General features: G+C 35.6%; 2 pseudogenes; both read right to left on the bottom strand.

Annotated features, from left to right (window-relative positions):
• Nucleotides 1-20,269: 20,269 nt before the first annotated feature.
• On the bottom strand, nt 20,270-21,140 carry LOC129502659 (pre-mRNA-splicing regulator WTAP-like; annotated as a pseudogene).
• A 26,868-nt stretch (nt 21,141-48,008) lies between these two features.
• LOC129502673 (U2 spliceosomal RNA) lies at nt 48,009-48,125 on the bottom strand (annotated as a pseudogene).
• Between the last annotated feature and the right edge of the window lie 23,964 nt (nt 48,126-72,089).

Genomic DNA, 72,089 nt, shown 5'->3' with positions numbered 1-72,089 from the left:
GTTAATATTTTAGCTCAACTTCCTCAGAAACTTCTATCTGTTCTGTAATTCCCCCAAATCTCCAAGTTTCCTCAAACATCTCCAATAAACAGATACACTTCTTAGAGCTAATAAAAAATCTGTTTATCCCTCAAATGACAGATTTTCTCTTTTGCCTACTCACCCAAAAGAAGAATCCACAGTGAGAAGGGATCCTTCTTCTGAAAAGGAAACTCATTTCCGTGTTCAGCAAACACACAGCCCTGTCACAGATTTTCTTGTGAAAAAAGGGAGAATGTGTGTGTGTGTGCGTGTGTGTGTGTGTGTGTGTGTGTGTGTGTGTGTATAATATACATTCTTGCTGATAATGGTCTTGTGAGTTTACCAATTTCCCGGTAAGAAGTATTTGTGACTCATGGCATGTGATATTATGGGATTTATCCATAACTCTTGCATATCCAGTGGCAGTCCAAGAGGTAGTTATTTGGCACAAACCTGTAAGAAAATTAAAAGTTAGTATACAATGTTATTTTAAATTACCATTGTATTTCATCTGAAATATAAAAATGCATACCTGTGTGTTGAATTTTTTATGTTTTATGTATTACCGCAGGTCTAACACAACTTTCAGGATTTCCACTTTTTTTTTAAAGAAAAAGAAAGAACTTAAAGACACGTGTGAGGTGATGTAATTGCTGAATTTTATTTTACTACTATGATAGTCTTACAAGGCATCAAGTAATAGTATTTTTAGTGACTAAATTCCATTGTTTTCTCTTATATTTAATTTGGCTTTAATTGATATAGCAACTTCTTTTCTTTCACATTCTCATTTTACTAGTTTCTCTAATGTTTAATAAAGTGTAAAATAATCATAGCAAGGTCTAGTAGCATATGCAATTTTGTGAGCAAACAACTGACTTTTAATGAGCAGCTGTGAATGAAAGAAAAGCAGTTTATCTTTTCATTCTTTCCTCCACCTGTCTTCACTTCTACATAAAACTAAAAGGAAAACTTCATGCCAGTTGTTGTAGACCAGATTCATTTGGAGTAAATAACCCCTTTATCAAGAACAGCTATGATCTCTGGAAAACATAACACACACACACACACACACACACCATATTGAAACTTTAAGAAAATAAAATGCCAGTGAGGAATTTAAGGATAAAACTATAAGAAATGGGAATATAGGTGAGAAGCATGAATGTGTCATGAGTAGTCAATATGCTTTACAAAGGAAAATAAAGTTTCAGGTATTTTAGTAAGTAGGTAAAGCAGAGACAGTTAAGAGAGTTCTTGTATTCTGAATTAAAATAAGAATTAAAAAATTTGTTTAATCTATATAATATTCATATAAGCTTATAAATGTTAAAATACAGATCAATAGATACAGACATAATTGTACAACAGCTTTCTCAAAAGTAGTCAATAATCTATTAATTTTAAAACCCTGTGGTATTTTTCAAATTATATTCTTTACAAAATGCAAAGTTCTGAACAGCATTTCATAAGCTTAATTTTATCTTTCCTTTTGAAATATTTATCATTTATTATATTCCATGATATTGCATTCTTGCCTTCTTCTAAGGATCTTCCTATTTCGCATGCCTTAACTTATAGGTATCTGACTATAATTTGTTATTTAACATCCTCCCAACTTCTCTTTTGTGGCATTCCCAAAAGTCTTTTCTCTTTTAATATATTGGATTTTTAAAATATTTATGCTAATTATAATCACCCAATGTGATCATTGGGCCTTAGCCACAATTCCCAAATCCATTAGTGCATTTCTAAATCTTCATTAGATCTGTAAACTCAAAGCTTTGTTAGTACATTAAATAATGGATGTCATCGTCATCTCTTTCCTGGTTCACCAGTTTCCATTATGGTGTATTTCCTTCTAAATAACACTGAGTATACAATATAATTTTCAGTATAACTCTGAAGTATCTTTCAAGCCTCACCTATTACTGTATGACTTAAGTTAATCCATCTTTGCTGAACTTGTTAATTCTAGTATATCTTTATTTTCATGTTTCTGCACTATTTGCCACTCTCCTTGAAAAATCTGAACATTGTCAATGCTTCAATGTTCAGAGAAAATTTCACACCAGTAATGAAATGTTTCTGATGCCCAAAGAACAGTTATCTCTCCATTTCTCAGATTCCTTATATTCTAAATTGTATCTAACTTTTGTCATTTTATGATGTTGTCCTATTTAGCCTCCGCCTGGAGATTAGTCAGTCAGTAAGTCACTCCTATGGAGTTTAGACTTTAGTTAGATTTTGCATTTGTGTACATTTGTATTTTGAGGACATAATATATGTTAGGTCTGTAATAAAATTTTTATTGATATTTGTTTTCCTGTATGACTGTCTCACTTAGTAGAATCTAAATTTCTAGAATAAAAAAAAAAGCTGTCACTCACCTTAGATCCTCCATAGCACCTTATAAATTGTCTTCCTAAATTATAAGTTTAATTACTATCTTTTAGAATAGATGAATAACAGCCACATATATCAAGTTTATTATCTAACTACTATTTAGTTTATAAATTGTGTATTTATGAGTAGTAACCTGGATTTTCATAATCTTAAATATCCTATATATTAAAAAAATTCTATGTATTCACCTTTAATAGGTTATTTTTTATTCTAGAAATAGTTTGTCCGAAAGATATTGCTCATTTGCTCCACATAAGTCATCATGGTATGTAAATTTGTATTAGATATTTTTTCTCAGTCATTTTTATATTTTCCAACTATTATAATGAGAAACTGAGAGTAATCACCATTAAAGTAACTCATAGCACTGTTGTCCTTATTTAAAAAAAAAAAATCTGTGTAATTGTGTGGAAAGTACTGATAATGAGATCCTTTTCTAATTAGGATGATATAGAATTTATGCTGTCAGCCATATTCACAACAGGAACACTTCAAGTATGTTTAAGTATTAATTACTTCATAGAAATATTTTATAATTTTAAAAGCAACAAAAAGCCTGGATGATTTTTGAGTCTTGATTATAGTCTTCAAAACAAAACAAAACAAAAATTGACATCTGGAATCAAAAGTAAATGTTCTTCCTCACGAAAAATGTCATTGGGATTGTCATTGTCATTCTATGAAGCCTAGGGAGGCTCTAACCTGGCATGCAGGCAGTCAGAGAAGAGTCAAGCATTATTAGTTACCTAACAGTGAAAGGACCTGAGATCTGACACTCAAGAATGTACTCGGAAAAGACTTTTGTAACCATATCAATCCAAAAGGAAAAAGAAAGTAGATATATATCCTTGTCCAGACTCTAAATGAAGTCTAAGACAAAAAGAAGTAATCGATGGGAAATTGACTGATTTCCAAATGTGACAAGCAAGGAGGACAAGGTCATGGAGAAAAAGTCAGATATTCATTGCATAATCACCTGGGAGAACTAGCAGAACACACAGACCCTGAGAAATGGATTGCTGAGTTAAGATGAAAAAGAAAATATTGATGATAGATTGGTATGTCTCAGTAATAGTGCTGTCCAAATTCACAAATGAAAAAGAGTCAGAACTGATTCAAAAATAAGGGTCACTGCTGAGGCTGTAGGTGGAAATTAGCACATACAACATCAGTATTAGAGGGATACAACACAGAAGGTTCTTCTCTAGCAAAATTTCAAAAGATAATAACTGGTGGGTCATTCACCAGTTTATCTTTTCATTCTTTCCTCTACCTGTCTTCACTTCTACATAAAACTAAAAGGAAAACTTCATGCCAGTTGTTGTAGACCAGGTTCTTTCGGAGCAATAACCCCTTTATTGAGAACAGCTATGATCTCCGGAAAACATAATACACACATACACATACACCCCTCTTTAAAACTGTAAGAAAATAAAATGCCAGTGAAGAATTGAAGGATCAAACTAACTATAAGACAGGAGGAAACTTCATACAGGCAAGCCTGAAATTTGCTGCTGCTTTTTTTAAGGATTTTATTTTTTATTTATTCATGAGAGACACACAGGGAAGGCATAGGTAGAGGGAGAAGCAGGCTCCCTGAGGGGAGCCCAGTGCAGGACTCGATGCCAGGACCCTGGGATCACAACTTGAGCCTAAGGCAGATGCTCAACCACTGAGCCACCCAGGCGTCCCTGCTGCTGCTCTTTCCACTCTTTTCCTCTGTGTGGCCCTAGTTAAGCAACATCAGCATCACACGCTATTTGTTAGCAATGGAAAGTCTCAGACTACCCCTCCCCCCAGACCTAATGAATCAGAGATTCTGGTGGTATATTCCCATTTTCTGTGTTTTAACAAGCACTCTGGGTGATTCTGAAATATAGTAATGTTTGTGAATCACTAATCAGGAAGGAATTAGTGATTACAAAAGTAGTATCTTAGAACTCTTTTGATAGGGTCATGGTGCTGGGGAAATAATTAGAGTTCTAAGCCAAACAAAGAAGAATTGTATATCTACAGATAACATACAAGAACTTTTTTATGACATTAAAGTAGAAAATATTTGTTAAATTGGAAAAATAGCACTTATTATAAAAAAATGACAAGTTAGACCACTTTAAACTGTGTATCTTAGGTTCATCGAAGACACTACTAAATTTTTAAAAAGGGAATCACAGTGGAAGAATCTATTTGTATGATATGTAATGTTTCAACATTTAGAATTTATGTATATATATATATATATATATATATATTTTTTTTTTTAAAGATTTTGTGTATTTACTCATGAGAGCCACAGAGAGAGAGAGGCAGAGACATAAGCAGAGGGAGGAGCAGGCTCCTTGCAGGGCGATCCTGGAATTCCGGGATCATGCCCTGAGCCAAAGGCAGATGCTCAACCACTGAGCCACCCAGGTGTCCTTAGGATTTATATTTTTAAAAACACTCCTATTCATCACTATAAAATAGACAATCTAAAAGAAAAATGGAAATAATAATTGCTAGAAAAAATTAGACAAGATAGAGACTCCAGTGTATTGAGAATTTGAGAAAAGTTCAGAATTATTGGAGTTGAGTATAAGGAATGGAGTTGCTTGAGATGAAAATGGAGAGGAAAGTAATAGGCTGGAACGATAATGTAAATAGGATATTGTAGAAGGCAAACTAAAAGGGAGTATGATAATAAATAGGCTGACCAGTTGAAGAGGTGTAGTCTTAATCCATGTTATAGATGGTAAAGCTTACTAATAGGGAAGTAGCAAGTGGAAAGGGAGGATAACGTGTAAATTTGTGTGTGTCTGCATGTACACATTCATACATGTACAGGTCTTAGTGAATGTTTGAATGTAAGGGGTGATGAGGAAGGAGGAGACAAATTTAAACCCGATTTTCTGATGTGGACATCAGGCATATTATAATGCCATTCTCCAAGATAATAAATCAAGAAAAAAACAGTTGTTTCTTTCTATATTTTTTATTTATTTTGTTTCATAGAGGATGAAATTGGTGAATTTCTTTTCGTTTTTTTTTTTGTGAATTTCCTTTTGAATTGGAATCCATATTAGCTTTCTTTTACTGCTATAACAAATTATCACAAATTATTACTGCTTCTAAACTTAGAAGCTTATAATAAGGAAAAATGTATTGTTTTACAGTTTTGCAGGTCAGAAGTCCAATATAGATTTCACTGGGCTAAAATTGAGGTATCGGTAGGGCTGTATTCCTTTCTAAAGGCTCCAGAGGAGATATTGCTTCTTCCCTTTACAGATGCTAGAAGGCACCTGTATTTCTTGATCTCTGGTCTCTTCCCCCAATTTCAAAGCAATAATAGCATTTATCTGATCTTATTTCCATCATCATATCACTTTCTGATTACAGACGGGAAATGTTATTTGTTGTGGACTCATTTATTAGATTGGGCCTACCTGGAAAATTTAGGCTATTGTCCCCATCTCAAGGTTTATAACCTTGATAATATTTGCAAAGTCTCTTTGCCTTATAAGATAATATATTTACAGTTTCTAGGAATCCGAGCTTAAACATTTGGTGCGGGGCATTATTCTGCCTGCCACTATATCTTTTATGTGTGCTGGAAGTAAACTAGAGATAACTTGGATGTATAAATCTTATGTACAGGATTATGATCTGAGCTTAGGATATTTATTTCAGAATCAACAGTGTATAGATTCTTATTATAGCCAAAGAGTGGTGATATTACTCAGAAAGAAGACATAAAGTTAAAAGTAACCAAAGCAAAACTCTGAAGAACAGCAACATTTATGTGAAAAATCACAGAAGTATAAGTCAGAGGCATACTGGAAGAGTATGATGCTCCAGAAGCCAAGAAAAATGTGGTAGTCAATGATCCCAAGTTTTTCTTGCAAATAAAGATAAGAAATGAGAAATAACCATGGGAATACTTGGTTACTTAGGTAAGTAGATACTTGATAAAGTCAAAAGGCAAATTCAGCTTGTCACAAACTAGAGAGAAAAGAATTGATAAGAAAGTGTGTCCAGTTGTCTAAAACTCTGTGATAATAAAAGGGAAGAGAGAGGTAGATGGATAACTGGGAGGGGAGACTGAGATTGATAGTTTGCATGTTTAAAACCTAACAATAGGGGATCCCTGGGTGGCACAGCAGTTTAGCGCCTGCCAAGGCCCAGGGCGCCATCCTGGAGACCCGGGATTGAGTCCTGCATCAGGCTCCTGGCATGGAGCCTGCTTCTCCCTCTGCCTATGTCTCTGCCTCTCTCTCTCTCTCTCTCTCTCTCTCTCTCTCTGTGTGTGTGTGACTATCATAAATAAATAAAAAATTTAAAAAAAACTAATTTCAAAAAAAAAAAAAAAAACTAACAATAGGGGATCCCTAGGTGGCTCAGTGGTTTAGCACCTGCCAAGGCCCAGGGCGTGATCCTGGAGTCCCAGGATCGAGTCCCGCACCTGCTTCTCCCTCCTCCTGTGTCTCTGCGCCTCTCTCTCTCTCTCTCTCTCCCCTCTGTCTATCATGAATATATAAATAAATCTTAAAAAAATAAAATCCTAATAATAAATGTAATAAGCCACTAAATATGGAGACACTAAAAGTATTGGAGAGAGAAAGATTCAGTATTTAAGGCAATTGACTGTGGGGCAGGACCCTGGGATCAAGCCCCATGTCAGGCTCCCTGCTCAGCAGGGAATCTGCTTCTCCCTCTCTCTCTGCCTGCTGCTCTGCCTACTTGTGCTCTCTCTTTCTGTCAAATAAATAAATAAATTCTTTAAATATATATAAATAATAAAATAATATAGTTATATAATAATTATAAAATTATATATAATATAATGTATTTTATATATAGTATATTTTCATAAAGTTTACACTGAGAAACACATATTCAAGTTCTTTCAAATGTGCTCTTTTTTTCCCAAATAATTGAATCATTCAGAAAATATTTTAAATAAAAGTAAAAATTCAGTAGCTACATTGCACTAGATGTCTGAAAATATCAAGAGTAGCTAGTGGCTACCATTTCAGAAAGCATAGCTATGGACTTGAACGTGTGATAGCATCATCCTACTTGGTTCAGTTTTTCTCTGGGGAGATTTGATGCCTGTAAAATATCTATCACTGTGCTTGGTATATATGAAATAAAAAGTTCTAGGTTTATCCTTTTTTCCCAACTTTTTTTCATGAGACTCATTTTAAACAACTTAAAATTTTGTTTTTTATGATCTGTAAGTATTTATTAATAATAACAATAGCAAGAGGAACATCAGCAGTAATGACAGTAATGGCTAGAAGTTACAAAGCATCCACCATGTGCCAAGTCATGTAAGCATGCTGTCTATATGAACTTTTATTTTTTTAATTTTTAAAAAGATTTTATTTATTTATTCATGAGAGATACAGAGACATAGGCAGAAGGAGAAGCAGGCACCCTGCAGGGTAGCCTGATGTGGGACTCGATCCCACTGGGATCATGATCTGGGCCAAAGGCAGACGCTCAGCCACTGAGCCACCCAGGAATCCTCCTGCTTTTTAAAAGTATTTTATTTAAATTTTTAAATCTGTACAGCAGCTCTATGCAGTACATACTATCTTTATCCCATTTACAGATCAATGAATTAGAGAAAGTAAATAAATACCCCAAATTGGCAAAGCTAGTATGTAACAGACTGGGATTCACACCCAGGTAATGTGACTCTGGAGTCTGTTCTCTTAACCATCCTGTTGTATCACCAAAGCAGTCTTTTTTTTTTTTTTTAAGATTTTTAAAATTTATTCACGAGAGACACAGAGAAAGAAGCAGAGACACAGGCAGAGGGAGAAGCAGGTTCCCTACAGGGAACTTGCTGTAGGATGCAATCCCAGGACCCCAGGATCATGACTTGAGCCAAAGGTAGATGTTCAACTACTGAGCCACCTGGGTGCCCCAGCACCAAATCAGTTCATTTTTCTTCTGTCAATCTAAAAGTGTTGACTATGGCTTTTAGCTTGGTTGTACTGTTTGGCAAACTTCCCTTAGCAGTAGCCTATACAAATAGGTTGAAAAAAAAATTCTGGGATCATTGCATTCTCTTTAATAACTGAGATCTCTTAGTTTGTGGCCACTGACAGTCATAATTTGCAGTAAATGAAAATCCCTTTCATTGTCTCTATTCACTTGTTTGAGCAACTAGCACTGAACCCTCACTATGCTCTAAGGGTTTGTCTACCCTTAGGATAAAGGGTATCTATATAGGGAAAATGTTGCTAAGGAAAAAGTATGAAAGAGTGGGTAAACTTCTGGCTGTTTTCAAATAGGGCCTGTTTTTGCAGAATCCATTTCTAGACAACTCTCGTCAAAGAATACAAGTTTGGGCTCACCAAATGACTGTGCAACTGTTTCTTGTACTATATATTCAGAGATCTGAAGTTTTGCTTTGAGAGGAGTAGGATTTTTATTCCCATGGCTTGGTACCTGTAATAATCAATTAATCTCCAGGTAAAGAGAGATGGTAACTGGCATTAAGTAGCATTTGGCTCCAGAAGTATTTGTTGAAAAATATTGAAAGTTCAAGGACCCAGACCAAGTTTTCTAAAGAGTAGCGAGATCTCTTAGAATGAAAGTCTACTTCTGGAATGAGAGTGCCATAATCAAGGAATTTTTTTTTAATTTTTATTTATTTATGATAGTCATACAGAGAGAGAGAGAGAGAGAGAGAGAGAGAGAAAGAGGCAGAGACATAGGCAGAGGGAGAAGCAGGCTCCATGCACCGGGAGCCCGACGTGGGACTCGATCCCGGGTCTCCAGGACCGCGCCCTGGGCCAAAGGCAGGCGCCAAACCACTGCGCCACCCAGGGATCCCCAATCAAGGAATTTTTAACCCTGCTCAGAATTTCCTAGCAACTCTTAGATTTTATAGGATGAAAACTAACATAATGATTGCATCAATTATTAAGCGAGTATTAGTGTTCAGTGGGTTCCAGTTACTTAAATGAAAACTGGATATTTTGAGGGAGTGAAACAGAATACATGTGAAGGAATCTCCATGTATATCAATGCGATGCTATCATGTAACAACTACCCAAATATGCAGGAACTTAAAACAACATTCATTTTTTATTATTCATTTATCTGCATGGCAGTTCACAGGTAGCTGATCTAGGCTACACTAAACTTCTTTGTCTTCAATGATGGCTCAGCCTTATCCTCTTAGGAGCAATAAGGTTCCCAAGAATATAATTTTTCCCCAAGTATATTTTATCTAGAAGAATCACTGGGAGCCCCTTAAGGCCAAAGCTATGTCCAAAGCTATGAAGGACTCTTGTTTCCTCAAAGCAATTCATATGGCCCAAAATGGAAAAATACAAGGTGAGGGGAAATATATGTTTTGAGATAAATATCCATGGCATGAGTATAGATGATGACAGAGATGAAGCATTGGGGCCTACAGTTCAATCTACTATTCTTATAAACTACAATTTAAAATATGTATATATATATATACCAGATTCTAGGAAGGACAAGAAGGGTCTCAATTCGAAATTCATGTAGACAACCCCATTTAGACAACACACTGGCTACAAACTGGCTGTCCTCTTACTGACTTCTGTAAATGTCTTATTTAGATATGATACAAATATACAAGAGAAATTCTGGTTAGCATCTTTAGATCACATGTTCCCACCCATATTTCCAAGAGTGAAAGGTGGAGGTGCTATTAGCCAAGAAATTAGTGGGAAAAATTAATTCCCATAAAGAAATGATAGCTCTTGTTTGGCTCTTGTTTTATCAGCTGATAAAAATAGCTGATGCCCACTACAATTGCTTTGGACACTTCAACTGCCACCTGTACATTTTCCTTTGCAAAATTATCACATCTGGAGTATAATATCAAGGTCATCAATGATATTGAAACAAACAGGCACAGTCTTGGCTTACGAATGAACTAATGAATTTAATCCTGGAGATCCAAGGGAACAAAACAATTATGAACTAAGGGATCATTTTACAAGAATGTAGGCATTGCAATAAATGCAGGACATTTTTTAAATGTTTTGACTCTAACACTTATTAAAAGTTCTAGTGCTTTAGAATTTAGAAACAATTGCATCAACCTGGTTTCTGCCTAGAGATGGAAATGCCAAATCATCTTAAGGATATTCTCTATTCTAGGGGAGAAAAAGGATATCTTACTAGTTATGTAAATGTGTAAGTAGAAGCAATCCTTGCCCTGAGGAATTGATATGAAAAGATCTTTTTGGATTTCCTAAGATTTAGCAATTTTTTTCTTCCTTTAGTGTGCAGAATTCTGAAGACAGTAGAGGTGCTGAGTCTGTCTGGTTTAAGAATAAGAACTTTTCTATTTTTAATTTTTTGAGGAACTTTTATACTGTTTTCCATAGTGGCTCCACCAATTTACCTTTTCACCAACAATACACAAGTGTTTCCTTTCTCCACATCCTTGCCAACACTTGCTGTCTCTTATATTTTCGACAATAGCTATTCTAATGGGTATGAAGTGATTTGATTTGCATTTCCCTGATGATTAGTGATGTTAAACACGTTTTCATGTGCCTGTTGGCCATCTGTATATCTTCTTTAGGAAAATGTTGATTCAGATCATCTGCTCATTTTTAACTGGAATGTTTGGGATTTGTTGCCATCGAGTTGCATGAGTTCTTTCTATATTTTTTATATTAACCCCTTATCAGATATGTAACTTGCAAATATTTTCTCCCAGCCTCTCTGTTTTGCTGATGATTTCCTTTCCCGTGCAGAAGCTTTTTAGTTTGATGCATTCCCACTTTTTAGTTGTCATTTTCATTGTTTTTGCCTTTGGTGAAAAAATTATCACCAAGATCAATGTTAAGGAGCTTGCCACCTATGTTTTCTTTGAGGAGTTTTATAATGTCAGGTCTTAGATTGAAGTCTTTAATCCATTTTCAGTTAGTATTTGTGTACGGTAGAAGACAGTGGTCTTGTTTCTTTTTCTTTTTTCTTTCTTTCTTTCTTTCTTTTTTTTTTGCTTGCTGTCTGGTTTTCCCATTCCATTTATCGAAGACACTGACTTTCCCATTGTATGATTCAGTAATTGCACTTCTGGATATAATCTGAAGAAAATGAAAATACTAACTTGGAAAGATATCTGCACTCTCATGTCATTGAAGCATCACTTACAATATCCAAGATATGGAAACAACCTAAGTGTTCATTGACAGATAAATGGGTAAAGAAAGTGGTGTGTGTGTGTGTGTGTGTGTGTGTGTGTGTAATGAATATTATTTAGCTATAAAAAAGAATAAAATTATACTTTTGTGACTTAGATGGACCTCGAGGGCATTATGCTAAGTGAAATCTGTCCTAAGAAAAGGACAGATACCACATGATTTCACTTATATGCAGTATCTGAACACAAACAAACAAAAAACCAAGCTCATGAATACAGAGAGCATATTGGTGGTTCCCAGAGGTAGGGGGTAAGGTGAGTGGAGGATTGGTTAAATGGATGAAGGGAGTCAAAAGGCACAAATATTTTAAGAGAGTAAATCTTTAACCAAAAAATCTCTATGGTGGTGAATGTTAACTGTACTTATTGTGGTTATCATTCCACAATATATACAAATATTGAATCATTATGTTATACATGTATAAAAAATATAATATATATAACTATACCTCAATTTTAAAAAAGAAATAAAAGGAAATTTCTTTTCTTTATGAAAAAAGTAACTTTCTATATATGCTGAGACAGAATAGTTATCTTTCTTAGGCCACCAATTTATAGTTTTACAACTTTTACTTGCTTATAACTGACTCAAATCTGAAGGGATGCTCATTTCAACCTTTAATAAACCATGTCATTTTTTAAAAATATTTCTGTGTATATTAGGTACTTAGCAGACCTCCCTCTCTCCTCTTTCTAGGTTTCAAAATGAAATCTATAAAAAATATAGCAGATGTACCGGCAGTATAGTCAGAAACTATTCCCTCAATCTCAATGAATACCTAAAGATGTTTTTTGGCCATATTAGGCAAAAGTACTAGAGTTCCAGGTGAAGTAATTGGGCTTTGTAAGACTCGAGGTCTGGAACTTTGCAAAACTTGGCAGAACCTTACCCTACACAGGCAAAATTCCAGTACCACCAACCCAACCATGACTCCTTGAGAAACTGACTTAAGAAACTATGTCATGGGATATTTGTCTGCTTAATTTTTAAATGACATTTTTGCTGACATTGCATCCTGTTGGAGAAATGTAATTTAAAAGTATCTTCTCCCAACACACAAAATTTTTCCAGAAGGATAGTAAAGAAAAAAAATATATGTTATCACTGAATAAGCATTAAACAGGATGGAATGCAAATCACAGGAAATCCAATAAGAGATTGAAGACAGAAAGGAATCTCATCCTCTTATAAAGCTGCCCTAGCCCATTTGGGCTGCTATAAGAAGAACACTACATAAGCAATAGAAATTTATTTCTCACAGTTCTGGAGACTGGAGGTCTGAAATCAGAATGCTAGCATGGTCACAGGTCAGGTTCTGTTGAGAGTCCTCTTCTGGGTTGCAGACTACTAACTTCTCATTATATCTTCACATGACAGAGAGCAAAGAGGGGAAACAAGCTCTCATGACTTTTCTAATGCCATGAACCCCATTCATATGGGCTCCACCTTTAAAGCCTCATCTAAACCTAATTATCAGTCTAAGACCCATCTTCTGATACCATCATATTGATGGGTAGGATTTCAACATATAAATTTTGTGGGCATGCAAACATTTGGTTAATAACAATAGTCAAGCAGATGCAACCCTTTACACACATGTTCTTAAGATAAGCAGTCACTAGTCCTCAAGCAAGAATTTTACAGTACCAAAAAAAAAAAAAAGAATTTTACAGTACCACTTATCACATTGTTCACCCCAACTTCACCTGATAATTGGGTTGACCACCTGATAATTGGGTTGTTTCCTAGTAAGATTCATCCTGGAGGAAAAGCAAACTTCCTATATTATTATTACAGAAGGTAGTTTTGCAACTTGGAGCAAGGTGCCCACAGAAAGTTAGCTGCCTAATCTGTGGTGTGCTTGTTATAGTAGCCTAACCAGACTAAGACAGTTTAATAAGAGCATGAGATGTTTCTAGATTGCCCATGATGTACATCCCATTCTGGTTTAATGCTTATTCAATAATAAAACTATTTTCTTTCTCTACTACCTTTGTGAAGAAGTTTTTCTGGGTTGGGAGAATATTTTTTAAATTATATTTTCCCAACAGGATTCCTGTTTGACAGGAATTTTGCCACTGGCTATTATCCTTATTTCTTTTACAATGAAAAAACCCAAAAGAATAATCCATTTCTGTTTTGCAGTGTATAACAAGGGTGAAATATTGAAGAGCTTTGCTCAGTATGCAATTAATCTTAGCTCAATTTACAGAAATCTTGAGGGAACACAGAAGAGTCACTCTGCTAGAGTGAAATTTCAAAAATTGTAAAATGGGAAACAGTTTCTGCCAAGGAATTAAAGACTATAGAACCCAGTTTATTTTCTATCTTACGAAGGAGAGGTACAGGTAGTACCTCTATTAAGGTGGTAAGGTGGGAAAACAATGGAGCAGAGCAAACAAAGAAATTCCTGGAAATAAACTGTCATTAGGAGAACATAGGTGGGGGAACTAATGCCATCACTAGTAGTCAATTCAAATAATCTATTAGAATAAAAAGTAGAAGTTGTTTGCACAAAGTATGAAGTAGTTAGCCACTCAAGTGCTGAGAGAACCTACCTTTCACACATTAAGAAGTGAGAAAGAAGACAGTAAGCAGTGAATCACAGCTCATAAATGAAGAGGATGATACCCTTGGCTCATGATCTCAATCCCTGTCTAAATCCTGGAAATAGAAATTATGCAGAATTAAATTTAAGATGAGATATGTTATATCCCCAAGCATAGGAAAAAAAGACCACTGTCATAGGAAAGGGCCTGAGAAATATATTCTCAATACCCAAACCAGGATTACAGAGTATTTGGAAAAATGTTTTTAGTTTACTCATTGAACATTTGTTGAACCTAGAGAAAGTGTTATGTATGCAAGCCCTGGGCTGCTTTCTATATGGGATTTCTATTCTAGGGGGAAAAAAGTGTGAATCAAAGCAAACTGTGTACCCTTTAGAGGAAGGAAGATTTCCTTTTTCAGGACACAACATTTTACTAGGAACATGAATATTGGGGAATGATAATTTGTTCATTAACCTTTTCTCTTTTTTGCTAATTTCACACCCACAATTGCTTTAGAATCACTGCAATACTCTCCACTAGGTCAGACTATTCCTTTTCTTCAGAGTTAAGGTTTCCAACATAAGTGTAAATAGGGAAAAAATCCACTTTTCATCTTTCATCTTTGTTGTGACATCTTTACCTCATTTGCTTAATAGATTTTTAATTTTAAATTGCTTGAAATTACAGTTTTACAACAGTAATAAAATTTTAAAACCATACTTTTAATTTATACAAGCTGAGTGATTTTGGTTTCAAAAATACGAAAGCCGAAGGAGTTGAAACATAAAGTTTATTCATTCATTCAGTCAGTCATGAATATCAGTAGATGTATTCAAGAGATGTCTTTATGAGACTCTCTTCTGTGCCAGGCTCTGAAATAAATATTAGAGATATAGCAGTGAATAAACTAGAAAGATTTTGGCCTTTAGGAGCTGATACCCCTGTTCAGGCAAAAGGAGAAGCTGGTACTCTTCCCTGAGAAGACAGACTTAAAGTATATACATAAAGGAGGAGAGAATAAGCCAATAGGACTCTCTGAGGGAAGAGAATTACAGATAAAGGAAAGAGTAAGTGCTGAGACGGGAGCACATGGGACATGTGGTGGGCAGCAACCAAGCCCAGAGTGGGTAGACTGAAGGAAACAATGGGGAAGAGTTGTAGGAAGGAGATCAGAGAGGTAGCAGAAAAAATGGATTATTTTTAGGGTCTATGAACCATTTAAAGATTTGACTTTTATGTTTAATGAATGGAAATAGATGGAAAGACAAGTGAAGGACTTGAGATGAAATTGATTTATTATATGATTTTAAATGATCACAAGTGCTACTCTGTCAAGATAGATTTTCCAGGGTTGAGTACAAAAGAAGTAAGGAGCTGTCAGAGAATGAAATAGTAATACAGTGATGTTGTTTTCTAATATGCTTAAAAGTAGCAGTTGTATATGCAAAACAGTAATTAATTTAAAGACTATTTAAAATAAGTTATCTTCTGAAACATTTTCTAAAATTCCAATAATATTATGTACCAAATGTATGTTTTTTCTTAGATATACTTCTGACTGCTCTTTTTAAATCAATCTATTTCTAAACTACTACTGTAGGAATTTAGTAATGTTTTATTTACTACTTAGTTGACTGTTATATCCAGTACCTGACAGGGTTATTCATAATTCACTGCTTTTTTAATGTCAGAATTTTTCATTTTTTAAATAAAAATTGCAGTTGAATTTAGTTAGAAATTTATATTCTATTTTCCAAGTTTTTAGGATGTCACAGTGAATCCTAAAGTGAATTCAGAATTTTTTTTTCTTTTTCTTTTTAAATCTGGATTGAGCAGTGTGAGTCTATCTAATTTTTCATTGATTTAGAAATTTATTTTTTTTACCTGGATACCCTAGGATTCCACTGTATCCTTAAATTTGAGTAACTTACTCTGGAGATTATATATTATATATTTATATATACATATATATGATACAGGTATTGTCAAAGGCTTAAAAATAGCCAAAGTAAAACCAATGAAACACTGAAGTGGTAATTAGCAAACATTTATTGTGCATACACCAAAGAGACAGTTTGCAAATCAGAAATAATCAAACCAAAACACGGAATGAGGCTCTGGGTTATATTGTTATACAGCAGCAATGTAGTGAGAAAGCAGTGACTGTTGATTTTTCACAGTGATGGGTACAATATTATAATTTCAGGGGTTATCTCATATCAGTCTTAGGAAACAGTTCAAGTTTTGCTTATCATTCCCAGAGGCACAAGCCAAAAATGATCCAGGTCAAGTAAGCCTTGCAAAATAAGCTAAATTAAGTTTTGCCTGCATGAGTAAACTGGCTCTTTCTGCTCAAGGAAATTTTATGGCATATCAGTCCGTCCTTCATTTTAGCAGTATATATAATACATAGGTACTACATGATATATATTACATTTTATATTCAGCATATATATAAACATATATTTATATCTAATTAGATTTAATATACAGTAGCTATTCTAATAATATATAATATAAATGTATAAATATGTGTATTCTAATGCAATTGTATATATAATCTAATGCAGTTTTGTGTAATTATATGTGTACTTTATATAACATGCAGTAGTAGTCTCTTGCATTAATTTCTTTAGATTATAACTTTTTTTTTTTTAAGATTCCATTTATTTATCCATTAGAGACACACAGAGAGAGAGAGAGAGGCAGAGACACAGGCAAAGGGAGAAGCCGGCTCTGTGCAGGGATCCCGATGTGGGGACTCCATCCCGGGTCTCCAGGATCAGGCCCTGGGCTGAAGGTGGCGCTAAACCGCTGAGCCACCCGGGCTGCCCTAGATTATGACATTTCAATGTGATAATAAATACTATATTTTCTCTTCATTTACCATTTATTCTCTAAATAGATTTTTTTGGGGGGAAGGGTGCAAGTATATGTAAGGGTGCAAGTATATGTAAGTATATATACATGTAACGGCAAAGGGAGAGAGAGAATCTTAAACTGGCTCCACAGCAGCCATAGAGTTCAATATAGAGCTGGATCTCACAACCCTGAGATCATGACCTGAGCTGAAATCAAGAGTCAGTGGCTTATCTGATCAAGCCCCGAAGGCATCACCCAAAATAGCTTTTAATTTTCAGTTCGTTTGGTTTCATCTCTACTTCAGGACCACCAGTTATCTATGTTTGATTTTAATTCTTGGTTAGCCATCTTTATGTCCTTAAAAATTAATTTCCAATTATAAAAATTTTCTTTCCACTCTTAGTGATTTTCACCATGTCAATACTTTAGTTTTTAGGTATGTCTATGCTGAACCCTCACGTATCCATCTTTTCAGTTGTTCATTTATTATTATTATTATCTCTCTAATGGTGCTATTTGGTAGTTAATTCCTTTGCTTATGCATATGATTGTATATGTTCTCCTATTTCTTATTTATTGTTCCTTTTCATTTTCTTATCTTGCCTTATTATCTTGCGTTTGTTCTGTCCATGCATTTCATTATATCTATCAGTTACTGAAGTGTAAAGAATTTGTTAGAGATAAATTATTCTATCTCCTTAGATAATTTCTTCCTGAGGGTTTTTTTTGTTATTTTATTTAGTTGTTTTTTTTTTTTTTTGCTATAATTTTTTACATTTCATTATTCCATTTCATTTATCTTTATCTTTGTTATGCTATCTCTACTTTGTTTGCCCAAATACATTGCACTTAATTTATTATTAATTTGATGCCTAATGTCTGAACCAAGTTTTTTCTCCCTTTCAGAAATAAGCTTTAGTGTTGCTGTATTTATGGTTTGGGTTTTGTTTACTCTTCTTTCTTTTCAATTGCTCATATTCTATGCCAGCAACTGTACCCAATCTCTCCAATTCTAAATTAACAATAGCATTTATAGGGAACAATCTAAGAATAATTAAGGCTAGGGGCAGTTCTTATTTTCATCATCTTATTGCTCTTGGTTTACATTCTAGATGAAAGAGTAACTGCAAAGTCCACATCCCATGCTTCTTTGTGGGGGAGGCTATGCCTGTGTCTTTTCTTCTAGAAGCAAGTTTACATGTCGAGTTCTTGTCGATCAACACATCCCAGGGAGAGTTACCTTTCAAAAGAATTAAAATTTCTCTTTGAGAGAAAGAAGAAAGAAAGAAAGAAAGAAAGAAAGAAAGAAAGAAAGAAAGAAAGAAAGAAAGAAAGAAAAGAAGAAGAAAGAAAGAAAGAAAGAAGAAAGAAGAAAGAAAGGAAGATGAAAGAAAGAGAAAGGAAAGAAGAAAAAGAAAGAAGAAGAAAGAAAGAAGAAAGGAAAGGAAAGAAAGAAAGAAAGAAAGAAAGAAAGAAAGAAAGAAAGAAAGAAAGAAGAGAAAGAAAGAAAGAAAGAAAGAATGAAAGAAAGAAAGAAAGAAAGACAGGCAATGATTTTTGCTTGCTAATTATATATTTTGAATTTTGTGACTTTTGATACTCTGGATCTAGTACTCTAATATCTTGCTTATTTTATATACCAATAGTTTTCAGTGAAGAAGAAGAAGAAGAAGAAGAAGAAGAAGAAGAAGAAGAAGAAGAAGAAGAAGGAGACAAAGTTTAGTCTCCAAAACATTTGACCATATCAACAGACATTTTAGTAGCTCTAAGTAGAATGGAGGTGCTGCTGGCATCTACTGGGTAAAAATCAAAGATGCTGCTAGACATCTTATAATGCAAAGGATAGCATCTCCAAATTTAAGTGGAACTGAGGCTAAGAAACTCTGTCCTCGGCCAATGTGTTTTCCTTTTCTGTAAGATTCCACTTAACCTTGCTTGTCCTCTCCTCTATACTCCTTGGTTGCTGTCTGCCAGAATTTGAATCTCTCAAAAATAATTTTGTCTAACACTGTTTTCATAGTACTGACCATCAACTCATGACCCTAAGAACTTTCATTAATGTCAGAAGTCACTTTCCTAATATCAAGAAGTAAATAAAAAGATTAAATTAGATTTATAGGACTATTTTCAAGGAGTTTTTATAATCTATAACTAATATATTTTTCATAGAAAGCTATAAGCATCCCATGATACAATTATCTATTTAACTAATTAGGAGCAATATTTGTAGTTAAATCTGAAAAGATTTAAGACTAGTTATAATGTATATTTTCCCACTTTTATCATTACTTTCATGTATGTTCCATATGCAAGAGCTAAAATTAAATGGCAAAACATTTAATTTACTTAACATTTACTTAAGTATCACAATTTATGAAGTAGTATTTAGAGTATAAAGATAAATGAACTTTTCCTCCCAATCTCTAAGATTACACAATAAATTGGGTGAAAAATCCATATAATCTACTCAGAATTAAAATGTTTTTGTCCCCAACCTGCTCTCCATGGCACAGTATGGCAAAAGAATCATAGACATTAGAATTTTCTAGGATCCATGAACTTTAGAGCAGCGTTGTGTTATATATATAAAAGTAGTTTTTTTTTCTTTCAAGGCACATTTAATTTAATATCAAGAGTGCAATACAAAAGACCCAAATACAATGAAGGAAACACATTCCCCCATTAACACCAACGACAATGCTCTTTCAACATGTGCCTGTTGAATGGAATGGGGATTTAATTTCACTACTGAAAAAAATAACACAGTGAGTCTCATCACAGCCAATATCCTTATACAATCTAGTAGTGAAATGAATGTTTATAATGCTTCAAACAGTTTCAACCTGAAGTTTGATACCACACTTTTATGTTTGTTTGTACAGTCCTCAGTAAGATTATCTACAGCATTAGCAACCATTCAAAGAACAAACCATTGATTAAAACCACATTGATTTAAGGCTCAATCAAGTAATATAGAGCCCCAAACTAAATGGTTAAATATATGAACTACTTGTACTGACATCTATTATTTGATTCTCTCGTGACTATTAAATTGGTTCTTAGCAAATAAACTCTTTAAAGGCAAAATTCACCTCATTTGAGTTTTGACCCAGTTCAACAACAGTCACGAAGTCCACATTCTTATTGGCAAACCTGAGATACAGTGTCTCTAAGTTACTATGCTCAAGGTTAAGAGCAATGCATATTCCATTTTTACATTTTACTGGAAATTTACATGTTCAATTCATGATTTTAAATCTCTAGGTTTTCATTCCTCCAAACTGTCTGAAGACACAGTGTGCCACAGACTTAAGACTTCTGTTTCTCCCTCTATTTTCTTCAAACAGAAACATTTCTCAAGTGTCTACATGTTTTAGAAGGGGAATTTTTCAGAGGTGGCCACTTCTTCGGAATAGTCCGACGCCATCTGGCCTCTGAAGCAAGGGGAGGGGGAAGAAAAAAAAAAGCTGAAATACAAGGTTCATCTGGTAAGTTTTACATTAACCATTACAAGCTGGATAGTATAAGAATGTGGCCTTTTTTGGCTCAAAAAGTCTGAGTCTTGGTGTAGAAACGAGTACTTGGCTGTCCCACCACAGCTTTCTTGTAGTGGGACTGTCAAGGGAAGTCTTGACTGGTGAGTATGATTTGTTTATCTATCAAGTGTAAACTTCCAGGCACTCAGTTCATTTTGGGCTTGTTCCAGTTTGTCCTTAGTCTGTTCCAGTTCACCTTTCATTTTTAGGAAAAACAAGTTGATCGCTCCGTCTACCATTGTTGATCTCAATTGGGCAACGCTAGGCTGCTGGACTTGCTTGAGGTACTGGATTTAAGTAGTACACTCTTGCATCTCTTGCTCCTTGGTTGCCAGTCGCATTACAAGGATGTTTTCTCTGCGAACAGACTCTTGTTGTTGTTGCTTTAGTTTTTCTTCAGACTCCCTTAACCCAGTTGCATCATTAGAATTAAGATCTGTGAACTTGCCCTCCAAAGCTTGGACATATGCCTCATATTGTTTCCACCTTAGAATGAACTCATATCGTGCCATAACTTTGAAGTCTGTTTCACTCAGTCGAACCTTTTTGGGAGGAGGTTCCTCGTTGGTCATCTTGAATCCTCCCCAGATGGAGGCCATGCAGGTGCCTCCCAGCTCATAGGCCAAGCGAGACTCTGCTGCCCGCTCAGCCCAGGCCACCAGATCGCACCACCCCGGCCCCCGCTCCTCCTCTCGCTGCAGTGCCGGTGCTCCGCTTTATTTGCGGGTCTCACTGCCACAAATTGGCCACAAAAGTAGTTTTTATTGCGTGAAGCTCTTTGAGCATATACTATGGACCACGTGTGCTTGTAGGTATTAAAAATCTTCTGTCAATGAACAAAATCAACAAAAGTCTCCACTCTTACAGAACTTCAATTGTAGAGGAGAGAATGTACAAAATAATCAAATATAAATAGGTCAATTGATTGAAGTATTAAGATAAAACTAAGAGTGGAGAAGTATAAAATGGTGAGAGAGTTGTACTTTTAGAGATTCATGAGACCAGTTAGAAAGCTCACAGTTTGCATGGATTAGAAATCCAAACATGGTTTAACTAAATCTTCTTTCTCTTCAGAGTCTCACAAGGCTTCAATCAAAGTTTTAGCCCAGCTATGCACTTATCTGAAACTGGATTCTACTCTCACCTCATAGAAGATTCCCAAAGTCCCTTAGGACATGGTTATCTCACAACACAGGAGCTTACTTCAAGGTCAGTGAGGGAATCTGATTTCTGTTTCTGACTCTGGGACCTCTTTTTATAGCTTTACCTGACTAAGTCAGGCCCATCAGGATGATCTCCTTTTGAATAACTCAATTGATTAGGATACCTTACCTACATCTCCCAAATCCCTTCACCTTTGCCTTAGGAGGTAACATAATCACAGGAGAGATTTTAGGGTATGTCAACAAGCTGAGCTATTTCATCATTGAGCTATGTTCTATTATTAGCAACAAATCACAGGTTGTTTCCCCAAACAAGGAGAAGATATTTTACAAAGTCACGGGTCATTGGGCAATCATTTTAAAATTCTGCCTATGACAGAAACTATTGAAAAAATCCCTGATTAGAGAGGATGATCTGGACTAGGATAGTGACAGTGAGAGTGGTAAAGAGTGGTCAGGCAGAAAAGATTTGCTGTCAGCCTCAACGGTAAGAGAAGGAGAAGAGTCAAAGGATGATGCTATTTATTTTTTCCCAAGCAACCAAAAAAATGGAATTATCTTTGACTTTCAATAAAAGTACTTCAAAAAGACCACATTAGGTTGGATAGCATTAGAAAATACGAACATTCGTTTACAACATATTGAACATAAAATGCCTATTAGACATTAAAGAAGAAATGACAAGAAATCACTTGCATACTTGAGTATCCAAAGAGGTCTAGACAGGAGTTAAACATTTGGCAATCATCGCCATGGGCATGGTATGTAACGCCATGAGACTAGAGAAGCTCTAGAGAAAGAATGAAAGTTCAAAACCTATGTAAGGTAAAGGATGGAGCCCTGGGGCTCTTCAACATTTCCAGGTTGGTAAATGAGGAAGAAAGTCTAAAAAAGTGGGCAGAAAGATGAGAGGAAATCTGTGAGGGAATGGTATCTTGAAAACTAAGTGAAGATCTTGTTTTGAGGAGAAAAAACAAATGCTTCAAATGCTGCTGCCAATCAGATAAGGACTCAAATGACCATTTTGTGTAACAAAGTGTGGGTCTTTTGTGATCTTTTAAAGAGCACTTTAGGTAGACAAGAGTAATTGAAACCTGGTTGCAGTCGATTCAAGACAGAAGTGAGGAAGAGCACTTGGTTGGCTCAGTTGGTCAAGTGGCTGATTTCAGCTCAGCCCATGATCTTAGGGTCCTGGGAAGGAGCCCCAGTTCAGATTCCCTAATCAATGGGGAGTCTGCCTCTCCCTTTTCTTCTGCACCTCTTTCTCCCTCTGCCCTTTTGCCCCTCCATTCTACTCATACTCTCTCCCTCTCTCTCTCTCCCCACTACAAATATATATATATATATATATATATATATATATATATATATATATATATATATTTTTTTTTTTTTTTTTTTTTTTTTTTTAAAGATAGAAGTGGGGGACAGAATTTGGAGACAGTAAGCACAGAAAACTGTTTCAGAAAGATTGGCTCTAAAGATAAAAAGTTGGTTAGTGTTGGAGGAACACTGAGAACAACAAACAAAGCTTTTTGTTTGTAAGCTTCTTTAATAAAATGAAAATAAATAGCAGTATGTTCATGTATTTTGTGGAATGATCAGTAAAGGGAATGTTTGACCATGTAAGTGAGAGATCAGGCAATGGCTAGAGTCTTGCTCTTCAGTTAGGTAAGAATGAAACCAGGTCTAGTACACAGGCAGAAGGGTTGGCTTACCTAGGATCTGGAAAGGCCCCTGAATATTAAAAGGAAACAAGGTGGATCAAATGATGCTGATTTAGTGTCAGGCAAGTCAGCATGGTTATGAGTTTTTTTTCAGCCATGTTAGTTGTGCTGGTAAAGCTATCCAGAAGGCAGATAATAATTTTATTTTGCTAAATAAAAAAAAAAAAGCAAAACCAAGAGAGAAACAAACTGAAACTGAGAGTTGTGCAAATAATAGAGATCATAATAATGATAATATGTTGTAGAGCAAGCTAGATAAAATGAACTTAGTTTTAAGTTCCAGGAGAAAAATCCTTAGGTGATAAGGGACAGACCCTCACTTCATGTTTCAGTAAGCACACATAAAACATAAGAACCAAGGAGGCATTTAAGAGATCAAGATAAAGCATGTAGATTGAGAAAAGAGGACAGGAGAGATTCCCAAAATATTAAGGACTGGAATTTTCATTTTTTAGAAAACCCATCAGCAAATTTGGAGGTATCAATATATTAAAGAAAATTCAAACATCTTTATCAGCTGAAAAATTAAAGATGTCATGATGTGCTATGGGAGTGAAAGGTAAAATAAAATTACTTGTGGAGTGAAAGAATAGTGGGGGAGGTGTAATGTGAGTTCGGTCTTAAAGAGGATAGAGCAATGCTGATAAGCAAATAAAACCAAAGATAGATATATAATATATAATAATCTAGATAGATAGATAGATAGATGATAGATAGATAGATAGATAGATAGATAGATAGATAGATAGATAGATAGATATGGAACTCTGCTAAGCCAGACAGAGTGCCAATTCAGGCCTGATTTCATTAAGGATTTTATTGTCAAAGAAAATTAACATAGAAATACCACTATAAATTAAAACATTCAATTTTGACATCCTACATTTACTGGTCATAATTACCAAGTCAAAAACAAACTATAAGATATAGATGATAGATAGATAGATAGATAGATAGATAGATAGATGATAGATAATGTTGGTATGTCCATTTTATAATCTATAATTATTATATGTACTCATATTCATCAGAATGGCTCATTTATGATATAAAAACAAACTTCAAAATCTCAGTGCCTTAAAACAACCAAAGTTAGTTTTTCCAACAAAGTCACTGCAGGTCTAAACAACTTCTCAACGGCAGCTAAGTTGTGTTTCCATGTCACCAGGTGCTTCCACAATTACAGGAGGAGGGGAGCAGGCTGGAAGTCTGAGTACCAACAATTAAATGCTTCCATCTGGAAATGAAACACATGTCTTCTGATTATATATCACTATCCAGTGGAGGTCAAATGACCGTGTCTAAATTTAAGAGGGTGAGGGAATGGAAGTTTCTTATGTTCTTAGAAACAGAGAACAGATAGTGGTGACCTGTAGCTATGACCAACTAAGCATCACTGAGGCATTTCTTTTATTCTTGCTCTTATGACTAAGAGATTTTTAACAATTCTCTAAATACTCAGCCCAATTGATTATTTTTTCAAAGTGATGGCAATATAGTTCACGTCTATGACCTTGAAAATATTTTTTTGTGTTTCCTGAAATCTGTTGTTAAACTGCTTGGTAGGGCAAAAGGGACACATTAGAAGTAACACTAACCAAGAAGGTACACTTCGAAAAAACTTAATAATGATTTATTTGCTCACTTACCTAAGTTCGACATATTCATATATATTTTTAGAAGACTAAGCATAATTCATTCTTAATTTTCTGAAAATTAAAATATTTTTGTGGTTTGGTATTGCCATTTTTCAATCTAGCAATAAAAACAGAAGACTGTGGATTCAGGGTGGAATGTAAATATTTGAAAACATTAATGTTTTTTTCTCCATCGAGAATTTTCTCTTCCTAGTCCTTCTCAGCTATTAATTTTGTTCTGCCAAATTCATTTAGAAAGTGACAGAAGCATGAAGGAGAAACTATGGAATGCAATTGTGTATCTAGCTCTCTTCAATATTACGAATGATTTGGGGGGAAAAAGACATTTTCTTTGTTGAAATAAGCACTGACAGATGGTACGCTGCATTTTTTTCAAAGAAGTGTTTTGGTATACCTGTCATTGGAATAAATATGCAGATTAACTGAAGCTCAGGAAGCATTTTAAATGCCCCATTTTTTGTCTAGCACAGTGCTAGTGGATCTCAATAACTGATAGTTGATGATGGCAAAGACATTGTGGGTGTGGCTATTTAGCAGCTCTTCATCCTGAGTGTACATGTGACTTTTTAATAATAATAGGTATTTATCTACATTGAAAATGTAGTTATCCTCTTTATATCATCAATAGAGGAGTTAGAAATCACACCATGTCTGCATAAGACTAATTGTCCAGATATAAAGTGAAAGATCCCATCATTCACCTAAGCATTTAAAGACGCTGGGTATTTTAAATACATCTAGTGGAATTGAGCAATGCTGAGAAAATTATACAGATGTAAATCAGACAAACATGGAGATGAATCCCAATTCTGATTCTAATTTTGGTATCTGGTGTACATTCCTTCATATGTTTGCAATTCCAGTCTCTCTTAAGGCCCAGTTTTTAGTTGTTTGCTTTAGGAGTCTATGAAATGAGGTAGCTAAACTACTATCAGGCCATGAATGTTGAGTTTGTTCTTTTAGAAAAAGTTAGCATTTTATAAAAAAGGAACATTAAAGAAAATTAAAATGAGCATAATGATCATGAATAATGTTTAAATATGTTAAATTTTTGCATAATAATTTTTACAGTTCTAAATATTGTAGAACTGTCCATGAGTACTGGCAACATGTTTATAAGAAGGGAAAGATGGATTGTGTTTAAATGGGCAAATACTGTAAAATTACCTCTATAGGGAAATTTGTATGTGGGAGACAGTAGAAAACTCACATACATCTTGCAAAGAATTATATATAAAGCCCATTTTTCCTGACATAAATTTAATTATAAAGCATATAGTAATTAACTGACAAAAAGGAAGACAAATATCATGGCGATATAATTTTAATAACAAAATCACTAAATTTTTTTGCCATTTAATAAAGAAAAAACAATAAAATATGCTAAATATGTTTACAATTCTAATATTAAATTAACACCGCTAAACAATCACATCCAACAGAAAAATTGACAACGTCTAGTGTTAATTCTCCTAACCTCAACATTGGACATTTGAAATGAGTATTATGAGGCTTTTTATAGCTCTGGTGATCATGAATTATAAATATATAAACTTCTCCATTCTCAACAGAGGAATCATCCAAGTTGTTCAGCAGGGTTGAGATGCTTTATATAGAAATTCTGGCATCTTTTGGATCCATCACTGAAAAGATGGTTTGACTCTCTGTCTTTACTCATAGCTTAGTGTCTTCACTAATGTTATACCTTGAGCTTCACAAACTTCTTTGACTAAGAACATGTATTGAAATGCGGTCATATTGTAAAATTTCTCATGTAGCTGTGTGCCCCATTAGGATGAGGATTTGCTAGAGATGCTACTCTTTAAAATTGTCAACATGGAGTCAGCAAGTTTTATTTTCAGAAGATTCATTTAAAGGCAGCTCTCAGAACCCTCCCCATTGGCCTGGAAAAAAAGAAATTGGATCTTACTGTCTACACAAACATTATTATAATAAAATATATCTTGGAATGCAGAGCTCAGGACAGTTGGAGAAAACTTCATAAGGAAGAGAATCTTCCTGAGAGGAAAAGAATTTAGTTGCTGAACTTTTAAAATAGATTGAGAAACACACTCAAGTTTCCCTAGAGAGAACTCATTGGTTAAACTCTAATGTTTACATGGCATTTCTTATATACAAGGCACTATTCTAATTTTTTTAATTTTATAAACTTGTTTAATCTTTATAATGACAGTATGAGGATTGTCATTATCCCCTTTTTAGAGCTAAGGAAAATGAGACAGAGAGATTAAGTAATTTGCCCAAGATCACACAGTTAGCAAGGAAAAACCCCCAGTAGTTTAAGCAACCTGCCCCCAGGGTCTGAGATCTTATCTATTATATCAGATTTGAAATTTGATAACCTGAATTCGACTCTAGGACTTGTATGAGTGTGGATGATATTTGGTTCCAACCTAACATACAGGTGTACCCAGAAGCAGTCTACTCCCACCTGCTTCCCCATACTCACCTACTCATCCTGAACATTTTTAAATGACATAAGTATAAGCTAGAGTTGAAACATTCAAGACAAGTGGAGGATATTTCAAGCAGACAATGTAAGTATCTTTGGGAGATAATATTTTAACAATAGGATCAGTGGCTATAATAACAGAATACTAATGGCTGGAAAAGATACTATATTTATCTCCTTATCAGATATTAAGGAACAGAATTCAATTTGATGTGAATAAATGCCAGTGTTTATGGAGTATTTGGGAAAAGGTGAAACTTGAGAAAATAGTTATTTTCTTTCCATAAGGACAATTTTCTATGGTATAGACACATTTTGATAAAGGTTGGAATAGTTCTTTAGCAATCATGATATGTATCCATCCCCTTGAAAGATGGATAAAACATTTGTCTCCTAAATTTTTAAGTTTTCTATAGGAAATTGATTTTTTTAAGATTTTATTTATTCATGACAGACCCATAGAGAGTGGCAGAGACAGATAGAGGGAGGAGAAGACTCCTCGCTGGGAGGCTGATGCGGGATTCCATCTCTGGACCCTGGGATCAGCCCTGGAGGAAGGCAGATGCTCAACTGCAGAGCCACCCAGGCATCCCTGGGAAATTGATCTTAAATGGGACTCATATTCTGCCTTATTTTTCCTTTTTAAATTTTTCTCCAAACTGTACAACTTTCTTATTGAATTCAGGTTACTATTTTTCCATTAGGATTACATGTGTTTTGTAGTTTCTTGGAATTCAGGTATTCAGCAAGATGGCTAATCTGAGTTCTATATTTCTTTAGTAGCAGATGTTCCCTGGATTTCTATAGTTGGATTCAAACAGGTTGGTAGTGTTACGGAAATCTCAATATTTGACTACTTCTTAATGTAATTAAAGATTGGAGGGCAGTCCTGGTGGCTCAACAATTTAGCGTGGCCTTCAGCCGAGGTGTGATCCCAGAGTCTGGGATGGAGTCCCGCATAGGGCTTCCTGCATGGAACCTGCTTCTCCCTCTACCTGTGTCTCTGCCGCTCTATCTTTGTGTCTCTCATGAATAAATAAATAAAATCTTTAAAAAAAAAGAAAAAGATTGGTGCTTGGCTAGGCCAGGGTTACCTCTTTCTCCTTTTTTGTTGGGCAGTTCCAATAGTAGTTATTGATCCAAATCTGGTTTCATTTACTAAAATAAGAGTACTTGAAATATATAGTTTTTATTTTATTTTATTTTATTTTGTTTATTTCAGTTTGTTGTTTGAGAGCCAGTTTGGGAGGATGACGAGTTCAGTAGAGTTTCATTTTTGAATAGTGAACTTTAGACCATCATGTGAAGATGCCTAGTAGGGTATTGGGTACTTATATCTGTAAGTCAAGAGAGATGTCTGAACTGGTGGTACATATTTGGGTTTGAAGTTACATGAACTTGTTTTTGTGGGGGGAATGGCTGCATGTACTGAAATTGTATGACTTGGGAATCTTGCAACCTATGATTGACTGAGAAATATATTCTGGACACACCAAGTTAAGGAATATTGACTTCAATAAATCAGAGCTTCCTATTGTGACAAAAATAAACACTTCTATAAAGAAATAGATTGTGTTTACAACTACAAAATTCAATTGTCTAAATGAGTAACTTACTCAATAAACTCAGGTCCCTCCTCCCAACTTTGTATTATGGATTCTTAAATACATCTACTTTGCATTTCAAATATTTTTTAAAGTATTTTCTATGTTACTAGCATCATGTGTGGCACCTGCTCTCAAATTATATTAAATGCTGATTATCTACGTATTTCTAAACTAATTTTTGCAACAAGACAATAAATAACTTGAATGAAAATCATCTATGTAATATTTTTTTCTTTCTTACAGAAGCTAATACGTATTTTTATCCTTGTAAAATACAAGAACTGTTTATATTGGTTTTAAATAGATACTTGTATGTTGGGGGGAAGTTTTGTCATTTATTTCATAGAAATTTAAACCTATATTGCTATTCCAATGCTCTATTCTATATTCTAACACTCTTTACAAAGAGATTTAAAAAAAACAACTAGGTCATGAAACTGTTAATGATGTTTATTTTAATAATATAGAATTTCCTAGTGGAAAAGGTATAAAAAATTGATCTTTGAACTCCTCATTACATTTTCTTTCCATAAAGCCCATTAATTCTCATTCCCTTTAAGGTGTACATGATTTTCTGTGTAACTTGAATGGTATATAATTTCTTATATATTGTTAAAGCATCTATTTTCCATTTTTAGCAGATGTTCAAAATTACAATTAATCTTCAAGCAAATATCTACCATACACATCACTATCCCTGTGGGACTCCAAATAAGTAATATCTTCAAATATAAATAATATTGGAGCTGTAAATATTTTATTTTATTTTATTTTATTTTATTTTATTTTATTTTATTTTAATATTTTAAATAAAATATTTTTTTCATAGAAATTTAAAATAAAAGCCAAGGCAACGGCATTCTTTGAAATTCTTTGAAATGTATTTGGAATGTAACCAACATCAATAAAATTATAATTAACTACAAAAAATATAAATTAGTTTATTTTGGAGACAGGTGAAACCTGATTATTAATTTATCAACTTGTTTAACATACACATCAGAGTGAGTCCCTCCTATGTGCACCAGGGGCAAATCAGATAGTCAGTATCCTCAAGGAATTTGAAGACTATGAAAGAAAGATAAACAAGAAATTTTCATGAATTATGACAGATACCATCAAAATATAGATGCTACTGGAGTACAAAGAAAAGTGCATATTTCTGACTTTAATTGTATGTCTATATGTGTATTCATCACTTGGAGCAGAACATGGTAGGAGTGTTCATTGAAGGCTAATAGGAGAAAAATAAGCTGAGCTGTAAAGATGGCACATGAGATAACCAAGGAAAGAACGATGGACAGTTATTCCAGATAAAAGAATGAAAACTGGAAAGATCAGAGCCAGAAAGTGTATAAAATCATCAGAAAACTGCCGGCAGTTGAATTTCTTATTTCTAAATAAACTTACTGCAGTCATGGCCAGTATACCAATGCTTACAGGATAGCTCTGTATAATGAATGTGAAATAGAACTAATATAAAAAAAGTATTCAAAAACACAAAACAAGGTATTCAGTGTGCCTTTACTTAAGGTCAACACTCCTGGATCAAATGTATCAAAAATGCTGGCCATATTTGCTATTACAACTGGTTTATATCACATTTAAAGTTTCAATTACGATGAATAATAAATTGCTTAAAAGCTTGAAATAAGACATGACAAATATTTTAGAGAGAAATTATCTATTAATTTGGTTCAAATACAGATGTCAGAGTTTTGAATATCAGCATTTTTATGCAGCTTTTTATTAAGACTATATTGACACAGAGAAAAGTTTAGATGGTGATTGATAGTAGATAGATAGATGATACATAGACGATAGATAATAGAAAGAAAGAATTTTCACATAATTTTTATGAAGTCCTAAAACTGAAACCTGTAAGAAAATTTATAAAATAAATATAGGAATACAATATTTATTCATGGTAATAAGATTACTGCATTGAAATGACAGTAGCTTATCAGGATTGAGGAATGAGTTAAGTATCTTAATTTAGGAGTAGTTCTTTTGGGTAGGAGGTATTTTAGTACCTCTTGGTTTTGAATGGAAAGTTTATATTTTTTGATCACCAGGCATATGCCAGGCACACTGTTCTGTATTGTGTACTTAAATATCTTTCAGAACCTAAGAAGGCATAGAGGAGGAGAAAAGAACCTGAGGAAATCTAAATAAGCTTAATCTGTTAAATCTTTAAAAGCAGTTGGGGAACCCCTAGGTGGCTCAGTCAGTTGAGTGTCCGACTAGAGTTTCGGCAGGAGTCATGATCTCAAGGTCATGAGATCAGGCCCTGTGTCCTTGGGCTCCACACTCAAAACAGATTCTGCTGTTTATTATCTCTCTCCCTCTCCCTCTACCCCTCCCCCTGCCTCTAAAATAACTATAAACAAATCTTTTAAAAAAGAAAAATATAAAAATGGGAAAAATTGGGAAAAATGAAGCACGTAGTCCAAAGCATGCATGGTGTGTTTTAACAAATATCCCTATCAGGTACATTCTCATAAAATGGTAGAAATTTATAATGTAAATGTTCTTGTTGGTCTGGTTTACATTTGAAAACTCAGAGCTAAGAACAGTACATATAATGTATATTAATGCAATAAAAATAGAGTCAGTGTAAAGGACAACATTTAAAGTCCTGCGGCTATACATGATTTTTTTCAGGCCATTTTTTCCCTTCTCACACCTGAAATCTAAAGAATAGCCTGAGAAAATAGGGAGCAATGCCCTTTTCTTCACCACACAGCTGAAAGATAAGGCAAGGTGTTAAAACTCGTGCAATTAGGTAGGGTAAAAATCAGTTTTCCAGTCCCAACAGAGAATGACACTTCAGGCAATGAATACCAAATCATAGCCCCCAAAAAGCTGTAAACCAATATGACAGTAATAGATAAAATGTACAGGGAAAGCACTTTAAACTAAGTCCAGAACTTATGTATGTTAGATATTAGTATTATTAATATTAACATTAGTATCATTAGCATTGTCTTTATTATCAGTACTGTAAAGTATCAGTGATACTCATTCCTGGCCACCAATACTTCTGCTTATTGTAGCAGCTAGTTCAAAACTTCTACTTGGTGTTGGGACTGACAAAACTGTTTTGTACTTGATTGATGAAGGATTTGAGAAGAACTGGACCTAAAGAGCTGGATGGGGATGATCCCAGATTGGAAATGGTATTGGCTACAGTGGTTTGGACCCAAAGTGGTGATTTATGACTGTTAGACTAGAATGCTATTTTAGAAGCAGGTACTCTGCATTATCTTTGTATTTTTTGACCAGAGAGAATAATCATGATTTTTCTTCATTTTTTCCTTTCTTTATCTCTCTTAGTTTATACTATATCTATATCTATCTATATCTATACCATCTTTATCTATCTAGAACTCCTACTTTGTCAGATTTGTAAAGCTGTATAGTGTTCTGCAATTGAATAAATTGATCTTTTTGCTCACTATGAAATTAAATATTCAAAAAGTAATTAATTCATACTGTATTAAAATCAATGTGTTTTTTCTTTAAAAAGCTTAAATTTAAATGTATTTCTAATTAAGAATTAAACTGCTTATGCTAGATTAGTAAAACAGAAGCAATAAATGATCCCTTATTTATTTATTTTTAAGACAACAAAGTTGCACAAAATTAATATATGATTAGTCATTGATGAATGATTACTCTTATTAGGGACGGGATTTAAATTTTCTTGACTTCATGTTACATTTGGGTAGGCCTCAGCTTGACTACAACTAAATTAGAAGATATTCAGAAATGCTGGTTTGTGTGTGTGTGCACGTGCATGGTGGTGGTGGTGGTGGTGGTGGTGGTGTCACAATAACAGATTGGACACCATTGTCATTTATATGGCAGAGGCAAACTCTCCAGCAATGTTTAAACCAGTCTTGAGCAATATTTAAATTGTTCTTCCCGTAATGCTAAATAGCACTCCTGTTTTTTGAAATGCTGAGCTAGGGATGCCTGGGTGGCTCAGGGGTTGAGCACCTGTCTTCGGCCCAGGGCATGATCCTGGAGTCCCAGGATCCAGTCCCATATCGGACCTCCTGCATGGAGCCTGATTCTCTCTCTGCCTGTGTCTCTGCCTTTCTCTGTGTATGTCTCTCATGAATAAATAAATAGAATCTTTTAAAAAAATGCTGAGCTACTGATATTCCTGACCTCTCCCCCAAGTGCTAATTAGCAAATGCTGAAGGGAATAGCTTTCTTCAGCTTACATGTTGGACTGATTTTGGAGCTACCTCATATGCAGCATACAATTATTCTTTTATTCTTCAAGTAGTGAACCTTTTAGATGGCAAAGGCCCATGGTTATCCAGTTATAATATGGACTGGGTGTATAAATCTAATTCAGGATGTGGTTTTAGCAAGGCAAGTTGGCAGCATATCTAAGTCAAATCCTCAATCCAGCTTTTATCAAATAAAGCATGTATTTCAGTCTTTACATGGTTGACCCCACTACTTTTCAACTGGATACAGTTGTGAGGGAAAGGATGATAAATTTTAGCTGTTTAACTGCCAAAGGTCAATAAAGGTTCTGGTTTTTAGCAAGGCCTATGCAAAACCAAAAGGCTTGTGAGTTAATACAAAAAAACATGTAACTATAGACTGCTTTATTTAAAAGTCATAAAGCATTACTGATGTATTTATCCAAAAGCATTGCTTCTAGGATTAAAGAGAGTCTTTGATCTTTGGATCTTTTCTAAAAAGGAAGATTAACAAATCAAAATTAAATATTGCAGACATAAAAATAAACTAATTTATATATTCAGGTAAAATAATCTAGTTTGGGACCATCTTTTACTTCTTTCATATTTTTTTCACATCTGAATATGTTTTGAAGCTTCTCAAGTGCTTCCACCAGTTTGTCTATACTTGTGAAATTGAAATCATTCATGTGGCAAGATTGCAGAATTTTATCGGTACTTAATGTCACATTAAGATCTTAATTTTCTTTAGCCCAAAATTGTTTAGGGTATGCTTCTTTCTCCCTCCCTTTTATGTTTTTAATTTGATGGGATAGTCTCTAGTGATGGAGGAAATACAATCTTAGGAATAATTCATACATGTCAAAGAGAAAAAGGGAGAACAGAATTGACTTCATAAGTGATTAGAAAGAATGCCTCCCTTTTCATGTGATATACTCTAACAAAACTCTCAAAATTATTTTTTAAGATTGATTTTATTTATTTATTTATTTATTTATTTATTTATTTATTTATTTATTTATTTGAAACACAGAGAGGCAGAGACATAGGCAAAGGGAGAAGCACGCTCCTTGAGGGAAGCCCATGCAGGACTTAATTCTATGACCCCTGGATCAGGGTCTGAGCTGAAGGCAGCTGCTCAACTGCTGAGCTACCCAGGTGCCCCAAAACTCCCTATATTTTTAACTACTTTTTACATACAGGTTTTTTTTTTTTTTCTCATAGCCATTATATACATACAACAGAAGTAATTTCTGAAAGGGTACATTTATTATTTACAACATTCAGACTATATATGGACCTGATTAGTTGAAAGTTAGAAAGTTAAGCAACTGTTTTTTAAAGGGGAAACTAGCATACTTTTATTTTTCGTAAGTCCCTTTCCTTTGGTATTATTTTCCCTGTGACCTAAAGTTATTCTTATTTATAAATGAAAGCTTCAGTAAAATGCCTCCTGGGTTGTAGATTCCTTCTTGGCTAGTGATTTTCTGCCACAAAAAGCACAGAGTGGTCACTACCAATTTAAGTCATTGAACTAACGTGTCTATTGAACCTGTAGCCAGATAATTCAGTCTGCCTGAAGACCCACTCATCTGTTCAATGCAGCATTGAAAAGTGTGCTCTCCATAGTTTTAGCACAGCTTAAGACTAGATCTACAAATTTACCATACATTTTTTCACCCTAATTTTAGAGAACTAAAGTCAAATGTGCCTTATATTACAGTTCTTTTTTTAATTTTTTTTATTTTTGTTATTTATGATAGTCACACACAGAGAGAGAGAGAGAGAGAGAGAGAGGCAGAGACACAGGCAGAGGGAGAAGCAGGCTCCATGCACCGGGAGCCCGATGTGGGATTCGATCCCGGATCTCCAGGATCGCGCCCTAGGCCAAAGGCAGGCGCCAAACCACTGCGCCACCCAGGGATCCCTATATTACAGTTCTTAATGCTATATGCTTATCCTGAAAGAAAAAAAGTGTTAGCTGATGGGTACTTCTACGATGCTAGGGAAATAATAGGGACAGCAATGGCATGCTATTTTCTGATTATTTTATTTTAATTAAGCAGATGTTTAAGTTTGGCAACATAATAGGAAATAGTAGATCCAGACATAAATTAAAAAAAAAACATTTATGCCCTTCATAAGTTGTGATCTATTGGTATAGACACAAATGCAAATAAAATAAATAAATAAATAAATAAATAAATAAATAAATAAATTGCTATATGATGTAATAATAACATCATTTGAGCAGACACTTTCAGTGCCTTACTGGTAGCCTTGGACCTGATCGCTTCACAGAGGTCAATTTTTGCCTCATGTCTTTCTCTGATGATAAATTATCAGTTTACCAGAAGTTCATGGAATTATAAGCCCTGGAAATGGTAGAAGTTGATGTAAAAATGCCCTACTCGACTTTCTTAAACTGGCCACTATGTGTGATTAAGCTCCTGTTATCCACAGGGTTAACTTGCTTGATAACACATTTTATTGGCTGTCTTCCTTACTATATCTCATTTTTCCATTCTCCGAAGTGTTTACTGGCATCAATCAAGAAAACTACTTGCATTTAGAATTGTCTCAGGCTCTGATTGTGAAGGAAGCTGCACTAAAATCATTGTGTAAGTATTAAGGAACCATTGCATTTTAAAGTAACCATAGACCTGGGCGGCCAGGGTGGCTCATTTGGTTAAGGGTCTCACTCTTGATTTTGGCTCAGGTCATGATCTCAGAGTTATGAGATCCAGTCCCTCATCAGATTCCTCCCTAGGTGTGGAGCCTGCGTAAGATTCTCTCTCTTTCTCTCTCCCCTTTCCTTCTCCAAACCCCCATCCAGGGCACTCACATTCTCTCTCTCTCTCTCTTTCTCTCTCTAAAAAAAAAAAAAAGATATTTCACGGGACTCTGAGATACAAGGAGAGAACAAGTGGCATTGGCTAAATCATGATGGGCAAAATAATTTACAATATGATGGGGCATTGATGAGGATTTCAATCACGGAAATTATTTTAATGCACAATTCATAAAAGAAACAGTAAGAGGAGAGATTGGGCACACACACATACAAAGAAATAAGTGATTATTGCAAGATGAGTCAAAGGATTTCTTTTTCTATAGGAGGAGTAAAAGTTTAGCCCTTAACAGCCTCCTGTGAAAGGACCTAGAGTGCTGTCCTCTTGAAAAAATAAAATGTGCGGCTGGTGGAGAAGATGTCGGAGGAGTAGGGTCCCCAAGTCACCCGGCCCCACCAACTTACCTAGAAACTTTCAAATCATCCTGAACACCTACTAATTCGACCTGAGATTTAAAGAGAGAGCAGCCGGAGCACGGCAGAGAAGGGTTTTCGCTTCTAACACGGTAGGAAGGTGGGAAAGATAAAGCAGCACCGGGGGGGGGGGGGGGGGGCGGGGCGGGGGCGGGGCTGTGAGGAGCCGGGCTGAGGCCGGGAGGGCTGAGGCCGGGAGCGCCCGCCCGGAGAAGCGGGACCTCGAACGATCCCCCGGAGTCTTCCCGCCGGGAGGGCGCTCGCAGGGAGCTCGGGCAGGACCGCAGGAGGGCAGCGGAGCCCCCAGGTCCCCGGGGTCACTAGCAGGAGGGCGCCCGGGGGAGAGCGGGCCGAGCTCGGGGAAGGGCAGGAGCCGCGCCGGGGGGCCTCGGGGAGAAGCCGGGGGGCGGGCGGGGGCTCCGGGCGGAGGGGGCTGCACCTGCTGCCTTCTGGAGCCGCGGCCCCGGGAGCGCGATTCCAGCGGCGCAGGCCCCGGAGCCCAGGGCGGGGGGACACAGCCCGGGACCCTGCTCCCCCGGGACAGGCGGGGGCGGGGAGGGCCCAGGACAGCGGGGACGCTCCTGCCCCGGGGCCCCCCGAGCTGTGCAGGTCAGCGCCCCCGCCCCCCGCCCCCCGAGCATCCAGGCCCCTGTGGACTGGGAGCTGCGGTGGTTACTGGGGAGCTGACCCCAGGGCTGGGGGGCGGCCGCCACCAGTGGTGGTGTCCCTCCTGGTGTCACCCTGTGCCTGGGAGGGGCGGGCCGCCAGGGAACAGGAGCCTCGCGGGGTAAACAGCTACCTGGAGTGGGGGGGGGCATCTGCCCAGGTGCACACACCTGAGAGTCAGCACAGCAGGCCCCTCCCCCAGAAGACCAGCTGGAAGGATGGGGAGGAGCAAGTTCTTGGCCCAGCAGTGCGGGAAAGCTCCAGGGGAAGTCCAGGTATTTACAGCATATAGAACTAGAGGGTACCCCTCCTTTTTTTTCCTTCCTCTTTCCAGTACAACTCGTTTTCTTTTTTTTTTATCAGACTGTAAATATCCAATTATGTTTTTCTCTTTTCCCACCTTAACTACAATATTTTACCACCTCTTCGTTTTTAAATTTTCTTCCTTCTTGACTTTCATATTTCTACAATTACAGGTCCTAGATACATTTTCCACTTCTAGAGTCCATTAAACATACTCAACTTAATTTTGGGAGATATAAATATATGGGGGTTTCTTTGTTTTGTGTTTTTTTTTGTTTTCTCTGCCTCATTTTGTTCTACAATGGCGGAAGTTAATATCTTCTAAAACATGACCAGTATGAGCCCAGAACCACGTTGTATACCATGTTGGTTCATTCTGTGAGATTCTTCATTCCCATTCTGCCCTCTTCTTTTATCTCATTTATGTATTGCTGGTCAATGGTGGGGCTCTCTACAAGTATTTCTGATTTATATAAATTTGGGACTGAGCATACTCTAACATACAGAACTTAATATACTCAGAAACAAGAGGATCATCCTTGAGAACCCCTCATGTAGCCTACCTACTCCCCCCACTACAAATTCTTCATACCACCATCTCCCAGTCCCTTCCCCCCTTTTTTTTCTTCTCCTTTTTTTCTCTTTTCTTTTTTTTTTTTTTCTCTTCTTCTTTAGGATTTGTGGCCTTTTATTTTTTCCTACTTTGTTTTAAAATTTGTTTTTCACTTTAGTGGTCCTCTTGTTTTATATCGTTCTGAACTTTGTTTTCAATTTCTGGTCTCTGACCTTGGCAGAATCATCTAGGGTGAAATTTACTTAGGTCGTGACTGATATTCTTGATTCAGCCCACTCATACAGCCACTTTGCACTGAGCAAAATCACTAGAAAGAAGAACTCACCACAAAAGAAAGAATCAGAAACAGTACTCAGAGTTCTGTAACAGAGTTACAGAATTTGGATTACATCCAATGTCAGAAAGCCAATCAGAAGCACAATTACAAAGCTACTGGTAGCTCTGCAAAAAACCATAAAGGATTCAAGAGACTTCATGACTGAAGAATTTAGATCTAATCAGGCCAAAATTAAAAATCAATTAAATGAGATGCAATCCAAACTGGAGGTCTTAATGATGAAGGTTAATGAGGTAGAAGAATAAGTGAGTGACATAGAAGACAAGTTGATGGCAAGGAAGGAATCTGAGGAAAAAAGAGAAAAACAATTAAAAGATCATGAGGAAAGGTTAAAGAAATAAATGACAGCCTCAAAGGAAAAATCTACATATAATTGGGGTTCCAGAGGGTACTGAGAGGGACGGAGGACCAGAAAGCACATTTGAACAAATCATAGCTTAGAACTACCCTAATTTAGGGAGGGAAACAGGCATTCAGATCCAGGAGATAAAGAGCCCCCACACACACACCAAATAAATAAAAACCGTTTAATACCTCAATATTTAATAGTGAAACTTGCAAATTTCAAAGATAAAGAGAAAATCCTTAAAACAGCAAGAGACAAGAGATCTCTAATTTATATGGGGAAAACTATTAGATTAACAGCAGACCTCTCCACAGAGACCTGTCAGACTAGAAAGGGCTGGCAGGATATATTCAGGGTCCTAAGTGAGAAGAACATGCAGCCAAGAATACTCTAGCAAGCCTTTCATTCAGAATAGAAAGACAGATAAAGAGCTTCCAAGATAGGCAGAAAGTGAAAGAATATGTGACCACCAAACCAGCTCTGCAAGAAATATTAAGGGGGACCCTGTAAAAGAAAGAGGACGCCCAAAGAAATAATTCACAAAAACAGGTACTGAATAGGTATTACGATGACACCAAATTAATATCTTTCAATAGTAACTCTGAACCTGTATGGGCTAAATGATCCCATCAAAAGACACAGGGTTTCAGACTGGATAAAAAAGCAAGACCCATCTGTTTGCTGTCTACAAGAGAGTCATTTGAGACCTAAGGACACCTCAAGCCTGAAAATGAAAGGTTGGAAAACCATTTACCATTTAAATCATCCTCAAAAGAAAGCTGGGGTATCAGACTCTAAGAACAATAGATGTTGCTTTTTTCCCGTGGTTGGGGGGGGGGGAAGAAAAAGAAAGCTGGGGTAGCAATCCTCATATCAGATAAATTAAAGTTTATCCCAAAGACTAGTAAGAGATGAAGAGGGACACTATATCATACTTAGAGGACCTACCAATCATGCATATTTATGTCCCTAATGTGGGAGCTGCCAAGTGTATCAATCAATTAATAACCAAAGTAAAGAAACTTAGCTAATAATACACTAATAGTGGGAAACTTCAAAATGGCACTTTCTGCAAATGACAGATATTCTAAGCACAATATCTCAAAAAAAAAAAAAAAAGAGCTTTAAATGATACACTGGACCAGATCGATTTCACAGATATTTACAGAACTTTACTTCCAAACACAACTGAATACACATTCTTCTCAAGTGCACATGGAACTTTATCCAGAATAGACCACATACTGGGTCACAAATCAGGTCTCAACTGATACCAAAAGATTGAAATTGTCCTCTGCATAGTTTTAAACCATCATGCTTTGAAAGTAGAACTCAATCACAAGAAGAAATTTGGAAGAGATTCAAACAAGTAGAGGTTAAAGAGCATCATGCTAAAAGATGAATGGATCAACTAGTAAATTAGAAAAGAATTAAAAAGATTCATGGAAACTAATGGAAATGAAGATACAACTCTTCAAAATCTTTGGGATACAGCAAAAGCAGTCCTAAGAGGGAAATACATCATAATAAAAGCATCCCTCAAAAATTGGAAATACTCAAATACACAAACTAGCCTTGCACCTAATGGAATTGGAGAAAACAACAAATAAAACCTACACCAAGCAGAAGAAAAGAGTTAAAAGATTCAAACAGAACTCAATGAAATAGAGACCAAAAGAACTGTAGAACAGATCAAGAAAACTAGGAGTTGGTCCTTTGAAAGATTTAATAAGATAGATAAGCCATTAGCCTGCCTTATTCAAAAGAAAAAAAGACTCAAATTAATAAAATCATGAATGAAAAAGGAGAGATCATAACCAATACTAAGGAAACACAAATGATTTTAAAAACATATTATGAGCAGCTATACGCCAATAAATTAGGCAATCTAGAAGAAATGGATGCATTCCTGGAAAACCACAAACTACCAAAACTGGAACAGGAAGAAACAGAAAACCTGAACAGGCCAATAACCAGGGAGGAAATTGAAGCAGTCACCAAAAAGCTCCCAAGAGAGAAAAGTCCAGGGCCAGATGGTTTCCCAGGGGAACTCTATCAAACCTTTAAAGAAGAGGGATTCCGATGGGAGGAGGGGCAAGATGGCGGAAGAGCAGGGTCCCCAAATCACCTGTCCCCCAAAAATTACCTAGATAAGCTTCAAATCATCCTGAAAATCTACGAATTCGGCCTGAGATTTAAAGAGAGACCAGCTGGAATGCTACAGTGAGAAGAGTCCGCGCTTCTATCCAGGTAGGAAGACGGGGAAAAAGAAATAAAGACACAAAAGGCCTCCGAGGGGGAGGGGCCCCGCGAGGAGCCGGGCTGAGGCCGGGGCGAGTGTCCCCAGGACAGGAGAGCCCCGTCCCGGAGGAGCAGGAGCTGCACCAACCTTCCCGGGCGGAAAGGGGCTCCCAGGAAGTTGGAGCAGGACCCAGGAGAGCGGGGATGCCCTCGGGCTCCCGGGGACACTAACAGACACCTGCGCCCCAGAGAGTGCGCCGAGCTCCCTAAGGGCTGCAGCGCGCACGGCGGGACCGACCGGAGCAGCTCGGAGGGGCTCAGGAGCGGCTCCAGGGAGGGGGCTGCGGGGCGGGAGCGCGAATCCAACAGCGTAGGCCCCGGAGCACAGGGCGCCAGGACACAGCCCAGGATCCGGCCTCCCCCGGGACAGGCAGAGGCCGGGAGGGCACAGGACAGCAAGGACGCTCCTGCCCCGAGCTGAGCAGATCAGCGGCCCCGCCCCGGAGCCTCCGGGCCCTGCAGACGGAGAACCGAGAGCCCCAAGCCCCGTAGTTCCTGCAGAGGCTGAATCCAGGCTTCCAGAGTTGCCATAGCAACTGCTGCTGTTCCTCCTGGGGCCTCACGGGGTAAACAACCCCCGCTGAGCCCGGCAGCAGGCAGGGGCAGAGCAGCTCCCCCAAGTGCTAACACCTGAAAATCAGCACAGCAGGCCCCTCCCCCAGAAGACCAGCTAGACGGACCAGTGATACTCCCCCGTGTTCCAATACAACTTGTTTTTGGCCACTCTGCACTGAGCAAAATGACTAGAAGGAAAACCTCACCTCAAAAGAAAGAAACAGTCCTCTCTCCCACAGAGTTACAAAATCTGGATTACAATTCAATGTCAGAAAGCCAATTCAGAAGCACTATTATACAGCTACTGGTGGCTCTAGAAAAAAGCATTAAGGACTCACGAGACTTCATGACTGCAGAATTTAGATCCAATCAGGCAGAAATTAAAAATCAATTGAATGAGATGCAATCCAAACTAGAAGTCCTAACAATGAGGGTTAACAAGGTGGAAGAACGACTGAGTGACGTAGAAGGCAAGTTAATGGCAAAGAGGGAAACTGAGGAAAAAAGAGACAAACAATTAAAGGACCATGAAGACAGATTAAGGGAAATAAATGACAGCCTAAGGAAGAAAAACCTACGTTTAATTGGGGCTCCCGAGGGCGCCGAAAGGGACAAAGGGCCAGAATATGTATTTGAACAAATCCTAGCTGAAAACTTTCCCAATCTGGGAAGGGAAACAGGCATTCAGATCCAGGAAATAGAGAGATCCCCCCTTAAAATCAATAAAAACCGTTCAACACTCGACATTTAATAGTGAAGCTTGCAAATTCCAAAGATAAAGAGAAGATCCTTAAAGCAGCAAGAGACAAGAAGTCCCTGACTTTCATGGGGAGGAATATTAGGGTAACAGCAGACCTCTCCACAGAGAGGTGGCAGGCCAGAAAGGGCTGGCAGGATATATTCAGGGTCCTAAATGAGAAGAACATGCAACCAAGAATACTTTATCCAGCAAGGCTCTCATTCAAAATGGAAGGAGAGATAAAGAGCTTCCAAGACAGGCAGGAACTGAAAGAATATGTGACCTCCAAACCAGCTCTGCAAGAAATTTTAAGGGGGACTCTTAAAATTCCCCTTTAAGAAGAAGTTCAGTGGAACAATCCACAAAAACAAGGACTGAATAGATATCATGATGACACTAAACTCATATCTGTCAATAGTAACTCTGAACGTGAACGGGCCTAATGACCCCATCAAAAGGCGTAGGGTTTCAGACTGGATAAAAAAGCAGGACCCATCTATTTGCTGTCTACAAGAGACTCATTTTAGACAGAAGGACACCTACAGCCTGAAAATAAAAGGTTGGAGAACCATTTACCATTCAAATGGTTCTCAAAATATACCCTAAAAACTATAGAACACTTCTGAAAGAAATTGAGGAAGACACAAAGAGATGGAAAAATATTCCATGCTCATGGATTGGCAGAATTAATATTGTGAAAATGTCAATGTTACCCAGGGCAATTTACACGTATAATGCAATCCCTATCAAAATACCATGGACTTTCTTCAGAGACTTAGAACAAATTACTTTAAGATTTGTGTGGAATCAGAAAAGACCCCGAACAGCCAGGGGAATTTTAAAAAAGAAAACCATATCTGGGGGCATCACAATGCCAGATTTCAGGTTGTACTACAAAGCTGTGGTCATCAAGACAGTGTGGTACTGGCACAAAAACAGACACATAGATCAATGGAACAGAATAGAGAACCCAGAAGTGGACCCTGAACTTTATGGTCAACTAATATTCAATAAAGGAGGAAAGACTATCCACTGGAAGAAAGACAGTCTCTTCAATAAATGGTGCTGGGAAAATTGGACATCCACATGCAGAAGAATGAAACTAGACCACTCTCTTCCACCATACACAAAGATAAACTCAAAATGGATGAAAGATCTAAATGTGAGACAAGATTCCATCAAAATCCTAGAGGAGAACTCAGGCAACACCCTTTTTGAACTTGGCCACAGTAACTTCTTCTTGCAAGATACATCCACGAAAGCAAAAGAAACAAAAGCAAAAATGAACTATTGGGACTTCATCAAGATAAGAAGCTTTTACACAGCAAAGGACACAATCAACAAAACTCAAAGACAACCTACAGAATGGGAGAAGATATTTGCAAATAACATATCAGATAAAGGGCTAGTTTCCAAAATCTATAAAGAACTTATTAAACTCAACACCAAAGAAACAAACAATCCAATCATGAAATGGGCAAAAGACATGAAGAGAAATCTCACAGAGGAAGACATAGACATGGCCAACATGCACATGAGAAAATGCTCTGCATCACTTGCCATCAGGGAAATACAGATCAAAACCACAATGAGATACCACCTCACACCAGTGAGAATGGGAAAATTAACAAGGCAGGAAACAACAAATGTTGGAGAGGATGTGAAGAAAAGGGAACCCTCTTACACTGTTGGTGGGAATGTGAACTGGTGCAGCCACTCTGGAAAACTGTGTGGAGGTTCCTCAAAGAATTAAAAATAGACCTGCCCTACGACCCAGCAATTGCACTGTTAGGGATTTACCCCAAAGATTCAGATGCAATGAAATGCCAGGACACCTGCACCCCGATGTTTCTAGCAGCCATGTCCACAATAGCCAAACTGTGGAGGGAGCCTCGGTGTCCATCGAAGGATGAATGGATAAAGATGTGGTTCATATATACAATGGAATATTACTCAGCCATTAGAAACGACAAATACCCACCATTTTCTTCAACGTGGATGGAACTGGAGGGTATTATGCTGAGTGAAGTAAGTCAATCGGAGAAGGACAAACAGTGTATGTTCTCATTCATTTGGGGAATATGAATAATAGTGAAAGGGAATATAAGGGAAGGGAGAAGAAAGGTGTGAGAAATATCAGAAAGGGAGACAGATCATAAAGACTTCTAATCTGGGAAATGAACTAGGGGTGGTGGAGGGGGAGGAGGGTGGGGGGTGGGGGTGAATGGGTGACGGACACTTGACGGAATGAGCACTGGGTGTTATTCTGTATGTTGGTAAATTGAACACCAATAAAAATTAATTAAAAAAAAAAAGAAGAAGAATAGGGATCCCTGGGTGGCGCAGCGGTTTGGCGCCTGCCTTTGGCCCAGGGCATGATCCTGGAGACCCGGATCGAATCCCACGTCGGGCTCCCGGTGCATGGAGCCTGCTTCTCCCTCTGCCTATGTCTCTGCCTCTCTCTCTCTCTCTCTCTCTCTCTCTCTCTCTCTGTGTCTGTGTGTGTGACTATCATAAGTAAATAAAAAATTTAAAAAATAAATAAATAAACCTTTAAAGAAGACACAATACTTATTCTACTGAAGCAGCTCCAAAAGATAGAAAGGAACTGAATACTTCCAAACTTGATTTATGAGGCCAGCATCACCTTAATTCCAAAACCAGGCAAAGATCCCACCATAAAGGAGAATTATAGACCAATATCCCTGATGAACACAGATGCAAAAATTCTCAACAAGATATTAGCCAATAGGATCCAACAGTACATTAAGAAGATTATTCACCATGACCAAGTGGGATTTATCTCCAGGATGCAAGGCTGGTAAAGCAATCAACATGATAGATCACATCAACAAGAGAAAAACAAGAACCATATGATCCTTTCAATAGATGCAAAGAAAGCATTTGACAAGATACAGCATCCATTCTTGATCAAAACTCTTCAGAGTGTAGAGGTAGAGGGAACATTCCTCAGCATCTGAAAAGCCATCTTACAAAAAGCCCACTGCAAATATTCTCAATGGGGAAACACTGTGAGCCTTTTCTCTAAGATCAGGAACAAGACAGGGATGTCCATTCTCACCACTGCTAAACTCCTAGCCTTAGCACTCAGATGACAAAAAGAAATAAAAGGCATTCAAATTAGTAAAGAAGAAGTCAAACTATCCCTCTTTGCAGATGACTTGATACTGTACATAGAAACCCCAAAAGACTCTACCCCAAGATTGCTAGAACTCATACAGCAATTTGGCAGTGTGGCAGGATACAAAATCAATGCCCCAATCAGTGGCATTTCTATACACTAACAATGAGACTGAAGAAAGAGAAATTAAGGAATCAATCCCATTTATAATTGCACCCATAAGCATAAGATACCTAGGAATAAACCTAACCAAAGTGGTAAAGGATCTATACCCTAAAAACTCCAGAACACTTCTGAAAGAAATTGAGGAAGACACAAAGAGATGGAAAAATATTCCACGCTCATGGATTGGAACAATTTATATTGTGAAAATGTCAATGCTACCAGGGACAATTTATGCATTTAATGCAATCTGTATCAAAATACCATGGGCTTTCTTCAGAGAGTTGGTGTAAATCATCTTAAATTGTGTGTGGAATCAGAAAAGACCCCTAATAGCCAGGGGAATATTGAAAAATAAAACCAGAGCCCGGGGCATCACAATGCCATATTTCAAGTTGTACTACAAAGCTATGATCATCAAGACAGTGTGGTACTGGCACAATAACAGACACATAGATCAATGGGACAGAATACAGAACCCAGAAATTGGCCCTCAACTCTATGGTCAACTAATATTCAACAGTCGGGTAAGACTATCCACTGGAAAATGGACTCTCTTCAATAAATGATGCTGGGAAAATTGGACAGCCATGTGCAGAAGAATGAAACTAGACCATTATCTTACACCATACACAAAGATAAACTCAAAATGAATGAAAGATCTAAATGTGAGACAAGAATCCACCAAAATCCTAGTGGAGAACCCTGGCAAGACACTTTCTGAACTTGGCCACAGCTACTTCTTGCAAGATACATCTATGAAGGCAAGGGAAACAAAAGCAAAAATGAATTATTGGGACTTCATCAAGATAAAAAGCTTCTGCACATCAAAAGAAACAGTCAACAAAACTAAAAGACAACCTACAGAATGGAAGAAGATATTTGTAAATGACCTATCAGATAAAGGGCTAGTATCCAAGATCTATAAAGAACTTATTAAACTCAACAGCAAAGAAACAAACTATCCAATCATGAAATGGACAAAAGACATGAAAATAAATCTGACAGAGGAAGACATACACATGGCCAAAAAGCACATGAGAAAATGCTCTGCATCACTTGCCATCAGGGAAATACAAATCAAAACCACAATGAGATACCACCTCACACCAGTGAGAAGGGTGAAAATTAACAAGGCAGGAAACAACAAATGTTGGAGAGGATGTGGAGAAAGGGGAACCCTCCTGCACTGTTGGTGGGAATGGGAGCTGCTGCAGCCACTCTGGAAAACTGTGTGGAGGTTTCTCAAAGTGTTAAAAATAGACCTGCCCTAGGACACAGCAATTGCACTGCTGGGGATTTACCCCAAATATACAGATGCAGTGAAAAACCGAGACACCTGCACCCCAATGTTTATAGCAGCAATGTCCACAATAGCCTAACCGTGGAAGGAGCCTCGGTGTCCATTGAAAGATGAATGGATAAAGAAGATGTGGTCTATGTATACAATGGAATATTACTCAGCCATTAGAAACGACAAATACCCACCATTTGTTTCACCGTGGATAGATGTGGAGGGTATTATCCTGAGTGAAGTAAGTCAATCAGAGAAGGATAAACATATGGTTTCATTCATTCAGGGAATATAAAAATTAGTGAAAGGAATTAAAGGGGAAAGGAGTGAAAATGAGTGGGAAAAATCAGAGACAGTGTCATAACATGAGAGACTCCTAACTCTGGGAATCGAACAAGGGGTAGTGGAAGGGGGGGTGGCAGGGGGTTGGGATAACTGGGTGACAGGCACTGAGGGGGCACTTGATGGGATGAGCATTGGGTGTTATACTATATGCTGGCAAATTAAACTCCAATAAAAATTATACAAAAAAAAATAAAGTGTGTATTTGTACCTATTACGTATCAGATATGTGAAATATACTCTGGAAAACAGACTGATTCTTCAAGCCCAGCCCACCCAACCCTTCAGATACTTGCATTTTAAAGAAGAGAAAATATTTGCACAAATAAATGTTCTGAAATGTGAAAAGTTTTTTATACTATGAATAAAGCAAGATATCTGATGATATGTAGAGCCTATACTTTGATGAATTCTGTAAGGTATTTTAGTTCTATGTAAGAATGATGTCCCTTTATCAGGTTAGTTGTAAATGTTAAGGAAGCAAATATATTTCAAATTCTTGGCATAGTGTTAAAGTACAAAGTAAGAACTCAGTAAATTGCAATTATTGTTTAATTTATTATAATGCTTGCTTTTATTTTTTAAATTAAATTTCATTTTTTGTAGGTTGGACTTTTAAATTTTTAAACTGATAAGAACAGATACTACACTTGATCTTAGCCAAAAGGCCGAGAAGCGATGGACTTTTAAATTTTTAAAATTTTTAGTGTGTACTTAACATACAGTGTTATATTAGTTTCAGGTGTACAATATAGTGATTCAACAATTCTATAGATTCTTCACTGTTCATCACAAGTGAACTCTTAATCCCCTTGACCTGTTATATCCCTACTCCCCACCTCAGTTTATTCTCTATAATTAAGAGACTCATTTTTGGTTTGTTGGACTTTTTTCCTTTTGTTTTGTTTCTTAAATTGCATGTATGACTGAAATTGTATGGTATTTTTATTTCTCTTGATGACTTATTTCACTTAGCATAATGGTCTCTAGATTCATCCATGTTGTTGCAAATGGGAAGATATTATTCTTTTTTATGCCTAAGTAATATTACATTGTGTATATATACACCACATCTTCTTTATCCACTCATCTATCTATGGATACTTGGGCTGCTTCTATTATTTGGCTATGGTAAATAATGCTGCAATAAACACAGGGATGCATATATCTTTACAAATTAATGTTTTCATATTCTTTATATAAATATCTAATAGTGGATCATATGGTAATTCTATTTTTAGTCCCCCCCCCCCTTGGAGAAACTCCTAGTGTCTTCTATAATGGCTGTACCAATTTGCATTACCACCCATAGTGCACTAAGTTTCCTTTTTCTCCATACCCATTTCAATTCTTGTTCTTTATTATCTTCTCAATTATACCCATTCTGAACAAGGCATGAGGTGATATCTCATTATGGTGTTGATTCACATTTTCTTGATGATGAGTGATGTTGAGCATCTTTTCATGTGTCTGTTGGCCATCAGTGTATCATCTTTGAGGAAATGTCTGTTTCTGTCTTCTGACCATTTTTAATTGGAGTAATTGTCATTTCGTTTTGGTTTTTTTTGGTGTTGAGTTGTATAAGCTCTTTGTTCATTTTGGATATTAACCCTTTATCAGATTTGTCATTTACAAATATCTTCTCCAATTCAGTAGGTTGTCTTTTAGTTTTGTTGATGGTTTCTTTTGCTGTGTAACAACTTTTTATTCTGATGTAATGTTGATATTTATTTTTACTTTTGTTTCCCTAGCCTCAAGAGATATATCTAGAAAAATGTTATGTCCAATGCTAAAGAAATTACTGGTTGTATTCTTTTCTAGGATTTTTGTGGTTTCAGGTCTCACATTTAGGTCCTTAATCTACTTTGAGCTTATTTTTGTGTAAAGTAGAAAAAAGTGGTCCAGTTTAATTGTTTTGCATGTAGCTGTTCAATTTTCTCAACACCATTTGTTGAAGAGGGTATCTTTTTTTTCCCCATTGCATATTCTTGCCATCTCTGTGAAAGATTAATTGACCATATAATCATGGGTTTATTTCTGGGCTCTCTATTGATCTTTGTATGTTTTATTTATCTATGTATCCAATACCATACTGTTTTGATTACTACAACTTTGTAGTTTACCTTGAAATCTAAGATTGTGATACCTTCAGTTTTGTTCTTCTTCATGATTGCTTTAGCTATTCAGGGTTCTCTGTGGTTCCATACAAATTTTAAGTTTATTTGTTCTAGTTCTATGAAAATGCTGTTAGCATTTTGATGAAGATTGCATTAAATCTGTACATTGCTTTGGATGGTATGGACATTTTAACAATATTTGTTCATCCAATTCATGAACATGGAATAGCTTTCCATTTGTAGGTATTGTCTTCATTTCTTTCATCTTATAAACTATTTTATAGTTTTCAGAATACAGTCTTTCACCACCTTGGTTAAGTTTATTAGATATTTTATTATTTTTGGTGCAATTGTAAATGGGAGATTTTTCTTAATTTCTCTTTCTGCTACATTATTGGTGTATGGAAATGCAATGGATTTTTGTGTTTTTATTTTGTATCCTATGCTCTTACTGAGTTCATTGATCAGTTCTATTAGGTTTTGGTGAAGTCTTTAGGGTTTTCTATATGGTGTATCATGTCATAGGCAAATATTGAATTTTTAATTTTTTTCTTTACCAACTTGGATGCCTTTTATTTCTATTTCATGTCTGAATCTTGTGGCTAGGATTTCCAGTATTATGTTGAATAAAATAGGTGAGGGTGGACATTCTTGTCTTGTTCCTGCTCTCAGTGGAAAAGTGCTCAGTTTTTCACCATTCAATTTGAGGTTAACTGTGGTTTTTCATATATAACCTTTATTATGTTGAGGTATACTCCCTCTAAACATACTATGTTGAAGGTTTTTATTATAAATGAATATTGTACTTTGTTGAATGCTTTTTCTGCATCTATTGAAATGATCATATGGTTTTTATATTTATTTGTTTGTTTGTTTGTTTTATGGTTTTAGAGAGAGTGCATAAGCAGCAGGAAGGCAGGGAGAAAGATAAGCAGAATCTGTGCTGAATGCAGAACCAGAGTCAGGGCTTGATCTTACAACCTTGAGGTCATGACCCTGAGCCGAAATCAAGATCAAATGCTTAATTGACTGAGACACCCAGGCATCCATATCCTTTTTTTTTTTTTTTTGCTGATATGATGTATACATTGATTGATTTGCAAATATTGAATCACCTTTGTATCCCAGGAACAAATCCTATTTGATTGTAGTGAATGATTTTTTAAATATATTGTTGGATTCAGTTTGATAATATTTTATTGAGGATATTTGCATCTATGTTCATCAGAAATATTGGCCTATAGGTCTTTTTTATTGTAATGTCTTTATCTGGTTTTGGTATCAGGGTAATGCCTCATAGAATGCCTCAGAATGAATTTCAATGTTTTCCTTCCTTTTCTGTTTTTTTGGAGTAGTTTGAAGAAAATAGATGTTAACTCTTCTTCAAATGTTTGGTAGAATTCACCCCTCTGGTCTTGGACTTTTGTTTGTTTGGGAGCTTTTGATTACTGATTCAATTTCATTGCTAGTAATCAATCTGTTCAGATTCTCTGCTTCTTCCAGATTCAGTTTTGGAAGATTATATGTTTCTGATAGTTTGTTGGCATATAATTGTTCATAATATTACCTTATAATCCTTTGTATTTCTGTGGTGTTGGTTGTTATTTCTCCATTTTCATTTCTGATTTTGTTTATTTGTGTCATCTCCCTCTCTTTTGAGGAGTCTGGCTAAAAGTTTATATTTTGTCGATCTTTTCAAATAACAAGCTTCTAGTTTCTTTGATCTGTTCTATTCTTTTTTGTCTGTTTGTTTGTTAGTTTCTATTTCATTTCTACTTTAATCTTTATTATTTCCTTCTTTCTACTGGTCTTGGTTTGATCATCTTTTTCTAGCTCCTTTAGGTATAAAGTTGTTTGTTTATTTTTTTAAAAAATTGATACTTATCCAATAGAATTATCATGAACAGCTAAGAGTTAATAACTTTAAAGTGTGTAGAGAAATACCTGGTGCTTAATCATTGCTTTTTAAGTGTTAGTGATTTTTATCAATTTATTTTTATACTCTTTCCCCTCAGATTTCTCATCACAATTGTAAATACTCAAAATAAGATTTTTGTTACCCATGTAATATGCCTATTTACTAGAAGTAATCAAACATACTCTTATGGTTTCATGAGACTAGTGCTTTACCTGTCAACTTATCTTTTTTGTCTATTTGATGGTCTTTCCCCTTTCCTTATAGGTTTTCTTAAATTTCCTTTCTATCCTATACAAAGAAGACCCAAAAAAAAACAAAGAAAAAAAAAAACTTCATGTAAAATTTAGCACCTTTAATCTTCTTTATTTTTTTTTTAAATTTTTTTTTTAATGTATTTATGATAGTCACACAGAATGAGAGAGAGAGGCAGAGACACAGGCAGAGGGAGAAGCAGGCTCCATGCACTGGGAGCCCGACGTGGGATTCGATCCTGGAGACCCAGGATCGTGCCCTGGGCCAAAGGCAGGCGCTAAACCGCTGCGCCACCCAGGGATCCCTAATCTTCTTTATTTAATGTTCATTATATTTAGAAAATATGTATTAAGTCCTTTGAAGACTTTGGAATACTGGAAATTTGTTCTCAAAGCTATCAATATGGGAAACTGTTATGTGGGTTCTCATAAAGCACTTTATAAGCAAGTGTTTAAAAACAAATTGAAATAAGGAGTGCTGTTGGTATTTACACATTTTGGAATTCATTAACTAGAATACTAAATATGCCACGCTGATAAAGGTCATCTACAGTCAGAGTGTATTGGCATGTACACACTGATATCCTTTGACACAAGTATAATAATACTAAAATAGAAAAATAATAATTATTATTTTGAGTGACCATTATATGCTAGAAAGCAATTCTAAGAACTTGATATATATTATAGTATTTGATTCTTTCAAATGAATTGTATTATGAAATGTATCATGTGTTTCAGTAACAACATATTACTATTATTGTTATTATTAACTTCCGTAGGAATAAACTATTTAGGGACTTTAGCTAAGAGGCATCGCCACACTGGAGAAAGATCTCCTTCAGTGTAGAGGTTGCACATAGCTTAATCTGGCTAATTCAATCAACATTTCACTAAAACACTTTAATTTGTGAGGCTTTCTGTGCTAGGAATTAAATGGGGATGCAGTATAATTTTCATGGCTCTTTCTCTTGAGGAGTTCATAGGATAGTCAATGTTACACAATGATTAAGATAACATTGTCAAAGACTGGTTTGCTAAATGGGAGTGTCAAGTTATTTAACCCCTCAAAGCCCCATAAACTGTAAAATCAGGACATATAATTCAATACAAGGGGTTATATTGAGAATTTAATGACATTGTATAAATCTCAAAGGAAAGTTCCTGACATGTAAAATGCTAGGTCTTTTTTTTTTTTTAAGATTTGTTTATTTATTTATGATAGACATAGAGAGAGGGGGGCAGAGGAGGAGGCAGAAGCAGGCTCTATGCTGGGAGCCAGACGGGACTCAATCCGGGGACTCCAGGATCACGCCCTGGACCAAAGGCAGGTGCTAAACTGCTGAGCCACCCAGGGATCCCAAATCCTAGGTCTTTAAGAAAGAGTAAGAATTGGAGCACCCAGGTGGCTCAGTTGGTTAAGTGTCTGCCTTTAGATCAAGTCATGAGCCTAGAGTCATGGGATCAAGTCCCATGTCAGACTCCCTGCTCAGCGGGCAGTCTGCCTCTCCCACAATCCCTCACCTCACTCTTGTGGTTTCTCTCACTCTCTCTCTCTCAAACAAATAAATAAAATCTTAAAAAAAAAAATTAGTAAGAATGAACTAGGCAATGGAAGGTGAGAAAAAAGGAAGACATTCCAGGAGATTAAACAAGTGTTGAATTGTGGAAGTATGTATATTCATGGAAAATGGAAATGTGTCTTGCATGGCTGTAAGGCAAGGTTGTGTGCAGAAGATGGCCCAGAAGAGGTTGCTGGGGCTAGAATTTGAAGGCTCTGGATGCTATGTTAATGCATTAGTGATGACAAAATATCAAATCCTCAGGGCAGTCAAATGACTTGCCGATGTTTATATCTTAGGAAAAGAGTCATGCAGAAATTGTAATGGGGGAAAAAAGGTATAATGACAACCATATACTGGAGGAAGGGAGACTGGTGGTCAGGAAAGTTGAGAAGAAGGCTGAACTCTTAGGAATTGTAGGATTGAGGAAAGTGCCCAGATGTGAAAGTTTTTTAGGACATAGCAGCCAGAGGATCTGCTAATTTTTTTTTTTTTTTTTTTTTTTTTTTTTGAGAAGAGGGGTTAGAGTGGGAAGAGTCAGGGAAGATTCTGTGTTCTTAAATGTATATTTACTGATTAACTAGTGACATCACTGATAGGAGAGGCAGGAGACAGTAAAACAATAAAAGACAATAAAGAAGGGTATTTGAGGTAAGAAATAGTGTGGTCTCAAGTATTTCAAATTTGGGTGCCTAGAGAACATACATATATATACTATAATGTTTAGTGAAAATAGAGATGGAGACATAGATCTGTAAGTTTTGAGCATGTATGTAATATTTGAGACTATGGGAGAAAGTGAATAAACCCAGCAAGAATATAGAGTGGAAGAAAAGAGTCAAAAATAGAACATTAGTCAATATCAGCATTTAGGGGACAGAGAAAAACAATCCATATTGAAAAGGTTCTGAGAGCCAGGAAGGAGAGAAACCAATGGAGAGGAGAATTTGAACAAAGAAAAAGTGGTCAATAATCACAAACAACACAAAAGTTATCACATAAGATGAACAAAGAAAATAGAATATTGAATTATTCTACATTTAGGTGCCAAACATGTATCCTGATTAAGGAGGACAATGTTTATGAAATTTTTCACTATAATGGAATTAGCAGCCTTCAGAGTTCATAATTTATGAGCAAACTCTTGCATTATTCTCATTCTCATACATTTCATTTCCAAATGAAAAACTGCCTTCCAAATGAAAGTATGAATAAATATACAAGTGTTTTGATGCTCAAGGCAATGCTACATTCTAGAATTATGCACAATACTTCTGAATTCTGGTCATTTACTAAATTATCAAAAAAAAATCAAACTGATAACACACAAAATATAATTTGAAATTGGTTAATGATATTTATAAGGCCCAAAAGAAAATATATCTAAACACTTTAATACTTTGTTGATGGCCCATACCCTGCAGAAAAACAATAAGAGTTCAAAATTGCTTCTGTGATGAAAAAAAAATTAGCACACAAATCTACCATATTAAAACCTTGGCGTTTAAAATTAGCTAATAAAAATGAAGGTAGCAATGGGAAATACAATATTGCATATGTATGTGTGCACATATGTATAATGTAAAATGGAAGCAGTAAGTCACCCATACATAGCAAAATAAAATCTGGTTGAACTATTAAATATGGGCTGGGGGCAGACATCATCAGACTTCCCAGTACCTATTCAACTTCTGCTATGTTGGACAAAGAACAAGTTGTATGGAAGGTAGCCAGCCCTGCCCCTCTGTTTTTCCTGCACCCTTTCCCTTTCCCCAACACCCAACTGGCTACCCAAAATTAGTTTAACAGTATTCAAAAATTCTGCCTGCTGTCTTCTGGTGATTTGTGTTTGTGATTCTTCTTGTGACTGTGTTCTTATAATATTGTATTGAATATTTTCTCCTTCCTTCTTCTTCTCTTTCCCTCTCTCTCTCCTTCCTCTTCCCTTCTTCTCCATCCTGCTCCCTCCTATTTTCTCCCTCTCTCCCTCTCCTTTCCCTTCTTTCCTCTAGAACATCAGAGTCCAGGAGTCCACATGACCTCCCATCCATGAACTCCCTTACTCTGCTTATGCCTGAGGGTAAACCTTTGAATTACTTGTGATCACTGGATTTGCTGTGGTGTGTTTAGATGTGGATATCATTAAAGAGTAGAGAGAGGCAAACCTAGGACTTGTCTAATCAAAAAGTAACAAACATCAATAGAATGGTTATATTAAATATATTTTAAATAATTATATAGTTCCTTGTTTTGTATATATTAGAAACCTTCTGAAACACTATTGTTTTGAAACATAGAAGTCTTTTATGTTTTTTTTTTTGAGGTTAAGTTCTTATTTTTTTTTATATATTTTTTCAGCTAACATGGATGGACTCAAGTGTGTAGATAGAGTATTCATCTGGTACCTTTCATTTTTCAAGTCCATGTTATCAAGGATTAGACTTGTTTCTTGGGGATCCCTGGGTGGCGCAGCGGTTTGGCGCCTGCCTTTGGCTCAGGGCGCGATCCTGGAGACCCGGGATCGAATCCCACATCAGGCTCCCGGTGCATGGAGCCTGCTTCTCCCTCTGCCTATGTCTCTGCCTCTCTCTCTCTCTCTCTCTCTCTCTCTCTGTGACTATCATAAAAAAAAAAAATTTAGACTTGTTTCTTTTTTTTTAATCTTAGGAGGTTTCCATAACAAACAACTTGAAAGTCAATGTGAAACTAAGAGATAGCAAATAACTATATATTTCCCAGAAATTGAATCTGAGAGGTCCATATTCCATGGGCAGGTTTAAGGGAAGAATTTTGGATGATTTGGAAGCTATCATCTGCTTAGAAAAGATGACACTTAATAAAATTGTGTGTTCATGATATTTTATGGACTGTCACTTCTGCCTGAATAATCAACCACATATATAATGTTTCACAAGAAATGAATCTCATAGCCATTTGGAAGATAGAAAAATCAAAGGATGAGAAAAAATCCCATGACCTAGTGAAACATATAAATAAACACCTAATGAAAATCCTCAGGTAGAAGAACACATTCAGTTCTAAAGAATATATTTATTTGTACTAGCATAAATTCACCCATCAATATATTTATTCTTATGTCATCACATACCAGATAAAATATAGCTGGGAATGTAAATAGCATACATCTGTTTCTCCAGGATCTGTGCAAAGGAAATTAATGTGTTGAATCACTAGGAAAGCTATGATGGACATCAAAAAGAAAAATTACAGATATATTTTTTCCAAAAGTAAACAATTAATCTAGTATGATTTCTGAAACCTGAAGAGAAAGGACAAACACTCTTGTAATCATGTAGCATATTGCATTTGTATTCACCACTTTGGAAGGTCTTAGATTTGAATAGCTCACTTTCATGCAACTAAAATATTGACATTGACTGATTCCAGTCTGTGGATGTCCCCTTTTAGGCTCTGGAAAATCCTGAAAATGTGCAAATTTGGATACCTCACATTTAGGACCCCAGGGAAGAAGAGATAATATAAGCAGATGGCTGAGTAAAAGTGCCTTAAAGAAGATCTTGGGAAATTTGTCTTCTGGGCAAACTCAGGTAACATCTGAACAGGAACAGCAATAAAAATTGCCTGTGATCAATAGGAAGGTTGAAAGGTGTAGTGAAATAAACTACTCAATGATACAGAGGCACAGATATGAATAATCTGGGCAGGCATAGTGTCCCAAAGGGAATCTTTGTAGGTAATCTTTAAATAAACGGAGGATTTTAGGTAGAGTACCAAAGATTCATTTATCCATTCAGTATTATTTTACTTTTTTGTCTGCTTGTGCTATAAGTGATTTAGACAGAGTAGAGAAAAAAGATCATTTATCTCACACACCTCAGTGGTATTAAGCAATAACTAATCAAATAATTAATTTATTTTAGTTTTTCTAAAGAAAATGAAGGAAAAGGAGAGGGCTGATAGAAAGAACCAACCTAGAGTACTGAACTACTTGCACTGCGATGACAGGGTGGAAAAAACAAGGAGATGGATTTCTTTCTAATTCTAGGAGAGTCAACTTACCATATGTAGTAGATGATACCTACATTTCCAAAGTCAAATAGAGTGTATAAGACTAGCAGCCATTTGAAAACTATAAAGAAATTGTGAGCATTATAGACAACGAGATGTGTTAAGTCTGCTTAAGAGGAAAACAAGATAAAGGAGTTATTTCTCATTCATATAGCTCAGTGAGCATTTTTAGGCATAGAGAGCTGTATCCATACAACATTTACAGAGAAATGTTAATCTCTTTTATTTATAGAGGACTTTGTGATTTAGATAATATGACCTATTTATTTGAGGGGAAGTAACTTACATAATTTAGATATCCTAGTTTGAGAAAATGCACCATCTTATTAGGGTTTCAAGTTACTAATATGAAGGCTATGCTTATATGATATGTTTCTTTCTAGTACTGAAAGAAATGATTTAAAATGCAGGCAACTTTCTGTTTCTCTGCCTTGCAATTTTTCATAATATAAGATAATAGAAAGACATTAAATTGCCAGAACAATTATAAGACATTATATATATATATTATATATATATAATATATATATGTATACACTCCCTCTCTCAAATCTATCAGCTCCCTTTCTGCAGAATTATAAAATTCAGAGTAAATAGGAAGAAAAGAGGTAAAATATTCTCCTGCCAGAAAAATGTGTCATTCTCTATTAAGTTATTGGCTTATAATAGATAAATTCTTATTTCAGATATGGAGGAGATGTCCCTCCAACCTCCTGAATTCCCAGAAAAAATAAACAATCAAACAATGCCTTTCAATATATATATATATATATATATATATATATATATATATATATATATAGTACTTTGCTGATGAAGTCATAAAAACTGTATGTCTTCATGTTACCACCTGTATTTATTTCTATGAAAATATATCTTCTGCTCTATAAACCTTCCCAATTGGCCCCGGATCTTTAATGTTTAGATTCTTTTTCTTTTTCATGACTCATAGCAATTTCTATGGGTCTTTCACATGTTTGCATGTCTTTTAAGTGAGGATCTATTGCCCTTTCTTCTGGATGCTTTCCAAGAACGTTTATATATTGGATTGCCTTCAAAGACAGAGATAGTATCTACTTCAGAGGCAAAGGACAGGCATTATTACAAGCTCAGGTTTCCTGTCTTAAAATGTAACCTACTATGTGTTTAGGTATCACTTGGTCTTTTGACATCACTGAGTAGGGATTGAAACTTCGGGAATCAATTAAAAATTACTGTTGGGATCCCTGGGTGGTGCAGCGGTTTGGCACCTGCCTTTGGCCCAGGGCGCGATCCTGGAGACCTGGGATCGAATCCCACATCGGGCTCCCGGTGCGTGGAGCCTGCTTCTCCCTCTGCCTGTGTCTCTGCCTCTCTCTCTCTCTCTGTGACTATCATAAATAAATAAAAGTTAAAAAAAAATACTGTTACTCTGCCTGCTACTATTGCCCTTTATCTCTGAGCTAGTAGTTTTGAGTTGTCTACCAGCATCCATGGAAATGAGTCAGTATAAATTTTTAACTTGTAAATGAGGTGTAATGTCAGAACGCTTAATATTCTTGAAACGTATTCCTGGAAAAGTAGCTAAGGTTAAAATTATCTTTAATATTAAAGAGAAAAATTATATAACTTATTAGCTGTTACATTGGGAGCTTGAGTTAATTAATCATGAGTATCTGAGTGCAAATAAAAATTAATTAAATATCTAAATTCTTAATCTCAATTTCTTAATGCACACTGCCAAACTTACACTATAGGTCAAATGGAATACTCTTGTTATTGTTTATCAAAGTATTGACATATTATCCTTTATGCTCAGGTACCACAGATTTGTTGAGAAACAATGCTCTATAAGTTTCTGGTGCTTCTGAATATCTGACAATCAGAGATACTGACAGGTTTTCTTTTTTTCTGACTTATCTTTTCAAATTTATTCAAATAGTAAAGCATTTTGTATAATACAGATAGTGTTTCCTGCTAAAGCAGAAGACATGTTTGTTTGCTCTCCAGTTTAATAAAAATAATGCCACCTTTTGAGGCATTTTGCTTACAGCCATTATAAAAATCTAGAGTTCCTTATCTGTGACACAAACCCACTGTTTGTACATCTAACTGGGCCACTCCGCATCACCTCCTGTCTTGAAGGGTAAGAGAAAGAAGTATAAACATGAAGCACATGTTACTTGCTGTGATGTGAGTAAAAAAGTCCTTTGACCCAAAAGACCCATGTTTTCTGTCAACATCTGTGAAACTGGACCTATTAGCTTGCCTGTGGGGTTAAATCTTACACTCTCCACAGTTCTTGAAAGTTTTACGGTACATTCTCACAGTTCTTAAAAGTTCTATGATTGAATCCATAATCAAGTTCTCAACTAAATAATTTTCTTACTAAGTTAGAATACTAATTGAAAGAAAACCATTCATTTCTGAGATAACTCTTATAGCTCATAATTAGCATCATATTCTCTACTTAATAACAGTTCAAGGCATAAAATCTAAATGTGATTCAAATAGGGAAAAGTTATTTTAAAAAAATTAGTTAAGTGTCTCTAAGATTAAGGATTAGGTAGGTTTATCTATTTGCCTTGTCTGATGAATTTAAATTCAACAGCCAGGATGAGCTGAAAACAATATAAGGATATAGGCTGTTCAATTTTAGTTACTGTAGTATATTCCTCATATTTCTTTCTGCTTAAGAAGAAATTAATTAATTATCCCTTCAATTGTTGAAGAGCTTTTGTTGTCAAACTAGCTATGGCTGATAGCAATTTCTCAACTGTATTTCCCCTAAATGCAATACTAACTCACTTCAAAGTAAGATAAACATTACTTTTTCCATAAGATTTACAATCATAAAAAATGTAAGGAATATATTACAATAAAGGAAAAATGTGTGGTAATCTCAGAACAACATTAAAAGGCAATGGCTTTCTAAAATTACATATTATAAGGAATATATACCACAAATACTCAATTACATGAACTTTTTTTATGGAAAAAAATACAAGCTTAGACTATGCTTCTGTCTAGAGTAACATTTTATGTTTTTCAGTTGTATTGCCATTGTGCCTAATAAATAATATTTCTTCAATATTGATGGAATCTTAAGGAGTAATCCGATTATAATTTAATTTAATTATAACTTAAACTCTTTTGATAATGTATTTAAACTGTTTTGAAAATCTATTATAAATCATCTTGATTATAATACTTAATGAAATGATCTTCACACACCACAAGAAAGATGTCATCAGTAAACAATAAAATAATGAAAAGAGTTTGGCCTAATGTCAGACATGTTGAAAAATTGTTGCCAGTGAAAGAATTAGAGGATTTTGGAAAAAAAAAGTGCTGATGCTTCTAACATAACCCTCTATGAACCACACTGATGAGTTGCAAAATACAAAAAATAAAAAATAAAAAAAAATCTGTAAATTCTCACTGAAGTCTTTTGGCATGATGTGGAGAGAAACATACAGAGTGGGTATGTTTTCCTTGTGATATGAAGTTGGAAGGAATTAGAGATTAGTGGAAAAAGCTATAGAAATAGTGAAAAAAGCTATAGAAATAGGTGAAAAGAAAGAACTTGACTCTTACAGAACATGAATAATATATAAACATATATATTAATTAGAGAGAAGTAAGAGATGAGAGATAGATGATAGAAATAGATAGATGATAGATAGATGATAGATAGATACATACATACATACATACATACATAGATGATAGAAAGAATCTATCTGTGTGTGTATAAAGGGACATCTAGAATGATAATCACTTGATATTTCCCAGTGGTGGGATTTTATTGGTTTTCAATTCTTCTTTATACATATCTATATTACTTCAATTATTTATATTGAGTAGGAATATCTTCACAAAAAGAAATTATAATATTTCAAGAGAAAATAATTCACTATGTTAATTTTAACTATATTTTATTGTGATGTTTAATATTGCCTAAAGCAAGATTTGATTTCTTACTTGAAAGATATTTTCTTAAATATCTGAAAACTGTTCCAATTTTACAGTCAAATGGTACATATCATGTCAGAAATACTAGACCATTTAGCCACTTTCCATTTTAATCTTCATATTATAGATAGAAGTCATGTGTGATATAAAAAGTATTGTACGTTTTTAAATATTCAAATGTATGCCTTTTGTCACTGTTAACCTGAGTTACACATGTTGAAAGTCAAAGTGCTGTTTGCTCAAGGATTCTCATATTGTTCTTAATTACATATGAGTACATTTCAAAGTAATTAAATCTCAAAAAAACTTATTAAATCCCTAAAAAATATATACTATGTTTCACTTAACATTTTATCTGTAATTATTAAGTAGTAAAATTCAAGACACAAAAAAGCATTGTCATTCAAGATCCAATGTAATCCTATTATTAAAATGAGGGGATAAATTTAAAAGCGATTATACCATCACCTATAAATCCATATCTCAATTCATTAAATTACTTCCTGCAGGTCACTGACTTTCATTATAGAATAAAAAAAATTGAGTAGACTTTTTTTATCATTTGTTATTTAACTCACAGCTTGAGATGTTTAAAGTCATTAAGAATAGTCAAGTGCATTGTATGAATTTTAATAAAATCGCCACGACTCATCCTTCCTTTGATGGTTGCTCCAGTACTGCAGTGTCATTCATGCAAAGAATAGAATGAAATGAAGACACTAAATATTTATATTCAAAAGAAAGAAATTGTTAAGTCTTTTTTTTTTTCATTTGGAGTGACTAATTTTGGAAATTACAAAGCGTCTTTACTTGAACATACATGAAAAGTTGGGAAATCTCTTAGATATTAGCCAACTCTTTTCCATGTCCCAAAGGTACCCCCTGATAGAATGCCCTGTCTGCTGCTAGGATGAATATATGTCTGTGTCAATTACTTTTTGTCATATAACAAACCAGATGAAAACTTATGGCTTAAAAGTGACTAATGCATTTAGCTCATTATTTGGGCTGGATTCAGCCGGGCAATTCTTACCTCAGCAGCCTCCTTCATGCAATTGTAAGTCAGTTGTCTCTTGGATGGTATCATACAGATATTTTTGGTGACAGTGGCATTTGACCACACATGGTGGTATTAATTAGGGTTCTAAGGAAGAGAGAGGAAAGCCACAGACTCTTAACCTCAGAACCAGCACCCTGTCTCTTCTGATGTGTTCTATTAGCAAAAGCAAGTCAAAACACTAATGCTAATTAAAAGGTTGAAGAGGGGCACCTGGGTGGCTCAGTCGTTGAGGCTCTGCCTTTGACTCAGATCTTTTTTTTTTTTTAATTTTTATTTATTTATGATAGTCACAGAGAGAGAGAGAGAGAGAGAGAGAGAGAGGCAGAGACACAGGCAGAGGGAGAAGCAGGCTCCATGCACCGGGAGCTCGACGTGGGATTCGATCCCGGGTCTCCAGGATCGCGCCCTGGGCCAAAGGCAGGCACCAAACCGCTGCACCACCCAGGGATCCCTTGACTCAGATCTTGATCCCGGGGTAATGGGTTTGAGTACTGCATCAAACTTCCCATTGGGAGCCTGACTCTCCCTCTGCCTATGTCTCTGCCTCTCTCTGTGTCCCCATGAATAAATAAAAATAAAACATTTTTTAGAAATAAAAGGTTGAAAAAACAGATTTAACCTCTTTAGAGAAAGAAATGAAAAGTACCCCCCTTAACTTTATGGAGGTATAAATGATATACAAAATGCTGAGCATATTTAATGTATACAATCTGATGAATTTGGACATATGCATCCATCCAATTTACTATCATCACAAACAAGATTATAAACGTATCCATCGCCTCCAAAAATTTGTTGCTTTTGTTATTGTGGCTGTGAAAACAATTGACATGACACCTACAATCAACAACTTTTTAAGTGCACAACACTGTATTAGCTATAGGCATGTACCATGTATGTATTGTACAGCAGATATCTAGAATTTATTTATCTGGTATAAATAACTTTATACCACCTGGATAATGACTCTCTACTTCCTCCCTCCCCATCCTCTAGCAACCATCATTCTATTTTCTGCTTCTATAAGTTAACTACTTTACATACCTCATATAAGTGGAATTATTATTATGTTTGTCCTTCTGTCCTAATATTTCACTTAGCATAGTGTCTTCAGGTCCTTTCATGTTATTGCAAATGGTAGAATTTCTTTTTTTTTTTTAAGATTTTATTTATTCATGACAGAGAGAGAGAGAGAGAGAGAGGCAGAGACACAGGCAGAGGGAGAAGCAGGCTCCTGCAGGAAGCCTGACAACGGGACTCGATCCCGAGTCTCCAGGATCACACCCCGGACTGAAGGCGGCGCTAAACCGCTGAGCCACCAGGGCTGTCCTAGAATTGCTTTTTAAGGCTTAATAATATTCACTATATGTATATACTACATATTCTTTGTCTGTTTGCCTTTGATAGAAATTTCAGTTGTTTCTATACTTTGGCTATTGTGAATCACGTTGATACGAGCACCAGAGCTCTTTGAGACTCTGATTTCAATTGTTTTGGATATATACCTATACAAAAAAATTGTAACCATTTTTTTCTTTCCAAATCAATCCAATGATGTACATAAGATGGGAAATTATTATAGTGAGATTTTGCCTTATCATTACTTTGTGTTCACATAATTGTAATTACTTACATTTATCAATTTGAAGTCACATATGTTTATCTACAAGGGAAAAATTATTAATGTTTCCATGGCAGTTTCAGTGTTTTATAAAAAAATTTAATACTTTTGTGCTCGTATTTTTTTTTCTCTCTCTGTGTGTGTGTGTGTGTGTTTGCAGTGTCTGTGTGTGCATGTTGGTGTTGGTAAAGGAGAAAATGAAATGTAGAGAATAGGAAAATCACATTCTAGACACTTAGTATATCATTAAAGACTTATATGTCATTGGTATTTTAGGGGAAAACTTGCACCATAGTGGCTTCACATTGTTCACATAGGCCACACAAGAGAAGTCTGAACCGCAGCTTTTTTGGCCCTTGGAGGAACACCTTGTCATCCTCCTGGAACATCCTCCTATAGAGGCTGCTCTGAGGCCAATTTCTACTCATCTCCTCATATTCCCTGGGAGGCTGTCATGACTCAGTTTCTTAGCATCTCCCAGGTCAGATTCTTTTTTTTTTTTTTTTTAACTCCTAGGTTCTAATGAGGTCTCAGGCTTTCTGCTCAGACCCTTAGGGTATATCTGCAGTCTATAAACACTTCCTAGAATGTCTTAAACTTGCATTACATTATCACCAAGGGCATTGTATTTCAGTTCCACCCTTTTGGAGTGTGAACAATAAACAGTGAGTTGTCTCCTTTTGCTACTCCTCCTTTTGTTGAACATGTAAATAAACTGAGTCTAAAAGTGACTTGCTGTATTTTACTGGCTATATTTGCCAGGAGTTGGCCAGGCCTGTTGCTGTGTGCTTGACAGGGACATATTTAGAAATACGGCTGCAGCCATACTCACGTGGCTTCCCTCTTACTTTTGCTGTACTTTCTACATCAGAAAACTCTGAAAACTACAGTATTTCTCCCTAACCACGTTAGATAGCACACTATATTGAACTTCCAAGAAAGTAATTGGCTTGGTTTCCAGAGCCCTGAGTCTTGACAGGGACGAATCCCACAGGGATCGTTTGAAACCACAGGATCAACACTATCTTACCCAGCTTTTCAAAAAAAAAATTTCCCATCAACTATGAATCAGTATCATAATAAGAAAGTTAAACCTCAATGTTATTCTCCTGGATGTGGTGTGATCTCTGCATCCTTCTCAGTGGCAAGGAAAAATCTTTTGATTTGTAGTAACAGTAGTCATCTGAGTCTGAGGCTGCTGGGTGCTAGCCAGAAAACTCAGTTGCCATTCTTGAAGTCTTGGGTGTAAACAGTGCTGAATTTAAAATCTGAGAGCCTCTAATGTGTGGACACAGATCATTCCCCATCTGGCACTCACTATGAGTGTAACAGGTAGCCTCTGTCAATTGTGTGGTGATAAGCTTTTGTTTTCCAAGCATTTTGAGACTGGGTGTTACTTTTAAAATGTTCCAATTTTATTTTTTTTTAAGATTTTATCTATTTATTCATGAGCGAGAGAGAAGGGGAGGGAGAAATAGGCTCCATGCAGGGAGCACAATGTGGGACTTGATCTCAGGACTCCAGGATCACGCCCTGGGCCAAAGGCAGGCACTAAACCACTGAGCCACCAAGGGATCCCCAAAATGTTCCAATTTTAAAATGAAATTTTGATGGGAATAAATGCATTTCCATGAAATGCTGTTGGTTTACACACCCTCCATGGAATTAGCTTCATGATTATTATGGCAAAGTCTAAATCAAGGATATATATTCTTAGTAACCTTTTAAAAATACATCCATTCTCTAAATACCACTTGGTTTGTTTTCCTTCATTTGATTTTTTTAATATATCTTTTGTATTTAAAAAATGGTCATATGTGTACAGCGTGCTTTGACCAAAGCTGGACTGTTTTGAGAAAAAATTTATTGACAATTTCATATTTATTTTTGAAGTAAATTTCTTACTATTCTACCTTGCTATATCTAGCATATAGATATTTGAAAATATCCAGACTTTTCATTGCATCAAAAAAAGCCCACAAATATTTGATAGAACATTAATATTCTTTATTAATGTAAGAACTGAGGGTATAACATAAGTTGACTTATTTTCCAGATTATTTTCAAGAATAAAATATGTTCACTTTCTAAGAATTGTGAAGAATATCGTGTTTCTTATATATTTATATTTAACATATTGTGCCTAAAGATCACAAGCTGATGTATTAAATTATTTTAAATGACAAATTAGGATATGATTGACCACAGTGAGCAGAAAAGTGCAGTTGAATATTCATATAAAGAAATTGTCTTCAAATCTGTCAGCTTTGTTTTCCTTTCAGAGAAACCAGTGATTTTTGACAGGTGTGAATTGCAGCAATGATACAATTTCTCGCAGAACATTTAAATTGATTTTTAAACAAAAGTGATCCATCTTTATTTTTAAATGAATGCATTTTTGTATTCTAGGGTGGCACTGAGATTTTTATCCCAGGGAATAATTTTGTGAAAAGAAAATGTGTCATTTGGAAATTTAAATGCATATAGTCAAATTCTAATGAGTAAATGCAATGCCATGCACGTCGAGACATTTTTCAAGAATAATGAGCACTTACCCGTTACATCTGAAGTATCTAGGCATTTCTAAACAGTTTTGTGATTGTAGATGGTTTTTAATCTTAAAAGGAAGTATGAACCCTTCTAAATATAACTGTAAACAGTTTTTATAAATGTTTACTTCTATACTTTTTTACTATTTTAAGGATATTTTCCCTCCTTCTATATTTCCATTTTAAATGCCAAGTTCACTCCTTAGAATTTATACTGAAGACATATGAAGGGGTTCAGATTCCCAATTGCCTATTGAATTGTCTCAAGGCTAATTAAATACTTCAAAAAATATAAAAAGAAAATAAAGATACTACAGTTTGGATATTTTTATGATTTATGTTTACTTTATATTTTTTTACATTGTTAAGAGCACTCTTTAAGCTCTTAAGACATAATGTGATATGCTGCTGCCACTTTATTTTCATTTCCATGTGGTTTTGCTGTAACACACTTTTATACTGTTAGTTTTTTGACAATTGTATCTAAACTCTAATATTTATCCATATTACCAATAAACTATGAGTATTTGGGGGGGGGAGAATTCTTCTTTGTGATTCTATAAACCTAGAAGTTAACATAAGAAATGAATATTATTTATTAAAGGTACAGAGCTGATGGAAAAATATGCTCAAAACATTGAATCTGAGTATTTCTTTACAAACCTTTGAAATATGGCACGACAAAGAAGCTTATGAATGATTTTGGATGTCAAACACATCCTCAACTATTCTATCAGGGCCCTCATAAACTATTTAACTTCATGGCATAATTCTTAGAGCTCAACAGAGAAAAATTAGAACTTGAAGGAAAAAAAATTACTTAACTCAAAAATATAATTCAGATCTGCAGTGAATCATTATTCTTAATCTAGGGAATCAACCATGAGTTAGAAAGAAGCTGTTCTTTCCACAAATCTGAAAAAAAAATGTACATAAGATAAAAGGTCTCAAATTGAGCACTGCACAGATCTGGGGTATTGTATCTTACACTATGACTTTTCAAACAATTGTTTATTTAAACAGATTAGGAATTTCAGAAAATAAGGTTAAGTAAGGTGAAATAAAATCAGGAATTGATGACTTCTCATTTCCATTTGGCCTTATGCTCAGTTCATAAGCCAACAAATCTGTGGCCAACTTTACTTTAGCATTAAGATTCTAACAATGTCTTAGATTCCATTCTGTTATCTATGTTTAAAGTCCCACTTGAAATCCAAGTCAGAAAAAGATTGGAATCCAATGTCATACTCTGTAACTATCATAACCTAGACAAAATTTGAACAGTCAAAAAGACCCTTTTAAAAATAATTCAATCTAAGAACAAACACAGAAAAAAAAACCTATGGAATGGAATAACATTTAGCTATTTAGAGAAATAATTATTTGAAAACAGACATTATTCTGTATATTAGAATATATAGAAATATGAACTAATTAAATACCTATGCATGAAAGAGTAAATCTCTGAACAGCTATCATCACATAGTTGAATATTTATTAGCTCTTTGGAATAGAATTCCCTAAGCTTAGATATAAGTAAAGTAATAGTAATAGTTAACATGTAAATATTAGTTTATGTGATAGAAGCTACATCTTTTACATAATATATTACTGCATTTTATTCTCAAATGAACCCTATAAGGCAAATATTACTGTTATCTCCATAAATATAAAGAAATTAAAGCATAGAAAGAAAGATTAAATAAATTACTTAAGAGCCAGGATTTCAACTCAGGAGTCTACATCATAAAGTAGGTAATGGAAAGAATGGGCCATATTAAATCAATAATATTTGCATGCACACACACACACAAGTTGTGCAAATATAAAATCAAATTATATTGGTGCACCTGGGTGGCTCAGTAGGTTAAGCAACTGCCTTCAGCTATGGTCATGATCTGTGGGTCTTGGGATCAAGCCCCCACTCAGTGGGGAAGGAGTCTGTTACCCCCCCTCCCTCTGCTGATCCCTGATGTTTGCACATTCTATCAAATAAATTTTAAAAAATTTTAAATAAAATTATTAACATATGTATTGTATAGTAATTCAAACATTCGACTGTCACCAGTATAGTTGACTTGTTACTTGGATCATCTTTCCCATTGAAAAAATTGACCTAGGACATTGTATTTTAAATAAAAATTAAAATTAAAAGGTAAAAGTAGTGCACTATTGGGGCATCTGGTTCTTCTTAGTCAGAAGAGCATGTAGCTGTTGATCTGAGGGTCGTGAGTTTGAGCCCCACATTGGGTGTAGAGATTACTAAAAAGAATAATAAACAAAAATAATAATGTCTTAAAAATAACAAAAAATAAAAATAAATAAAAGTAATACACTAAAATCTCAGTAAATCACAGCAAACTAAGATGATAAATGGAGACTGAAATGAGCTTCCAACATTACAGCATCTGCCAAATTAAGTAAATGTTAGCAAAAACTGTATAGCCTTGTGGGACTTAGTGTACAGAGGACAAGTTCTAGCACATGTCTCAAGTGGGAGATATTACTAAGAGATGGACACAAAGAACTGCACATTCCGTGTTAATATGAATTACAAAGAGAAAGAAAGAGAAAACTTGCTTAGTTGAAAACTTTGGTGCTGAAAAAAAAGGGAAAGGAAGAAGGAAAGAAAAAAGGAAGGAAGGAAGTCAGTCTAGCACTCATGTGACTTGTAGTGTAAATTCTTTTTTTTTTAAATGTTTTATTCATTCATGAGAGATACAGAGAAAGAGGCAGAGACATAGGCAGAGAGAGAAGCAGGCTCCCTTTGGGGATCCTGATGCAAGACTCAATCCCAGGACCCCAGGAACACGACCTGATCACACAGGTGCCCCTGTAGCTTAAATTCTTATGCCTCAGTAATTTGTAAATTCTTAAACCCAGTTAAAAATGACTCCCAAATGACTACAGATTCAAGCATTTAGCTATTAAACACAAAATCACTTAAGAAGAACACATTTTTTAGGACCCAAAAGATTATGATGGATGAGTTTCTAAAGAAAATGAGAAGTTCAACTAAATATTTAAAGAAACAAGCTATATAGTAGATGAAATATAATAGAAACAACTGAAAATTCTTCAAATATTAGAATTGCAATACAGAGATAAAAATACGTATACCCAAGAAATATAGATTTGAAAAGATGAGTAAAGATAAACAGATTATTAAAAAGTCAAAGACTGAAATAGAATATAAAACAAGAAAATAAATGTTTCATTTAACTTCTAATTGTATATTGGGCACCACTAGATATAGAATTAGTGAAGTGTAAGATAAAACTAGAGAAGTGATGACATATAGTGCAGAGATACGACAAAACAAGAGAGGAAAGGGAAAAAACAGTTTATATGTGAAAAGGTGGCTGACTTCTCATAAAGAAGAGGAGAAGTCAGGAGACAGAAAAATGATACATCTAATCAATTAAGAAAAAAATGGCTGCTAAATCAGAATCTTCAATCTAGTAAATGTGCTGATCTAGAAAGAGGAGACTGTAAAGACATTTTCTTTTTTTTAAATTTTTTTTATTTATTTATGATAGTCACACAGAGAGAGAGAGAGAGAGAGGCAGAGACATAGGCAGAGGGAGAAGCAGGCTCCATGCACTGGGAGCCCGACGTGGGATTCGATCCCGGGTCTCCAGGATCGCGCCCTGGGCCAAAGGCAGGCGCCAAACTGCTGCACCACCCAGGGATCCCCTGTAAAGACATTTTCAAACCAAACAAGAAACAATTTGTCACCAGCAGATTGTCGTTAAAGGAAATTTTAATGAAAGTATTTAAGGCAGTAAAACAATGAAGATCAAATGAGTAAATATTTGGATGTATCTATATAAACTAGATAATATAAAAAATAAGGTCCTTTATTTAGGGTTTTAAAAGGTATGTAAAATACCAAAAATGATGACAAGCATGAAGATAATTTATGGAATTAAATTACTCTAAGGTGTTAATGTTGGTCAGGAATAGTTAGAGTAGTATATTTTGCTAAGTTTCATGACTAGAGGTGTATGGTTGGTATAGGAGAGGGCTGGAAAGGCAAGAGACCTTTCCAGCCTGACAGAGAAAGGCAAGAGACCTTTCCAGCCTGACAGAGAAAAAATTTGTAGTATTCTTGGGAACAACATTGTGTTCTTGGATTTTATGTTTAAATCAATAAGAAGCCACTTAGCAAGCTTCTATGTGGGAAATAAGTTGGGGAGAATGACAGCAAATGCAGAAAGATTGGAAATTGATCCCTGGTATGGGAGAAATGATGAAGAAGAAAAATAAATAACTACTAGATAAAAATGACAAGATTGGTTAACTGATTGGTTGCATAAGAAAGGTGAAAGCAAGAATGACTTGGGCTTTATCATATTAAACGTGAATATGTAGCTTCCAGTTTAGCTCCTGTATACTTAGAGCTTGAAATCATCATTCTTGTACTACAAGTAAACAGCTGGACAAACTGGAATCAATGACTTTTCTTGGACCTCTCAGGGAACTGAAGTCAATGGGAAAACCATCACCTAGGCATGTGGAAAGAGAGGAAAATATAGTGAATCATGGTCAAGATGTGCATACCAGGAGCAGAGACCACCAGAACTACAAACTAGTCAAGACACTGTAACAATACCTACAGAGGAACAAGGATAAGAATTACATTGATTTCTGTTCAGAAATCAAATAAACAAGAAGCAAGTGAAGTAAAATATCTAAAACATTGAAAGACAAACAAGGCATCAAACTAAAATTCTATATCCATCAGAATTGTCTTTCAAAACTGAAGTGTAAATAAAATAATTTCTCACACAAACCAAAAATAAGAGATTCATCATCAGTAGACCTATACTCTATGAAACAATAAAAAACAAATAAATAGTTAACAAAGAAGGAAAATGATACAGTTTGGAAATTCAGATTTACATAAAGAAAGAAAGATCATCAAAGGAGTAAATTAAGATATTTTATTTTATTATGATTAATCTAGTAGCTAATTGTTCAAAATAATAACAACAATGATGTATTTGATGGTTATACTCTATTGATTAATAAAACAAATAACAGCAATGTTATAAAGGGGTGAGTGGAAGAATTGGTAATTACACTCTATTATAAGGTACCTATACTACCCGTGAAGAAGTCTCACGTGAGATTAAAAAATGTTTTTAAATGAATAGGAAAATGCAACTTATCAAAAATCTGTGTAATGCAGCAAAAGCAGTATTTATTTGAACACTTATTGAATTTAATAAATATAAATGAAGAAATTTCTAAAATATATAATCCAAACTTCCAACTTAGGAACCTAGTAAAAGAAGAGTAACTTGAGTCTAAGATGAGCAGAAAAAAAAAAAAAAGTGCCATAAATGTGCTAACTTTTATGGAAAGGGTGAGTTGAATGACTCCAAAACTCATAGGAGGAGAAATAGATCTTCTGAATAAACCTGTAATTATTAAAGAAATTGAAATAATAGTTACTCGCCTTCTTAAAAGGGAATCACCAAGCTGAGATGGTTTCATTGGTAAATTCTACCAAACATTCAAGGAAGAAGTAACAGTTCTTTATAGTCTCTTCCAGAG

Source organism: Nyctereutes procyonoides, unplaced genomic scaffold, assembly GCF_905146905.1.
Source record: "Nyctereutes procyonoides isolate TBG_1078 unplaced genomic scaffold, NYPRO_anot_genome, whole genome shotgun sequence".
NCBI lineage: Eukaryota > Metazoa > Chordata > Mammalia > Carnivora > Canidae > Nyctereutes > Nyctereutes procyonoides.
Note: the sequence above shows the minus strand (reverse complement) of the source record. Positions and strands in the feature narration are given on the sequence as shown.